Source organism: Trifolium pratense, linkage group LG7, assembly GCF_020283565.1.
Source record: "Trifolium pratense cultivar HEN17-A07 linkage group LG7, ARS_RC_1.1, whole genome shotgun sequence".
Lineage (NCBI taxonomy): Eukaryota > Viridiplantae > Streptophyta > Magnoliopsida > Fabales > Fabaceae > Trifolium > Trifolium pratense.
Window position 1 is genome coordinate 20920456 of NC_060065.1, and position 72089 is coordinate 20992544.

Below are 72089 nucleotides of genomic sequence, written 5' to 3' on the forward strand. Positions count from 1 at the left end.
TACCTTTACATATGGATACGTAAATGACTTCTCGAGATTAAATATTTCAATGTTAGTTTGGTCATTTATGGGAGGGGATTCTCTCCCGTCCCGTGCATTGTCCCACCTGTGACGACATAATGACCATCTAATTAAAAATTTAAAAAACATAAAAAGAAGAAAGAGAACAATCTAATGACTATAATTGAAGCCGGAGAGAATCTAGTGAATAGTATATTGAAGACAATCTATTCCCATGATTCAGTTTTCCTTTTGAAAGTCTTTGGAAGTTGCGGCTAAAATTTTGAGGTGCGGTAAGAAATCCACTGGTCTAATGGTGTGGCAGGGACATTAGTGTATGCTATTTTCATTGTCCCACTAGCAGGACACCCGTGCGTCCGCACGGGAGTCGCGGCATTGCCGCTCCTCTAAAATGGATATAATATTTGGTAAACAAAATAGAAGGGATATAATATTTGGTAAACAAAATAGAAAAAGAACAATGGTAAAACCATCATCAAAAAACCTTAGGTCTTCGTATTAATATAGGAATATAAATATAGATAATGTAGAAATTATGAAGAAAAAAAAAAATATATATATATATAGGTCTTGTAAAAATCACCAAAAAAAACTTATGTTCATGTATTAATATATGAGTATAAATATAGTCACGTAAAAATTATTACAAAATAGGCAATCGTATTAATATGTTAGTGAAAATATAGGTCTCACAACAATCATTAAAATAATTAGGTCATTGTATTAAATGTAAATATAACCTGTAAAATTGTAAAAAAAAAATAGACAACTTAACTTTTATTTTATTTTTGTTACGAACAACTTAATTAATATATAATTAAAAGTATAAGTCTCGTAGAAACCACATAAACAATAAAGTTTTCATATTAATATATGAGTATAAATATAGCTAGGTCCCACAAATGTTATAAAAGACGGGAAAACTTATTAATATGAGTAAAACACATAGGTCCCCATGTACAAAAAAAACAAATAGGTCCTCAGAAATCACACAAAAGACTAGGTTCTCGTATTAATATATGATTATAAACATAGGTCTAAAAAAATAGTAAAAAATTGAAAACTTCATTAATAAGAGTAAAAACATAGGCCTCGCAGAAATCACACAAAAGATTAGATTTTGTATTAATATATGATCATAAATATATATAATGTAAAAAACATGAAAGAATGACAACTTTATTAATATATGATTAAAAATATAAATCTCGTAGAAATTAGAAAAAAATATGTTCTCGCATTAATATCGGAGTATAAATTTAGGTCATACATAAATTATTAAAGATCAGGAAACCTTATTAATAAAAGTAAAAACAAAGGTCCCGCAAAATTCACACAAAAGATTATGTCCCCGTAAAAATATATGAGTATAACACATAAAATTATAAAAAAAATAAATAAATAAACAACTATATTAATATATGAATAAAAATATAATGCCCGTAGATATAACACAAAAAAGGTTCCCGTATTAATATGAATATAACCCGTAAATTTATTTAAAAAATATATAACATAATATATTAGTAAAAACACAAGCTTCGCGAGAGTCACAAAAAATAATAGATTTTCGTATTAATATAAAAGTATAAATATAGATTTTGCTGATGATATTGATGGTCATTCTATTCCAAGAGAATGGTCAATGTATTGATGACAAAAAATATTACTCCCTCCTTTTTTTATAAGTGTTTCATCAAATTTACTCCCTCCTTTTTTTATAAGTGTTTCATCAAATTTAGCGTTTCTAATTAACTGTCCAGTTTGTGTTTTAAGCATACTATTTGTCAATTATTATTATTTTTTCAATAACTTTTTTATATATATATTTGAAAAACTAAAGTTTTTTTTTTAAAAAAAAATTATTTGTTCCTTTTTTTTTACGATAGAAAAATTTGTTTCTTCTTTGTTATATATATTCATATTTAAACAGAATTTGTTACCAAATTTTTTTTGTATAAAAATAAATTTATTTGAAAGAGTGCAAAAAAATAGAAATTTATTGGTGAATTAAGATGAGGGTATAATCGGAAGATAATGTGCAAAAATCCACTTTTTTAATTTAGTGTTATCATTCTAACTGAACACTTATAGAAAAATGGAAGGAGTAAAATATTAAAATGGAATTAACTACCTCAAGAAAAAATTTAAAATATTGAAATTATTTACTAACTTTCAAATATGACACAAAATACTCATGAAAGTGATGATGTGTCAAATTATTAAGTAGGGGAAACATGAGATTTTCACATGTATCTTATTTTCTTAGGTCCCTGTATTATATATATATATATATATATATATATATATATATATATATATATATATATATATATATATATATATGAAGGTAATTTAGAATCTAAGGCATTTAATTGGCATATGTGAAGGTAATTTGGAAATCTGGCTTAGTTTGTCTCGTATGAAATATAGGCATCCTAGTTTTCTCCAGTATCTCGTGTCATTATGTTGTTCAGATAATATTTTTATATTTCATCATTTCTTGTGGTTGCTTGGCTGCTTGCTGATCGTTATTTCTATAATTCATAACTCATGCTTCGAGTTTGTATGTGCTAGATGTGGTCTAAACTGTTCAAAGGCAGGAACAACACTATATTGATTGAAAGCATAAGTAATATGCATAGAAATGAATGAGGGAAACATTCACATTCACAATTTTTTAAGTAATTAGATTGAAGGAAATAAATGAGGGAAATGAATAAACATAGCTGATGTACAAAAATAAAGCAACCATGCCTGATATTTAGTATGCATAGATGCTAGGATTTGAACCATTTTCTGCACTGATTTGCTTTATCTAAGCTCAGATGATTAAGGTTTTCATTTTCCTCTGTCTTTTAGTGTTGGTTCTATCTCTCTCTCTCTCTCTCTCTCTCTCTCTCTCTCTCTCTCTCTCTAACCCTTCTAATTTCTCTTAAGAAGATATATGTGAGTCACAACAAGTTAATCAATTTTTCATTATATTATTTGCACAGCCATATGATGAAGCAGTACAAAGGAGCATCATTTGTACAGTTGAGCCCTCACAATTTTGCTATAGCAGACATGTTCTAGTGAGTGTCTCTGTTGAGAATATTCAAAGGTTAATGACTTACTTTGGGTCTTTAGGCTAGATTTAATGTAGATTTGTCTCAATGAAACTGAGATTATATGGCTTACTTCTTAGTTATGTGAGATTTATCAATGATGGTAACCTTAATTGAGGTAGCAAGGCAGGGAGGAATTCTTAAACATGGTTGTATAGCTTGCTGCAATTGAGGAGTTATTATATTGACTATAGTAATGTTATAGTATATAGCTTCACTAACACAAAAGATATTAAAAAAAACTTAACTTGCATTGGCTACAAATATGGTTTGATAGAGATTATAAAGTTTGATGCTAGCATTTTTAACTTTATACTATTTTTAGAAATTTTCTCAAATTTTGGTTTGTGATTACAAGGGAAATTGAGTGATGGGAGAGAAGTTGCAGTGAAGAAATTATCACAAACATCAAATCAAGGGAAGAAGAAGTTTATGAATGAGGCAACGTTATTGGCTCGTGTGCAGCATAAGAATGTGGTGAATTTGTTAGGTTATTGTGTTCATGGTGCAGAAAAGCTACTATGTTGTGAAACAGTGTTACAAATGGCTACTAGAGCTGCTCAGAAAATAGAAGTCAATTTGTTTTGGCAAGTTGAGAATGTGGAGCTTGTATAACTAAGACAACTAAAATGCAGAGGGCATCTTGTGATTTGCTCGTCTTGCAAAGGTCACTGAAACACTGAGCAAGTATGTCCTCAAAGTCCATTAATCATTTCTTTTCTCTTTAGTTATTACTACAAAAACTACAAGTTGTATCCTCTTTATGCTTTGTGCAGAAAGTTACTTGTTTCACCATTTTTGCAGTGCCTGAGGGACTTTCACTTGCAGCCACTTTAACGTAAGTAATCTAGTTCTTGTCCAAGTATCTAGTTTTACTTCGTTTGTTCTTGTCCAACGCTGTGTCCAATATATAGCATATAGGTTGCTGCTTAATATCTTCATTAGTGTTTTATTTTCTTATTCTTCTATCAATAATGATCTGCATTCATCTTAGATGACATGCTCTTTCAGATCAGTAATATATTTGTTTTCAATTCTTCCTCAATCCTGCCCTTATATTTTTAATGTATACTTACACATTTTTCTTGTCAATTTTGTTATAGACTGGCCTACTCGTTGCAGAAAATAATGGCACATAAAGCTTTGGTATGCAAATTGATGTTTGTGCTTTGACAGAGACTTTTGATATGATTATATGAGTAACATAACACCGAATTATATGTGAGGAGGCTTTCTGCCTGTGAGACAATGGGCTCTGCTACAACCATATGCAGTGATAAGACGACACAATGACTATGAATCAGGTTGGTTGTGGTGTAGTATTCGAGCCATTGATTTACATGATAATGTTTTATGAATCCGAAAAACATGTAGTGTGATATTAGTGTGGATCCACTTCATATTATCTAGCATTTTGGATAATAGTAACACTTTTCATATATTTCTAGGTTATAGTAACACTTTTCATATATTTCTATATCTTCAACTTTTAGTAACTATTAGTCACTGACAGGAGGTTCGTCTAGTGGATAGCCAATTGGCTCAATCAATGCATAATTTTAGCTAAACTTATTTGCTAGAGATTAGCTACGAAATAGCTAAACTTATTTGCATTTATTTGGATTTAGTAACATTTTTTAAATGTTACTAAATTCCATATTTGTTGTAGTGAAGCACCTATACAGCAAGAAGGTTACAAATGCAAACCTCGTATGAATTGAAAACCACTATATGCAGCAAGAAAACCATTCATGTGTGTGTGTGTGTGTGTGTGTGTGTGGTGGTGGTGGTGTGGGGGTGTGGGACTAAGTATATCACAGTAACTTGGATACCGCATCGGAAGGCAGAGAACGTGGAAAATGATGCGGAACAACGAAGCATATTGTCACAATACAGTACATTCATTTGATGCCAACATTGAATGAATGCCAACCTGCTGCAAGTCTTGATAGTTCTATAGTATGTCTGGTGTGCTGTGTTCCATATCAACATTTCAGTCATTCGACCATGATTTTACAATTTAACTTATTTGTATAAACAGTACTGGTCCTAGTTCGAACAAAAACAATGTGTTCAAAAGATGATTGTTAGAAGTAATTCTATATTGTTTCTGTGTTCAAGTTGTTGAAATGCAAATATAAATATAACTTAAAATCTTGTACTCAAACCAAGTTGATTGGGCTCAAGTGGCAAAGAGTTTCTTCCAAGGACGTACCTGGGGACTACCGAGTTCAATTCTCAGGGGAACAACGTTTGACCAGTGCGCATGCCTCTACGCACGAGCTGGATTAGTCGCTCACCTTTGGTGGGTCTGAACCAATGCAAAAGCAAAAAAGAAAAAACTTGTACTCAATCTTCTGACATATGCATCCATTTAATTTACGTTTGGTTGAATGTATGTTATGTTATGACAGATGAGATTCATACGTTCCATGAGGCCTCACCATACCAACTATTAATGCAAGTGAGTGAGTTTCAATTTATTGTTGGGATTGCACTTGTTGTATGTGGTAATTTGCAACTTCAATACTTCATGCATAGTCCCTAATACATTTTCATCCTAGCTGCCTCAATTTTGACCGCAACACTGTCCCATTGGCACCCCCACGAATCTTTTACCAAAACACTCATATTTTCTCAATATACAATCAAATAAATTATTTTTTATCAATATTAAAAATTTAAAAAATAAGAGATTGGACATGATAATTTCAATTGTATTGTGTTTGAATATAAAACTGTTTCAGGGACTTGACAAACTCGAAGGCAATGGAAAAAAAAAAACACAAATTTTTGTCTCATCAAATCACAACACAACCTTTTGTCCCAAATATAAGTTGTATAAAATATTAAAATAATATTTTATTCATCAAAGATTGTGTAAGATAAAAAATTGTTCAATATCATCAAAGTTTGTCATCATACTACATATGCTAGCCTCCTTATTTATTGGTCCGGGTCGGCCGTCTTTGTTGACACAGATACTAATCCTATGAGTGTGTATTATATTATAGCCGATAAAAATAATAACGTAATTAAAGCTAAATAAAGTGAGACAAGTACGATCGGATTATATCATGGTGAGCTATTTTTCTATGTTTTATTGGTCCAATATAAATTGCTTTTTCTGATTAAGCATATTATTACAGTGAAATGATTGAAGCTGTTGGACATGAGTATATGGAAGAGTTTTTCGGCTGTTGCGATTCAGCATTGGCTGATGATGGACTTCTTGTTGTCCAGGTATTTTAGAAGTTACTTTTATTTATGTGTTTATAATGTCAGTTTAATTTCATTTCTTAACTGTGTTCGATTTTTTGGTTTTCTTCATGTTTTAGTTATGTTTTTTATGATTTATTCTTTAGTTTCAAGCATTATTAAATTTTAGTTTGGTTTCTATGACATGCCTAGTCCTCTTATGGATGGTGAATATTGAACGGATGTCATCAGAATCCAAACTAGTTTTTTTCAATGGTTGCTTTAGGAATTTAGGTTATACCTTTATTTGGGCAAGTTTGAAACTTTCTCTGCACAACTTTTGTTATAACTAAATGCGAAATGAGTTAAGTTTTGTCAATTTTAAGAAAATTAGCTCAGTCAGTAGTGCTTATTTTGAAGGTTTTTTGGGGACTAGGAAGAATTGTAGAGACTAGAGAGTTACTTGTTTTGCTGGAAAGCTAGTGCCATTAAAGGCCACTTCAATCTACTTTATGATTACGATTTTTAGCGGACTGTTTTATGTAGAATTTGTAGAGCATAAATGTCCACATCTGGCATATGGGTAAACTTCTAGAACAGCATTGGGCATTATGTTCAGAGTTTTTTTTTTTGGGTCAAGTAGTCTAATGGCTAGAAATTTCACCCACAAGGGTGGATAAGTGGGATGACCGGGGTTCGAACCAGGTCTAAATTATTTAATAGTGGATGACCACCACTAAATTTTATTCTACTTTTAGTTGTCTTCTTTCCCCTTTCTTCCTAATAATCGTCATAGAATTCCTTTTTTTTTTATTTTTTATTTATAATAATCGTCATAGAATTTTTTAAACAAATCCTGAAAATTCTAGAAAATAAAAGTATCGAAGTTGAAAAAAACCCCTTTATTCTATCATATTTTTGGATTTCTATTCGTCTGTTCTTCCTCTCTCCCTTATCCGAGTTACGGGCGAGGACTCCAAAATATCAACACAGATAGGACTCAGGTAGGACTCCAAAATATCAACACAGATAGGACTCGGGTAGGACTCCAAAACATCAACAAGGATAGGACTCAGGTAGGACTCCAAAAGATCAACACATATAAGACTCAGGTAAGACTCCAAAACGTCAAAACAGATAGGACTCAGGTGGAACTCCAAAACATCAACACATATAGGACTCAGGTAAGACTCCAAAACGTCAATCGAATCTGCTTCCCTTACAATTTTATTCTTATACATTGTCTTTATAATCCGCCATCAACAAATTCAATCCATTCATTTTTGTCCCTGACTTGTTTTACAGAAGTTTAAATGCATTTAATTAAGAGAGGTTTCTGTTTAGTCATGAATATGATTAACCATGAAGGAATGTTAAGTGAGATTGTCAACTAAAGCTACTAGTATAAAGCCACTTTTTATTGTTAAAATAAATGAGTTTCAGAAGTTTCCCTTCACCATCCAAGCCGTTGGACAGAGCTGCAACACGGTCGCCTCTCCTGAAATCGCCAAATACCTATCAATCTCGCCCACGACGAGGACGACAGAAGTTGCAACACAAGCTTACAAAGAGATCATCTGTTGGTTTCGACATAACAATCCGGACTAGTTCCAACTCAAACCGTTCAACTAAAGCTGATTTGGTATTCTTCCATGTACATAGTGATTCACTGCTTATGGTTCTTGACTTCATGATACTTTACTTTGGGTCTATAACTTATTTGACTAATGAAAGAATATGCATAGTGTCATAGTTAATAGGCTAGTTCTTATCAATTGGAGCCACAGATGGTGGTCCAGTCCACACAATACAAAAATTTGGAAAATACAAGGTGCCTTGAATAAAAATGTTAACTAATTATTGATGTTATGCTATTTATTTCTACTATTTTAAGGGGTTCATTCACATATGTTCTCTATTCTTATCATATTATCATATTTATTTGACTAATTCTTTCTTTTTATGAGAAATTATCATTGTAGCCTGTGTTCGATTTCAGCAGCTACTTTATTAAATCACAATGAAAAGAGACAAATGAAAGAAAAGGGAAACCTTTGGTTTACAATTGCTTGATTAGTCTATATGTTCATAATGTGCTCTATGATTCAATTGCATATGCAATTTCGCTAGAACTTTATCATCATTAGTATTATTATTATTATTATTCATAAAAATATACCTCTTAACATATTCACTATTTGATGATGTTTGTAAGTCTCTCGACTTTTGATACAGTTAGAGGGCCACGCAGAAGAAGCAATCAAGCGAGCATCATTGATTTAAGTATATCTATCCATTATTACATTATTAATCTAAATACATCCATCCACAATACAAAGATCTTCATTAGTGAATGGTAATTGAAATCATGCCGCTTCTCCATAAATGGATGGTAACTGAAACCATTTCTTCATCAGTGAATGCCGACTGCGACCATATCACTTCGACATCAATGGATTGCGACTGCGACCATGTCATTTCGACAGTAGTGGGTGGTAACTGAAACCACGCCACATCTCCATCATTGAATGGCGACTGCGACCATGCCATTCCGACAGTAGTGGGTAGTAACTGAAACCACGCCACATCTTCATCAGTGAATGGCGACGGCGACCATGTCACTTCGACGTCAATGGATGGTAACTGAAACCATGCCATTTTAAAAAACACCAGTGGATGGTAGTTGAAACCATGCCACTTCGACTTTAACGGATGGTAGCGAAAACTATGCCATTTCTTCATCGGTGAATGGTAACTGAAACCATGTCACTTCGACTTGTGTTGGGTGATTAATTAATGAAGATCACGCCAAAATTCTTCAAAAGTGAATGGTAACTGAAACCGCCAAAATTCTTCAACAGTGAATGGTAACTGAAACCATATCACTTCGACTTGTGTTGGCGATTAATGAAAATCACGCCAAAATTCTTCAACATTGAATGATATATGAAATCATCTCACTTTGACTTGTGGTGGTTGATTAATGAAAATAACGCCAATATTACGCCAAAATCAATAGCGAATGATATACAGAAACCATCGAATGGTAAACTCGCTGCAGTAAATAATTACAAAAGTCCAGGGCGACCAATGGTGAACAATAACGTTGAACGCCTCGCCTTTTCGCATAAAAGCTCGCCAAATAAAATCAATGGATCGCGCTATCTCCAAGGACTAAAAGCTATGTTATTTCAAAGGTGACTTAAGAAAGGTCTTGCTATTTATAAGCAACTCGAAGAGAGTTTGATTTGTAATTTATTGAATAAAATATCATACTTGTGTTATATTATTGATGATGATTTGATTCATTTTGTTTTTTATTTGTAATTTGTAGAATACACTCTTCGTAAGCTGTATGTGAATATGCAGTACTGTGTTTCCTGTGCCATTCACTCTCATGTTGTGAGGGTCAGATCTCGCACTGATAGGAGGAAGCGCGAGCCTCCACAACGTTTCATCAGGCGCAGGGTAACTATTTTTTCACCCTTTGTTTTGTAGTTTTGTTAAAATGGTGTTGAAAATTATTGGTTAGATTATCAATTGCCCATGAAATATAATGTTGAAAGGTTTATGACAATAATATAACTCAGATTTAGTTTATATAATTGGTGTTATAAAATAGTGCTGACATGATGTACCTTTACGGGAACGGCAGTCTAAAATAGCAGAATTGTGTGGCTTTCTGCTATGGATAACTTGACTTAGATATTTGGAACAATGTTATGCTATCCTTACTTGAATGCTATGTTGATTACAAATTCTTTTCCAGACTGTTGTTAATGTCAGTTTCTTTTCACCTTGATTGACGGGTAGAGTCGTTTGATGTTTTGATTGTGAATGCTAGCTATTAGAACTGGCTAGCGGTCACTGAAACAAAATGGTCTGGAAATAGTGATTCAAATCCCAATCCTGCTATGGTGTTGTCTCCAATCCCTACAAAGGTGGATGTTGTGATCACTTACAATGTGTGGGGTATTGACGCTTTGATTGGAAATTCCTCAGGTGAGATTACAGCTTCTGCATGTTGGAAGAAGAATAGTGTTTATCCGGATTGCCAACAAGCGGAAGCTGTAGCGGCCATTTACAGGCTCCGTTTCACCGAGAAAGTGGTAACTCGTAAGGCAATGAACCATTGTACTATTAGAAGAAAATATTTTGTCGGTATTTCATCTTCCAGTTTTTCACACTTAACAATTGCCCCTGGAGCACTATTTAGCATTTGCCTTAAGAAATTTAATTTCTGAAACTCATGCCATAATTTCAAATAATATTAGTACACCTCTAGGAAAAGACTAACATGTTAAGGAAGATTTCAGCAGAGAAAAAATCCAAGGTCATTAGACGGTTTACCTTATAAGAAAGTAGTTATATTGTTTGACTACACCAAGAGTTTTCCAGTCCCTTGGATTTTAAAAAAGTGATTCTTATCTTCTGCCCGCAGAGAAGTGATTCCAGAAACAATAATTGGCTAATTGCTGCATAATACAAAACCTACACATCTAAATATCCTGGTTTGCATTTTAAAATCATATTCTGGAGCGCTAAGCTAATTGGTGGTTTCATTGCCCTCCACTTTCAATAAATCAACAACCATGGATTATTGGTCAGATTAGAGCATAAATAAACAAATGAATAACATTAAAATTTGCAATTGGTAACAAACAATTAGAGTATTTAACAGAGTGAAAACAAAATACAAGGGAATAAAACTAAGATAGGTGAATTATTTTTGTCTTCTAAGTTACATTTTTCTTGACTTGGATATAATCTGGAGAAGCTCATCAGAAAGTTTGTTGTGCTCGCCTGCTGAGCGCTCCTGACTGATTAACCATTCAATCTCTTCTCCCGTGCGCTGGGACGATTCCTTCAGTGTTTTTTCAAATCTTCGGAGATCCTTCAAGTAGCATTCATTGGTATTTTCAAGTTTAATATCTAAGAGATTTTCAACATCATCCAACCAAGATCCCTCAAAAGACAGAGCTCTAAGATTTAACACTAATTTTTGCAAACGACTGGGATCGCCTAACAATATGGTGTAGGGAGTTCTAGGAGATTCAAAAAGCCATAGCAACTCATCCAGATAGCAATATGCCGACATACTCAATTCCTGATCCGATCTCACATGAATATTACGGATTTGCCTTTCATCGGGTTTGGCAGATATGAAATTCACCACCCTATTCGCACCTTCTATTCCCATTAATCTCAAATCAACTCCGTACTCTTCGTATGGATGCTTTTCAACACCCGGGAACCCATCGTAGACTGCCTCGCCCATTTTGAACGTCAAAGATGAAAGCAGAGAAATATCACCCTTGTGTTGTGGTGAGTTATTTCAAGCCACGCCTAATCCCTATCCAATTGCAAACCCTAAATTTTACAGTACTTTTCTTTTGAGCGAGGTGGGAAATAGATTTGCTGCTCCGATTTTTTTTTTCAAATGCCCCTACAAAAAAATGATAGATATTTTATGTTATGTTTAGTTTGAGATTATGTTTGTTTGGAATAATCCTATTAACTAGGAAAGTTAAGTAGCAGGTAGTTTTTTCTATTTGACTCATTGCCACGTTTTAGATAAGCATGTATGTGGCACTTAGTTATTACTATTTCTTTGGTATGTAAAGGCTATTTAATAGCTAGTAGTATTTCAATTCAATAAACAAGTCATTCCCAGATTGTTGCATAATTTACTCTAACGGTTATTGTTCCTAACAAAAAATACAATTCCTGCAATACCCCCCATTTGGAAAAAAATATGATAATACCCCTCCTTTTTCTGTTTCTGACACGGACTGGGACAGCTACATTTGGAATGTAGCAAAATGTGCTGGGCTGCGACATTTGGAATGCAGCAGTGCCTTTATTTTATTTTTTTCGTTTTTTTTTTTAAATAATAAATATATTACAACTCTCATCTATAGGGTGTAATTAAACCGGTTTGATTCGGTTTTGAGTGAATCCGACGTTCAAATCAATAAATTCTTGATTGCTTCGGTTTGGCTTGATTTTCACTGTTTTTCAAAAATGGATCCGAACTAAAGTCGTCGGTTTGCTTCGGATACTTTGAACGATTTTACATCATATTTTTTCCCGATGTATTTCATGCTTTTTTTTAATGGCAAAATTTATTCAAGCTATCTCTAAACAAATACTCTCTCCGGTCACATTTATACGCAAAAAAAACTACTTACGCAGTGTTTAAGGAATTTAGTTAAGTGTAACTAATTTTCTTGATTTAATATAAAACATGACTAAAAAATTAATTAACATATATCATATATATCGGTTTGGTTTGGTTCGATCCAATGGACTTGAAAACGGAACCGAGAAACTCGTATGCAGTGGATGAGTAGAATTAGGGCGCACGAGAAACTTCTAAGTAGTGAATGAGTAAAATTAGGGCGCGCGAAAAAATCGTAAGTAGCGGATGAGTAAAAATAGGGGGCGCAAGAAACTTCTAAGTAGCGAATGAATAAAAATATGGCACGCGAAAAACTTGTAGGTAGCGGATGAATAAAAATAGGAGGCGCTAGAAACTCATAGATAGCGGATGAGTAAAAATATGACATGCGAGAAACTTGTGATATGCTTCATCCGTTCTTAATTATAAGAGTAGTTTTAATAAAAGTGTACTATTCATTTATCTTGTTTTGACTATATATTTTTAATAATATATAAATGTAAATATTAGCATGTAAGATCTTATTTTTTTTCGTCTTGACGAGTATTTTCAAAATATCAAGTTTTTATAATTTTTACTAATAGATAATTAAAGATATTAATGATTAAAGGTGTGCATTGGTGTACATATAGTGGTCAAATATACTCTTATATTTAGGGACGGAGGGAGTAGTTATTATATTAAAATAAAAATAAAAAATAAAAACAATCTTTTCTGGACAAAAAAAATGAAAAATGAAAATAAAAAATAAAAAGAGGATTGCGACATTGAGAATGCCACAGTATGACCACATTTGCGACAATGAGAATGGTGCATTGTAGGAGACCACACTCTACTTCAAGAACTGTCATAAAGGGGGGGTATTGGAGGGATTTTTTTTAAAGGGGGGGCATTGTAGGACATTTGTGTTTTTGTAGGGGCATGAGAAGAAAAAAATCGATTTGATTTGCTCATGTGTATTTTGACACAGTTTTCACACTGTAGTGAATCAGAACCGTCCAATCTTGAACGTACGATCAAGATCAGCTTAACAGATTTGATCACAGAATCAACATATGCTTCCTAATCAACAATCAATGGTTCAGATCGAAAACAGTGTGACAATTTACTACACCAAATCCATATCCAAGTTTAATGGATATGCACATCATATTAAAATAGTTTTACACGATTACTGTATCTAATAAAAATGTACTGTAAGCATTGCGGATTTTTCTTTCATTATGGTTGGCGTGTATGAATTACACTACTCTCTCTGCATTTTCTTTTGTCATTAAACTCAAATCAACTCCATACTCTTCGTAGAGACAATTTTGGCGGCTTTGTTCATCCGTCATGGTGACATTTGTTGCAGCCGCCAACCATTGTTTAGAGAATTAGAGATTTTGTTTTTTAGCGGATGTTAGTTAGTTAGTTAGTTTGAGTTTCTAAAACCAAGTTGTGGTCCTGTGGATGTGGATGTTGGTTTCTCTTCCCACCCCCTGCATATCTTTTTCACCTCCCAAAAATTTCTGGTAATAGAATCCGATCGTTCGTTTTCAGTGTAAATTGCAGTAAATTTTTAGTATAATTTGCATTAAAAAGAGAGGGTGGGGAGAGAAACCATTGATATGGATACCTCTATATTGGTCGGTCGGTGAACCAAAAATTCATGGTTTGGTTTTAGAGAGTTGCTTTTTGCACCCCCTGCATACACTCAAACACCCCCCGAAATGACCATCATATCCCTCTCGCCTTATAGAGGGCGAGCAGATGTGTCGCTATACCTGGGGCGAGCGTGTATTTGCAGGACCGTTTAAGTTCCGTCACCCCTCATACTTATGAGACACTCGCCCCGTATGAGGCGAGAACGCCTTATATATAAAACGAATTCATCCTCTTCCCCCTCATTCCACCGGTTTCTCAAAAATAAAATAAAAACACCCAAACCCTACAAAAATCCTCATTGGGCGTTTTCTCGGTCGAAAACTGGCGATTCTTGGTCGTTTGTGGTAAAAAACAACAAGGGATTAAAGCTTAACATAAGGTAAGCCCTCATTCTTGGTCGTTTTGAAATTTTTTTTTTTCCACAGGTCTGATATATTTCGCCTCCAATAGGGCGAGCATCAACGATAAGTTCGCCCTGTAGGGGGCGAGCGTGTAATTTGATTCTGCCTGTTTAGATTGATGATTAGCTGATTGTATTATTTTTAATTAATTAAGTTTAGATATGGAAAACACATCTGAAAAGGGTAGAAAATCAGTCAGGAGTGAAAATGTTTTAGCGGAAGCTGTTAAGAAAAGGGCACGAAATTCGTCGGGGGGTGACGAGTCGTCTAAAATGTATTACATTGACCGCATGCCTAGTTTTATGCACCCCTATATTGAAGCTATTACTAATGTCAAGGGTGACGGTAACTGCGGATACCATGTCATTGCCTTGGACAGCAGAAATAACGAACACGATTTCCAGTTAATTAAGGATGACATGCTTAATGAGCTGAGGTTGCATGAGGATGATTATTTGAATTTATATGGGGATGACAAACGTTTGGCTTATATAACAGAAGCACTGTTACCGTCTAAGAGAAACACTAGGCGCGGTGGTGTTGCATTGATGGAAAAATGGTTCACGTTCCCGGATATGGGACACGTCGCAGCTTCTATTTTAAATAGAGTTGTGGTAAATCTCACAAAACATGGAGATTGTCTGACATATTTCCCTCTGCGTGGCAGCCCACCGGAAGACCCTTCTTCCTAGATTGTTTGCTTTGGTTCGATTCCCGGTCATTATTTCCACGTGAAGTTGCAAGATGGATGTCCAATACCTCAGACCTGTCCTGCATGGAGGAACCATTGTTCTCCAGAAGCTGCTGCGTGGGAGTCATATTTTTTGGACCGGCAGACCAGATTTGAAGAACTCGAGAAAGCTGAAATACGCGACAACAAGACGAAGATCGGAGTTGGTTCTAATTTTGATGATCCGCTGGTGCTTTAAATTATTATGGTTGTGTATTTTATTTTAGTTACTTTGACGCCTTTTTCGTATGGATATTGATTAAATTTTGATGTAGTTTTTTGGATGTCCATGTTTTGGCTATGTAATTGAATATTTTCATTTAAATTTACCGGACGTTAAGTTTTTCGATAGAGTGTTTTCATATATTTCAACCATTCAAAACAGGGGGTTTAGTTTCTGTCAGTTTCTGCCATAAATCTCGCAGTGCTCGCTATATAGAGGGCGAGTTTAACCTTTGTTCGCCACACAGCCAGCGAGAGTACGTCTTGTTCGCTTGGTAAGAGGCGAACAGAGTTGCGTTCGCCGCACATGAGGCGAAAGTCTCGTCAGAATCAGTTATGCAGAAAGTTAAATAAAGGCATTACAGTAAGGTAAAATGAATAAATTTTTGTTTTCCATTAATTAGACAAAAAAAGTACATTGATTCGCAGAGTACATCCAGCCTTTGTGTCTCAAAATAAATAAAATTTAGGTCCTCAAATTGGGCGAAATCTCCACCTACTTGCACCTGAGCCGGACCTATATTGTTTCCTCGTCACCATTTTGCCTTTCAAATCCTCAGTATTTGCATGTGTGACAGGAAACAAATTTAATAGTACTTACCGAAGTCCCAAATCAGAACCATGGGACAGTCCCATTTGTGTCCACTAAAGTCCCAACTGCGGAGATCCAGGGATCAACTAGGTAGTACGATTTTATGGGCCTATACCTCTTACAGAACACCAGGGCCATTCCAAAATTTATGTTGTACAACCTAGTGAGCACGACGGCCATGCCAAAATTTAGGCTGTATAACACAAAAATTATGGAGCAGAACGTGAGGGCGCCGCCTGGAGACCCTACTGTAAGCATGGTAGTACCTGTTTCGGTTAGTCATATCATTTTTAATTTGGACGCAAAAAGTCCACCGTCGACTAGCATATAATTTTCAATTAGTGATAAAACAACACCGATAAAAATGATATGACTAACCGACAACGGACTTTGCGGCCGTTACCACACAACTAAAATTAAAACTAAAACTAAAACAAGTAAAAAAAATTAACATAGAAGAAGAAGGAGAAGGGAAAGAAGGAGTGGTGTGAAATTGTTTTCACACAAAACCCTCCCTTTTATAGAAAATTTGATGCACTCCCATTGGTTCTTGCTATGTCACAACCTTTCACGCAGCCAATCACGTTGTGCCATGTGGCACAACGTTTTGACTGAGTGGGGGGTGAAATTCAGCTGCCGACATCGCTCGCCCCATACATGGCGAGAAAACACCGTCCATTTGCTCGCCTCATACATGGCGAGAGGTGTTTTGAGCAAATCTGCATTTTTACACACTCGCCCCACACGTAACGAGAGGGGTATTGTGGGATTATAAGGGGGTGACTGAGTGTGCCGGGGGTGCGAAAAGTAGGACTCTTGGTTTTATCACTATGGGCTTGGGCTTGGACTGGACTTGATAATAAGTTTTTCTTTACACCCCCACCACAAATTCTTGTGTCTTCTCATTTAAGAGTATATGTAGACATTTCACACCTCAAACAATTTTGTTTTCTTCTATCAGATCCATTATTAGAGTTTATGATCTATACCGAAAAATCTATCTTTGCTACTACACAACAAATCTAGTCAATCAAATTATCTTGAACAAGATATATCTTATTCGTGCAAAAATTCATACGCCAACAATGTTTGGTTTGGATTGATCAAGAGTCTCGGTCATAACTAAAAACATATAATAACATATCACACCCATCTTTTGGAAGAGAAGAATGATTTAGGGAATTTTTTATTGCCATCTTTAATTTTCTTTGTGATGCATTCACGAAGATCAATTTCATCATGTGATTTATGCATATGGACAGTCAATGTGCTGAGTTTGGATCTGCGTCAGTCTCCTTATGCTCCACCTTTCCAGTTCCTTGAATAGATCATTGACGTGTTGGAAAACTAAACAATGAAAAAGGTCCATATTTAGAAAAGTGTTTTCCAAGAGCTTGATTATCAGTATAAAATGTACCGAGTTTTAACTGTGCACAAACGCTCCTTGTCAGGAACAATGGATATTTACATGTTGTTACCATTCCTACATCAAAGAACGCTACTCTGCACATAGACGCACCTTAACTGTCACATATAGACATGTTTTTGCTTCTTTTTTTTGAAACAGGCATGTGGAATATATTGCGGGGTTAAGTGGAATCCATTTTATAATGTTGAATGAGTTTTATGGATATTTAGAAAATATAACATAATTTTTTAAATAATTAAGTATAAAACAATATAAAATACTAAGCGGAGTCCATTTAAAGAATCTAAATGAGTAAATGGATGTAGGAGCTCAAAGTTTTCCATATTTCTGACTCCAAATAACATCTTTGTCACCTCTCCATCTCTCCTTCACATGACTTCCACTCGCTCTCTGCCTTCCTCACTGCCTCACTGTCCGATAGGAGTGTAAGCGGATCAGAAAAATTCAATTGAATCGATGATCCAATCCAAATTGAAAAAAAAAAACCGATTTTTTGGTTCGGAACAAAAACCGAACCGAACCAAGTGAAAACCAATGTGGTTTTGTTTGGTTCTCGGTTCCGTTTTCAGATCCATTTGGTTGAACTGAACCAAACCGATTTATATGATATACGTTACAGTAATTTTTTAAATTTTAGGCAGTCCAACTCAACTACATTTGTCGCAAGTACCTTTAAAAAAAATCTCACTACATCTGCTTTCACTGAAAACCCTCATTTAGAAACACACCTTCATCACGGATTCACAGTCGCGTATCAAACCTTAAGTCTTGTTGTTTAGGGGCTGATTGTGTTTATCCCCCTTTGTGCTTTGTATTGTTTTTTCCTTAGTTTACTTTTACTTCTCTTATGCTTCTTGTTTGGAGATATCTTGAATGGATTTTGCCATTAAAAAAAGCATGAAATACATCGGGAAAAAATACGATGCAAAACCGATCAAAGTATCCGAACAAAACCAACGAATTTAGTTCGGACACATTTTTGAAAAACAATGAAAACCGAACCAATCGATGGTTCATTGGTTCGAACATCGGATTCACTCAAAACCGAACCAAAATCGGTCCAATTACACACGTACTATCCGTACGATGTCTCCAATTTGCTGTTATTTTCCCCTTTTTTCAGATTGAAGATTGTTTGAAATCTTACTGATCCAGTCTCTATATCTCGTTTTGCCCCTTTGGCTCTCTTGCTTAGTATCCCATTCCAAGATCTTATTGAAAGAGCCACAACTTCTTCAAATTCAATAGCAAAAGATATTCATCGGGCTACTCAATCTTCTCTCTTTCACTCTGCCTTGTAAACTGAGAGGTTAGGTACCCAAGATCAATGATTTTGCTTTCAATCTTTAAACTTCCCATACCTGAAGAACTTGCTTCCAGAGTCAGGCTTTTAGACTCTCCGTAGGTTTCGCATGGAGAGCAATCAATAAGCACTCGCTCATCTTGTCCGAAAAAATCAATTTTATTGTGTAATTGTAGGATTCAATTTTAAGCATCAGATGTTGGAAGGAAGCTTTAATAGGTGGAGAAAGTGTTTAAGTATTTGAGAGAGGATATGAAACTTGTTGGAAGGGAATGCTACTTATATTATTGAGTGTTTGTAATTTTTGGCTTAATACAAACTCAAGTTCATCACCTCTATTTATACTAGTGGCATCCCTAAATCAATGACTAGGATTTTGCCACCACAAAGTTGATCTAATGGCTATAAACTACTCTCTAGAATTTTCCCTACTATTCTACATAAATCTTAACTTATCCTTATTTTCTAGAGAGCTCTATGGATTTCTCTAGAATAAGCTTCTAGAAATTGGACTTACTACATTACAAATTTGGGCTTAAAACTCACAAGGCCCAAAACTAACAAACCCAAAATCAATTTACATATTCAACACCCCCCCTTAAACTTGATTTTGCTACTCCAAGTAAATATCTTAACTTGACAAAGTGTTCACGCTTGAGAGGCTTGGTGAAGATATCAGCTACTTGGTCATCTGTCTTCACGTACTCCAACTTCACATCATTGTTAGAGACACACTCTCTAATATAGTGATAGCGTGTATCAATGTGCTTACTTCGATCATGGAAGACTGGGTTCTTTGCCAAAGCTATTGCTGACTTATTGTCTACGAATATCTTGGTTGGCTCCTTTTGCGGCAGACTTAACTCCTTTAATAGGTTTCTCAACCAGATTGCATGACAAACACATGAAGTGGCCGCCACGTACTCCGCCTCACATGTGGAAAGAGTGACAATCGGTTGTTTCTTTGACATCCATGTGAAAGCTGTGTTTCCAATGTAGAAAACAAAGCCGCTTGTGCTTTTTCGGTCATCCATGTCTCCTCCCCAATCACTATCGCTATATCCAACGAGCTTGTAATAATCAGAAACAGAGTAGTACAAGCCTAAGTTTGTTGTACCTTTGATGTAGCGAAGAATCCTCTTTGCTGCCTTCAGATGAGTTGTTGTTGGATGCTCCATGTATCGACTTACAACTCCGACCGCATACAAGATGTCAGGCCTCGTGCATGTTAAATATCGTAAGCTTCCAACCAAGCTCATAAAGAGTGATGGATCCACTGTTTCACCTTCCTCGTGCTTTGATAGCTTGATTCCACATTCCATGGGCGTGCTAACTGGGTTTGCATCATCCATCTTGAACTTCTTGAGTACCTCCTTAGCATAACCTTCCTGAGTGATTAGGATTCCATGATCCTCTTGTTTCACTTCAATACCGAGATAGTAAGACATTAATCCAATGTCGGTCATCTCGAACTCCTTTGTCATCTCTTTCTTGAACCCTTCAAACATGGTTGGATTGTTCCCCGTGAAGATCAAGTCATCTACATATAAGCACACAATCAAAATATCTCCGCCTTGCACTTTGATATAAAGTGCGTGCTCATATGGGCATTTGATGAAGTTCTTATCTTGGAAATACTTGTCAATTCGAGCATTCCAAGCTCTTGGGGCCTGTTTCAACCCGTAGAGTGCCTTCTTTAGCTTCAAGACTTTTTCTTCTTCTCCCTTGACTTCGTAGCCTTGTGGTTGCTCAATGTAGACTTCTTCGTCAAGGACCCCATTTAAGAAGGCTGACTTGACATCCATTTGATGTATCTTCCACTTGTTTTGAGCTGCCAATGAAATGATTAGTCTAACAGTTTCTAATCGAGCAACTGGAGCGAATACCTCGTCATAGTCGATGCCGGCTCTTTGACTGTATCCTTTTGCCACCAATCTTGCCTTGTATCTTTCAACTTCTCCTTTGGAGTTTTTCTTTGCTTTATACACCCACTTTACACCTATCGCCTTGTGCCCTTTTGGAAGTGAGACCAACTCCCATGTTTCATTCTTCTTTATCGCCTTGATCTCTTCGTCCATGGCAGTTCTCCAAGTCTTCTTCTCAAATGCTTCTTGGAAATTCATGGGCTCGCAATCCGCAAATAGACAAAAAAGAGTAAGATTGTCTTGTTTTTCGGTTACCTCGTAAATCTCTTGCAAACTTCTAAAGTGAGGAGTCTTTTCGCTAGAGCTTTCTCCTTCTTCAGAACTCGGAGTTGGTGAAGCCGGAGGGGTAGCAGGATCTACTCTTGGTTCCTCTGGTTCCACATCATCTTCTTCAAATTGTGGAAAGAAGTTGTAGTCCGCATTACTTGTTTTCCAATCCCACTCTCCTTCTTCATCGAAAACGACATTTCGACTAATGATAGTCTTCCTCGTATCAGGATTATAGAGCTTATAGCCTTTGGAGTTGGCGTCGTAACCAATGAAGATGTACTTTTCACTTTTGTCATCCAGTTTGCTTCTTTTCTCGTCCGGTATATGAGCGTGAGCTATGCTTCCAAAGACTCTTAGATGGGAAATTCCAGGCTTTCTTCCACTCCATGCTTCTTGTGGTGTTTTTCCCAACACGCTTCTTGTCGGAGAACGGTTTGATAGATAAACAGCGCACGCAACAGCTTCTGCCCACAGTTCCTTTGGTAGTCTCTTGCTTTTTAGCATGCTCCTCGCCATCTCAAGGATTGTCCTGTTCTTTCTCTCTGCTACTCCATTTTGTTGGGGGGATCTTGGTACCGTCAGTTGTCGTCGAATGCCATTGTCTTCACAATACTTAAGGAATTCATTTGAAGTAAACTCTCCTCCTCGGTCGGATCTTATTGCTTTAATCACGAGACCACTTTCCTTCTCAACCAGGGCTTTAAACTTTTTGAAGTTTTCAAACACTTCTGATTTCTCCTTCAAAAAGTACACCCATGTTTTTCTTGAAAAATCGTCAATAAAGAGAAGGAAGTAGTTACTCTTACCGAGTGATCTTGGCTTGATCGGACCGCACACATCTGTATGTATGAGCTCCAATGGCTTTTGCGCTCTTGAGCTCGACTCCTTAGGGAAGCTCATTTTGAACTGCTTTCCAAGTAAACATCCTTCACATACTTGATTGGGGTGGTTGATGTAAGGCAACCCTCTGACCATTTCTTTCTTAGAGAGCAACTCTAATCCTCCAAAATTAAGATGCCCAAATCGAAGATGCCAAAGCCACGACTCTTCTTTGTAGCACATTTTGAGACATTGCGCAACATCATTTTGTATGTTGAGCACGAACATTCTATTTCTTGACATTGACACCTTAGCAATGAACTTGTTTGAATGATCTCTTATAGAAAGGTTATTATTCTTCAATTGAATGTCATAACCTTTCTCTAAGAGTTGTCCTAGACTCAAGATGTTGCTCTTCATGTTTGGCACATAGTAAACATTGGAAATAAATGGATGATCCCCATTTTTCAAACGGATGAGAACGTTTCCTTTACCTTTCACTGCTACTTTTGATTCATCTCCAAAAGCCACGTTCCCGTTCACTGATTCGTCTAACTCTACGAACATGCTTCTTCGCCCACACATATGGTTGCTTGCACCGCTATCAAGGTACCATTGATTATCTCCACCTCTTTCATTATCTTTGTGTGCCAACAACAATGTTCCATCTTCTTGGTTTATTTCTTCAACATAGTTGGCCTTCTCTTCAACTCTATGATTTCCAAAAGCTCTACATTCGAAAGCATAATGCCCAAACTTCTCACAATTATAGCATTTAACCCGTGACTTATCGTACCTTGGTTTTGGAGATCCTCTCCCACGACCTCTTGATGAGATTTCTCCTCTTTGGTTGTTGTCATCATTAGGTCTCCAACCTCGTCCGCCTCCATATCCACGACCACGTCCACGTTCTCGAGCGCCACCTCGTCTTTGGTTGCTCCGACCATGTTCTTCTCTAGGTGAATCGAGTCGTGTCTTGAGTACTTGCTCCTCGATATCTTCCTTCTTCTTCTTCTTTTCCTCATAAGCTTGCAACGACCCAAGAAGTTGCTCCATTGTCATGTCCTCCAAATCTTTTGTCTCTTCGATGACAGTGACAATATGCTCAAACTTTGGATCTACCGATCTAAGAACTTTCTCCATGATTCTTACATCATCATACTTCTCTCCGTTTCTTTTTAGATTATTAGTAACCGTCAAAACTCTTGAGAAGTAATCAGAGATAAGTTCACCTTCTTTCATATGCAAAGCTTCAAACTCTCCTCTTAGTGTTTGAAGACGTACCTTCTTTACTTGATCGGCTCCCTTGTAAGAAGTTCGAAGTTTCTCCCATGCTTCTTTAGCCGTCGTTGCTCCGGAGACCTTCTCGAACGTGTCTTCATCTAATCCTTGATAGATTAGACAGAGAGCCTTCTTGTCTCTCTTCCTTGAGTCTCTCAAACTATCCTTTTGAGTTTGAGATAGAGTACCTTCATTCTCCGGGATTACAAGGCCTTTCTCGACTATCTCCCACACGTCGTGTGCGCCAAGGAGAGCCACCATTCTCAGACTCCAATTGTCGTAGTTGCTCTTTGTGAGCATCGGGACTTGAAGAGGAACACCATTATTCGCCATCTTTAGGAGGACCTTCAAGCTCTTGATACCACTTTGTTGGAAGGAAGCTTTAATAGGTGGAGAAAGTGTTTAAGTATTTGAGAGAGGATATGAAACTTGTTGGAAGGGAATGCTACTTATATTATTGAGTGTTTGTAATTTTTTTTTTGCTTGATTTACAAATGATGACCTCTCCCCTATTTATAGTCTTCAAGGGAGAGTTCTACATACTCCTAGAGACTCTTCTACATACTTCTAAGAGAGAGTTCTACATAATTCTATGAGAGAGTTCTACACACTTCTCTCTACTACTACATATTATAACTTCTACTAGTTATTTCTACATATCTCTAGAACATTCTTTAGACTTACTACTTATTACTAAGTTTGGGCTTAAAATTCCTAAGGCCCAAAATTAACAAACCCAAAATCAATTTACATATTCAACATCAGAAGCTTTGCAGTGTTAGGTTGTAACTTAAAATGAGAAAACAAAAACGAGAAAGAGAACTCGTCAACAAAAACAACTATTTAAGAAACTGGAAAACTAGAACATAAGGAAACTTTGTTGTGCTCTAGCAGAGCAAGCTTTTACAGAAAACTCTATCCTTTCAAAAAAGTTGAATAAATGACAAAAGGTGGAAACGTTACATGTTAAAAGACCATGGCTGCTATAATTTTGCCCAATTTAAACATAAAATAAGAGAAAAATTATCAATTTACCCCTAGATGCTCAGAGACCACTGTTATTATGGGTAAATATACACATACCGAATGCAATATTTTCCTTGTTGTGGCTAAATTTCCTGTTAGAAGTTTCCAAACAACGTAAGGGCAGGCACTGCGCAGCTTCTAAAGTCTTGAAGTTTCTATCTGCAGTTTTTCCAAATCAAATTATGAGTGGAAGACAAGGAAACAAGAAAACAGAAATTCAATATAAATATTTCAAATTACTACATGTTGATACATGCATATCGAATATAAGTTATACGAGTAAGAAATTCAGGGTAGGTATCAATATCTCCATTTTGAGTGAATTCGATGTCCTAAACAATGAACGCTCAATTGGTTAGGTTTGGTTCGGTTTTTCTTGTTTTTCAAAAATGAATTCGAACCAAACTAGTCGGTTTGGTTCGGATACTTTGATCGGTTTTACATCGTATTTTTTTCCGATGTATTCCATGCTTTTTTTCTTTCTTAGAATGACAAAATTTATTCAAGCAATTTCCAAACAATAAGTACAAGAAAAGCAAAATCAAATTAAGGAAAAACAATACAAAACACCAAGATATTTTGTTATATTTACAATCTATCAGACCTCAAAAAACATGTATACAATTTAATCAAATGAAAACAAAAGAAAAGTGTTGTAGATAGTGATCAAATGTAATCATAGGAAGGTATGTGATGCCATATAATTTAAGAGTTTCATAACTACACATTTGGAAATACAATTAGATTTAAGTAGAGTAAATCGAATAAACAGTGGAGTGAATCTCAGTTTTTTAATTCAATGATAACTAGTATTCTAGAGTTAGTTAAATCTTCTGAATTTAGTTTCTTTTTAAAAATATGAGATTAGTTATACCAATAGAATATTTGTTTCATAGTTAAAGATGAGAGCAAATCGAAAGAGTAAATTGAAGAGAAAGATGCAACAAATCGAAGAGTAACTTCTCTCCGAACGATTACTTCTCTTTGATTTGAAGGGCATCTTGTCTGTGATGAAGGTGAGGACGAAGAGAAGTACGCGGATGTGAATGTGTGTTTCTATATTAGAGTTTTTAGTGAAGACAGAAATATATTGAGATTTTTTTAAAGGTATTTGGGTCAAATGCAGTTGGATTGAACTGCTTAAAATTTAAAAATTAACATATACCCTATATATCGGTTTGGTTCGTTCAATCCAATGGATCTTAAAACGGATCTGAGAACCGAACCAAACCACATCGGTTTTCAATTGGTTTGATCCGGTTTTTGATCCGAACCAAAAAAAATTGTTTTTTTTCGGTTTGGATTGGATCATCGGTTCAATTGAATTTTTCTGATCCGCTTACACCCCTAAGTACGTGTGACATATATATATATATATGTTATTTTTCGTCTATTTTGTCAACCAAAATTTCACAATATGAACCGGTATTAAAAACGGAAAACACTTAAAAAACAAAAAATATAATAAAAAAATGCAACAACTATTTAAAAAATCATCAAATTATAGGATTAAAAACATATCTAACACATAAATAAATAAATAAATAAATAATACTCCGAAGAGTAGTATTAATGGTGTCCGAAGAGAAGAAAGAACCTTCCTTTGTTCCTTCTCAGATGATCCAACAACTCAAATCACACTCAAACCTTCTTTCTCTATTATGGGTTTTGCTCAATTTTTCTAACAACCTGGACTTTAAATTTTCTTCATCATCATGCAAACTCCCGTGCTGGATCCGCAAGATCAGAGGTTATTTCAACTACCCTTTTATTAAATTTTTCATTTTTAACTGTTTCATGTATTTAATATAATTTAATTTAATTGGTTTTGCTTTTTTTATTTTTTATTTTTTATTTTTATTTTTATTTTTATATAGTTTGATTTTGTTACTCATACAGTTCAGTAATTAAACAATATTGTGTTATGTTCCTCTTTCATGTTTATAATGATGTTTTTGTTCTTTTAACAAAAAAAAAATGATGTTTTTGTTCTGTGAGTGATTTTCCATAAGTATTGATGTGGGGTGATTTATTTTTTTCATCTATTTCATTTTTAATTTAATTGGTTTTGCTGTTATTTTTTTTTTTTTATATAGTTTGATTTTGTTACTCATTCATATAGTTCAGTTCAGTAATCAAACAATATTGTGTTATGTCCCTCTTTCATTTTTATAATGATGTTTTTGTTATGTGAGTGAGTGATTTTCCATAAGTATATTTGGGATGATTTATTTATTTACTTTTGAATTGAGAATCAATTGAATATTGTGTTGTCAAATAGCGGCTATAGTGTAGCGGAATTTGAACAAATTATATTATTCTCTGATATGCTATTTAGTACTAAGTGTTGTCAAATTGCGGCGAGCCAATAATGGTGCTATAGTGCTACAGCATAACGGAAATTGAACAAATAATATAGTTGGATTGAACTGCTTAAAATTTAAAAATTAATATATTCGTTTTAATGAAAAAAAAATTTTGTTTACAATAAACTGAGATCGAACACATGACCTATAATATACTACCCAAACTCCTCACCATTAAACCAAACTTAGTGGCTAATGAAAAATGTTTTAATTATAAAAGGTTTTAACGGTGTTTAACGATGACTAATTTTAGGCTAAAATATATTTTCAGTTTTTTATAGCATGTTTTGATTTTCGTCTCTGTAAAATAAAATCAAATATTTCATCTTTACAAAAAAAATTCTCTGTTTTTAGTCCTTAAAGGATGAAATTTTGATATATTTTTTTTCAATAATATAAACTTATATAGAGGGATCTTATAAATAACAATTGCCTTACTACATAACAAGGGTAATTTTAGCGCACACAAGTCGCGCAAATCTAATATCTAACGACATTAAATGTCGTGCCATTTAGCATTACTGGTTCTTAATGACTTTATAATTTACTTAAAAACTCTATAATTATGTTAAAAAATTGGAACAATAGTATGTGAAATTTGCTCTTCAGACCCCCTAAACATGCCAAAGGCCCCATTAAAATCCAAAAATACTCTTAGATTTTGCTATAGTTGTGTTTGGTTTCTAGGAACCAAAATACCTTTGGGTTGTAGAAACCAAAATAACTTTGGTTTTTAGAAAGCGAAATAGCCTAACTTTGGTTTCTAATGCCGAAAGTGTACACCACAGGATGACATTAATCTGGCAAAATTACATCTGTTCGGTTTCTATAACCCAAACTCGCTTATGTTTGGTTTCTACAACCCAAACTCGCTTATATTCAGTTTCTACAGCCCAAAATAATATAGTTTGATCCGTATTTACCGAATATGTATTTTCCTCAATCATATCTTGCAGCCAACATAGTTTTTTATAGGAAAAATACCATGTAACGTCAATTCGGTTTCTACAACCCGAATTTATTATGGCGTGGTTTCTAGAAACCTAACCTGTATGGAAGAATGTCAGACAGTAGAAGAGATGATTGCTCTTCTAAATATTCTTCTTCACAACTAATTAACTCAAACACCAGCCTCTCAATAATCTAAAACGAAAATAATTTGAATTGAGATACAAAAAGCAAACATAAGTGACTTACACCACAACATACCATTAACCTCCTAAACAACACAAGCCAAAATAACATCAGTTTGGTTTCTACAACCCAAACTCGCTTGTGTTTGGTTTCTATAAACCAAACTCGCTTATGTTTGATTTCTACAGACCAAAATAACATCAATTTGGTTTCTACAACCCAAACTCGCTTATGTTTGGTTTCTACAACCCAAACTCGCTTATGTTTGGTTTCTACAAACCAAACTCGCTTATGTTCGGTTTCCCCAACCCAAAGTAGCATGAAACGTCAATTCGGTTTCTACAACCCGAATTTATTATGGTTTGATTTCTAGAAACCAAACCTATATGTAAGAGTATTTTTGTCACGTTGGGGGACCTCAGGAGCAAAATTCATAGTATGTTGGTTCCTAGTCCACTTATAATTTACTTAAAAACTCTATAATTATGTAAAATATTTTCTAATCCCACCCCCATTGAAACGAAACCCCGGTCAGTATCTTAAAAAAAATATTAGTGTACACATGGAAACTAACACCTGGCTTATTCAAAGCATTAAAAACTATCGCATATAAAATAGAGTTCTACTTTTCGCACCCCTTGAGTGCCTCTGTCACTCTCTGAAAACTCTAGTTTACCTTTCTCGCTACGTGTAGGGCGAACTTGTAAAATTGCAAAAAAAACTGGAACACCTATGCTCGCTTTATAGGATGTGTGTGTGTAAAATTGCAAAAAAACTGTAAAACCTATGCTCGCTTTATTGAATGCGAGTGTGTAACATTATAAAAATTGGAATACCACAGTTCGCTTTCTATGATGCGAGTGTGTAAAATTGCAAAAACTGAAACACTACTATTCGCTTTCTATGATGCGAGTGTGTAAAATTGGAAAACTATTCTAGATGGAGAAAAAAAAAGTGCTCGCTTTATTGAATGCAAACTTTTTTTTTCATGATTTTTTTATTTTATTTTTTGGGGGGTGAACACATTGAGTATACACACTCACCATCATTAATGGGAGATAGTGAATGTGGATAGAGATCAAAGTTTGCACTAGAATATGTGGATAGTGCAAACCTTGAGGGGAGGGGAGGTAATATTTTAATTTTTTTGGGTTTGGTTCAATTTTTAGGAGGGGATATGAGGGGAGGGGAGGTAAGCAGAATCCCTCCTAAACTCAATTTTTGCTTCCCCCAAATTGGGCGGATTTGGAGGGGAGGGAAGCTTATTTAAAATTTATTAAACTGACAAAATTATCCTCAATATATTTTAGAATTCCAATATTATCCTTATTACCATTTTTATTATTAGGTCTTTGTTGTTTGTATTGCCTATACTCCTTGTCTACCTCTGTTTGTACCTGTGGTGCCGTTGTTGCTCATCAAGTATGTATCTGGATCTAATTCACATTGAGGAGATGATCTATACTCTCGGTAACGCGGTATTGTCTCAGATGCCAAACTAAAACAAAACAAAAGGCAGGACCGTTGATGCAAATGTGGCAACATAAAACTGAATAAACGAACTAGACATGTTACAATTCAAATAAGGAATGTGATACAGGCAACCTTGCATTACGTAGGAATGTGATCATCTCCATAAAGCTTAAGATAACACCGTTGAATCTAATTCACACAAGTTTTATTATTAGAAATAATATTATTTTATCCCACTTCCAAATTATGAGAAGATGGTGACACTTTATGGACCCAATGGCGATGAATCATCAGATTTATTATTAGAAATAATATTATTTTGTCCCAATGAAATGATTGAAATGAAAGAGTCAATGAATATGGTTGCTGAGGCACTACGAGAAGGAAATGAAATAATGAGAGAACGTCAAAAATATGATCTGCCTCCAATTTCTGGTGAAGAAACATGGAATTTAATAGAGGGTTGCGGGTGTGAGGCAGCGTCATTGCCTGAGATATATTGTGCTGTCATGAACGATGTTAACAAACTTAGAATGATTCTCCAATGTCCACTTGAAGCACGCAAAGCTGTGATAATGCAACTGGTCTTTGGTTCATCTAATTAATCATCCTATAACGGTGTTATGATGTTTATGAATATTTTATTTGCATTTTAATATGTTTTTTAATATTTGGAACACTTGTTTGAACATTTACGAATATTTTGGAGGTTGTACGATGTACTTTGTTTGAATATTTCCTTCCGTGTTTTATTGAATCAAAGTTTTGGTTTTAATGTCTATGTAGTGAATTTCTTGGTGTGGTAGTGAGTTTCGTGCATGTGATATTTTTTTTCTTTGAAAAGTATGTGTTATTTGTTTTGATGTAATAATAAAGAGATATTAGTTTTAAAAATATGAGTGTTATAAGATTTTAAGGGTAAAAAAGAAAATTGCTTTTAAAATACCTCCCCTCCCCTTGTGAACCAAACATATATTTAATTAAAATACCTCACCTCCCCTCCTCTCCCCTCTTTTGAACCAAACACATATGTAATTAAAAAAATTTCCTCCCCTCCCCTTCCCTCTATAAAAATACCTCACCTCCCCTCCCCCTATTTTGAACCAAACAGACCCTGGATTTGTGGAGGGGAGGTGAGGGAATATTTTAAATTTTTGTGTTTGGTTCAAATTTTATGAGGGGATAGAAGGGGAGGGGAGGTGAGCAAAATCCCTCCTAAACTCACTTTTTGCTTTCCCCCAAATTGGAGGGATTTGGAGGGGAGGGGAGGTGAGGAGAGATAAATTATCATAACTTTAATTACTTTGACATAATTAACCTCATAATTATTTCAAAATACCAAAATTATCCTTTTAAAATTTAATATTAGATCACACTAAATTTTTTGTTTATGTTTGATTTCTATTTTTTCATTGCCAACATACTGTTGCTTACTTGTTTTTATTAGATGCGAACGTACTGTATATTATTTTATGTGTTCCATTTTAGTCTAATATACTTTTGCCAACTTGCTAAATTATATATTTTTTTTTACGAGATATGCTAATATACTTTTTTTATTAAGAGTGTCCAAAATCATGATTTATATTTTCTTTTGATTTTTATTCTTATTTACCAAATATATTATTAAAATTTTGTATTCAATTATTTATAAATAGTTTTTAAATTATGAGATTATTGTAATATTATAAGGATAAAAAAACTAAATTAATTTTGAAATCCCTCCCCTCCCCTTGTGAACCAAACACATATTTAATCAAAATCTCTTACCTCCCCTCCCCTTCCCTCGTTTGAACCAAACACACACTTAATTAAAATTTCTCCTCTCCTCATCCCTCCCCTCCCCTCCCCTCTATTAAAATCCCTCACCTCCCCTCCCTTCCGTTGAACCAAACAGACACTAATGTATATTGGCCACAATTTTGCATCCCTAAACCCTAAACCCCTCGCATCTCTTTTTGACCTCCCAAAACTTCCCAAAATTTCGGGTTCTATTTCCCGAAAAAATTTTAGTGCAAATTTTACTGAAAACTTACTGACATTTGCACTAAAAAATAATCGGGTTCTATTACCTGAAAATTTTGGGAGGTAAAAAAGATGCGGGGGTGGGAAAAGAAACAATCGCTAAATTGCCCCAATAACTTTTTTTTGGAAAAGCAAAGGAATTTATTGAAATGGAAAAAAGCACAAGTGCTAAAACAACACAAGCAAGTCAGATACAAAGAGCACCAAAAGATGCAGTCCCAACCTATAGCAGTGATCTATGAAGCCCCGATACTCCAAAAACGGTAAAGTATCGTATCTGATACGTGTCCGATACCGATACTCGTTCGATACTCTCCGATATTCGTATCGGAGAGTATCGGAAAATTTATTATTATTTTTAAATAGAAAAATGACCGATACTTTCCGATACTTGTATCGGAGAAGTATCAGACAATTAATATTATTTTTTATTTAAAAAATGACTGATATATGTCAGATACTTCTCCGAGCAATTAATGTTCTTTGATAATGGAAACGGAGAATATGATACTAATACAATCATTGTTTCCTCTTAAGTAGTGAATGTTAGAGTATGATATTCTTTATGGATAACCAATTATGACATTTTTGGATAATACTTAACTATATATATATATGGTCACTTGTTTGCTCATTTTGAGTAATTTAAATGTTAATTTATTATCATTATCGATTTTAATTATATTTATATATTATGAATTTATATATTTAATTTTAAATTTAATTTTTAAATAACGTATTGCGGCCGTATCGTATCGGGAATTTTAAAAAATTTTCCGTATCAGTATTATATCGTATCAGTATCGTATCACGTATCGGGGCTTCATAGGCAGTGATCCAAGTAAGACTAAAAAAAAACACCAATTCAAACAGCTCACGAGCACAAAACTCTGATCCATAACCATAACAGCTATACAGCTCAAGAAATACACATGGACCAGAATTAGCTAAGATACACCAAAAGCATGAAAGTCCAACACAAACAAAACATGACAGCTGCATATCAGGAAAATAATGCGCCCAATACAGCTTATCTTTCACTCTAAAAACCACACAAACTCAACAGACACCTCAATGTAGCAGCAAAACATTGCTAAAATATTGCAACTCAAGATCTCGTGTCATGTCACTAAAGCGCCTAAACATGAGACAACAGAAAAACAGAATGTTTCTGACCCAAGCCAAAATGGACAATGACCTTATGCTTCTCAACATGGTTTTCATATGGAATTAAATTAATTCAAGACATTAAGATGGATCTATTAAATTACAGAAATAATCATAACTACTAATTTTCTTTTTTAACTTAATTTTTTAATATTCGCTTCAAAGTAAGAGAAGTATCGAGACGATACAAGTACTACGAAGATAAGGCAAAACAAGTTTAACTAACACCTTGAATTGGGGTTGAAAATTAACATTATGTGACGCTGTATCCATACAATCAACTTCTTTATGAGTTACTGATTCCGAACCCTAACGGCCCGTTTGGTGTGCAGGATAGGATAGAGACAAGATAGTATAAGAAGCTGGATAAGGACAGGATATGATAGTGGCAGGATAAACACATATCTTGTCATGTGTTTGGTGCACGCAGGATAAGCATTCATTTCAATAAAACAAATTAGCGCTAAATACTTGGAAAACTAAATTTGTTGTTTTTTTGTACACAATATATTCAATTTTTTGGAAAGAGAAAGTGTGCGCAAAAAAAATAAATATACTATCATGTTGCTAACCCAGCTTAAACTAAGGATTAAAATCAAGGTTCTCAGAACCGGACCGGTCATCAAACCCGCGAGTTCACCGGTTCAAGGTTCAACCGGTCGGACCGATACAACCGGTGGTCGGACCGTTTTTAATTAAATATATATTTTAATTAATATATTAATAATAACTCAAGATTTTTTAGCTTTTACACATATAAATGGCTGGACCTTTTATTCTTTATGTGAGCTATTTCATGTGTGGGTGTTTTTCTAGATTGTTTCTCATCCCACCACCCGCATCTCTTTTTCACCCCCCAACACCCCCCAAAATTAGCCTTAGCTATGGGGGGTGTTTGGGTTGTGAAAAAGAGATGCGGGGAGTGGGATGAGAAACAGACGTTTTTCTAGTGTTATTGTTGGTCCAAGCCCACTTGTCCTCCTAACCCTAAAATGCTAGTAATGAAAACAAGAAACAAATCTTTCTCAAAACAAACATAGCAGCCACCACTCCTCCATATTCTCTCAAGTCTCATCTTCGATTTCTTTCTAGATTCTCTCAATACTCATCTCTAATTTCTTTGATTGATAAAATGTGTTCATCTATGTTTATTTATTATTATTCTTCTTTTGGCACTATGTTTATGTACATAATAAAATCTCATCTAATAATATTCACCCACCATGGTTAACCGTCTAAAACTTTAAAATTCAATAAAATGGATATTTCATCCCTCTAATCTATGCTCTTACTAAAAAGTATTATACAAGAAGATGAAGTTGAAGAATTTCACTATTTTGTAGAAACTGTGGTGAAAACAAAGGTCATCTTTTGTTTTGTTTTTCCTTTTGTGTGTTTCTTTTTTATTTTGGGTGTTTTAATTTTTTTTTTAAATCGGAAAATGTAAAAATAATTAGACCACCAAACCGGATAGACCGGCTGGTTCACCGGTTTTTCCCGGTTTTTCTCCGATTCAGACGGGTTTTCCCTGGTTCTCTTGCAGAACGGTTCTAGCCCCTAACCGGACCGGACATGGGTCCGGTTCGCGGTTCGACCAGTTCGACCAGCCGGTCCGGTTTTAACAATCTTGATTAAAATAACAAAGAGCCAACAAGATAGGATTAATAATAGGTTAAATTTATCCTTTCCTATTGGTGCATCAAACAACAGATAACAATAGGATAGGTTAATTTTATGCTATCCTGTCTCCTTATCCTGCGCACCAAACGGACCCTAAATCGATACCTCATTCACATTTCAACAAACAACCAATTCTTGGGTGATTCAAATCCCAATCCTGCTATGGTGTTGTCTCCAATCCCTACAAAGGTGGATGTTGTAATCACTTACAATGTGTGGCGTATTGACGCTTTGATTGGAAATTCCTCAGGTGAGATTACAACTTTTGTATGTTGGAAGAAGAATAGTGTTTATCCGGATCACCAACAGGCGGAAGCTGTAGTAGTGGCCATTTACAGGCTCCATTTCACCCAGAAAGTGGTAATTTGTAAGGCAATGAACCATTGTATGATTAGAAGAAAATATTTTGTTGGAATTTCATCTTCCAGTTTATCACATTTCCCTTATAACATTTAGAACCATGGAACATGATAAAGTCATATTAAGAAATTTAATTTCTGAATCTCCGGCATTAAAAAATCTACTTAAATGATGCCATAATTTCAAAGAATATTAGTATACCTCTAGAAAAACATTAACATGTTAAGGAAGATTTCAGCAGAGAAAAAATCAAAGGTCATTAGACGGTTTACCTTATAAGAAAGTAGTTAATTTGTTTGACTACACCAAGAGTTTTCCAGTCCCTTGGATTTTAAAAAAGTGATACTTATCTTCTGCCCAGCAGTTCTACATATTGCCTTAATTTTTCAGCAAATGTTTCCCCCAGCATTTCTCCACGAAGCAATTCAGAGTCTAAATTCATCAATTTAGCATTTTAATTTACAACAGTGCCAATATCTCATTCTTCAGCAATATCCAGCAGCAGACATACTCTGTAGGCTTAGAAAATATTGATATGGTTTAAAAGAGTTGCACATTGATTTATTAATTTGAATGACTGAACACGCATTAAAACTCAACTCCTTGGTTGCGTGACAGTATACACTATACACGCCTATCCGCATCATCACTGTCAAATAGTACTACAATTTCAAATCATTTTATACTACAAATTTAGGATCTAGAAATAAGCACGCAGTTTTCACGCAGTAACACAAATCTTAATTGTTGATTTAAGATTGGATGGTACAAATCTAAAATAAAATTTTATAAGCAAATTGATCTCAGCCATTCGTAATAGATCGGACGGACGGCCCACATGGTTAATACAGTAATGAGGGCTTTAAGAACCCAGACAAAAATGCAAACACCTATATCTGATATTGAAAGGATTCCCCCTTCCATATTCCTATGATGTGATGAACCAAGTGCCCTCATAGCCCCACTATGAAAAATACTCACCAGTGGAATAATAACACACAAAACTAGGGAAGAAAACAGTATCTTTATTAGAAAAAACTAGGGATTGAAAGAATTGTTAGGATTTTGTACTTGAGAGGTACCATATAAGATAGAGCAACATCGATACCAAACAAATACACAATACAATCACAACTCCAAACCATTTGTGCTATCATATATGAATTTTGCAGAAAATTTCATTTAAAAGATTCTCGTCAAATCAGTATTGCCTATGTTTGTATAAAAAGTAAATCAAAAAGTTACACTTCCTAAATATAAAAAAGAAAGAAATTTTTCTTTAAAAAAATCAAACAGGAAGAGAGAAAGAGGTGCGGAGTGCGAATTGACATGGATTCCCAGGAATCCAAGATGAAGAGGCACTGCAACTAGACCTCACATAAACATAGACATTGGGAAGAGACAGTTGGAGAGTGAAGTGGTGAGGCATCGACTAGTAAGGCTAAAAGGCAGAGGGTTTTACAATTTGATTGGCTTTAGAGTCCTATACCGCCAGGAAGATGGCAGGCTGTTTTCCTTTTGGTATTACCAACAGAACACGTGTTCCTATGCGTATCTTAGCATTGTGCACGGAATTAATCCCCATTTTGGATAACATCTGAAAACAATCTACTGTAATAGATAGTAGTATCTGATCTTACACTTTCATCAGGGATTTTTGACCTAGTCCTGATGGTATTTCACCACCCAAGGAATTAGAACTCGAGTTCCTATAAAATCAATATACATTACCACAGTTTGATCTTGTGGACAAGATCAATATTAGAGGGGGTGGTAAAGACATGGTATATGATGTTGTTTGGTTTCAATCTTTGATGACTAAGATGCTTCACAATGAGGGAAATATTAGTAAGAACAAGTTTGCTGAAATTGAAACATTGGCAAACACTAAGCATAAGAAGAATATTAGGTTATGGGTGTGGCTACAACTCTAATAATAATAAGCTCTTGGTCGATGAATATATCACAAGTGAGAACATGTCTGATACATTGAGTGGCAAAGAAAACTTGTTGGGTTGGCATTATAATTGTTGCACACCCATTGTTATCTATATGGTTGAGGTACTTGTTTATTTGCATCATAATTCTGTCCTACCTATTGTTCATAACATGTCTAACAAAGTGCTTAGTGGAGTGTTTGAAGGTAAAGTAGCAGGTACTGGAGCTGCCAAAATTGTTTCCTTTGCAAGCAAAGTGGTAGTATTCATGAATGTTACTAGGGAATCTTATGGCTATATTGCACTAGTGAGGTGGAGGAAAAGGAAAAAGTGGGATCCAGGTTGGAATTTGAATATGTGTATACCATGTTGGTCCTCCAAGTTCAAGCAATGGGATCTGGGTAAAATTTATGCTATGAGCAATTCTTACAACCTTGAGGACAACTTTGATTTTAATGGGGGGAGTAATGTTATGATTCAAAATAGCGCATGTGTCAATACTCGTAGCAAAATGGAATTAGTTGAGGGAACGAGAGAAATGACAAATAATCCACACTTTTAGGAGTGATAAGAAACAAGATAAATGCTAAAGGAATATTCCCTTGGGACTTAGCATAAAAAGAGTGAGAATTGGAAATCATTAGCATTGAAGAATTATGATGAAAGTCTCAACTTCCTCCCTTTGGCATTCTTCGGAATGATTTCTTCTTAATATTGTTCTAAGATCTACCTTATTTCCCCCTTCCATAAATTGTATCGTACTTTGGTTTACTTGTGTTAATCTTTGATCATGAATATAGAGTTCATTATTCTCTAAATTAGTTCATTTATCATTCTCCAAAATCCCAAACCCTTAAAGAAACCTCTTAAAAATAGCAACCTAATTTGCAATTCACCTTAGTTTTTGTTCTGTTCCACATATGCAGCAATTTCTTGCAGTGTATATGCAGAGCTAAGTAATTCTGCTAAGGAACATAACCCTCAGCTTACAATTGATCACACGAGTTTGAATAGTGCGCTGATAACATAACACCTGGTACCATGCTTATATGGTTGCCATGTCATATTTAATTTTTACATCAAATTTTATTAGTTCTTAACGTAAAAACATAATCAAAAAATTTAAATAAGATAAAATAAGAAATGAAAATTAGGTGATGAGAAAAAATGGAGCTCTTCTTCATCCGGATCTCTTAATTTCAAGTTCAAACTTCTACCTAAAATATTTAAAAACAAGCATCATGTTATTGAGAATAAAACCAACATCACTTTCACTTACATTGTTCTCAAAACCCTTCAAAATTTCAGAAAGTTGATGTTCATTATGATCACATGAATCAAAAGCAGTAGAATAAAAAGAAAACAGCCTGATTACGAAAGCAGTAGAAACTTACTAGTTTCAATAGAAATTGAAGAGCAGTGGAATAAAAAGAATTCCTCAAAAACTAAACAGTAAATTACGAAAGGAAACAAACATGTATGTTTAATCAAGGATAAACTTAACTAAAAACATACGTTTGATTCAATAGATTCCGGACTTGAGAAACCTCGTTAATCCTCTGCTTGACTCGAACCAACATATCATCTTTGTTGTATTTTTGATCAGTGAGCCACTGAATCCAGATTCCTAACACTTCTTCTTGGGCCATGGGTTGTTGTTTCGAATTTTCTAGATTTTTCCTAGTATCTAGGAATTTATCAACATCATCTAATTCATCTAACCAAGAACCTTCAAACGACGAAGCCCTTAGCTTATTCACAAGACCTTGCAAACGAGTGCGTTCATACAACAATACGGTGTAAGGAGTTCCATAATCCAAAAGACATAATAGTTGATTGAGATAGTAATATCCTAGGTTCCTCATTAATAAGTCACGCTGCACATAAGCATTACGGATTTTTCTTTCATTAGGGTTGGCGTGTATGAAATCCACTATTCTGTCTGCATTTTCTTTTGTCATTAAACTCAAATCAACTCCATACTCTTCGTAGAGACAATTTCGGCGGATTTGTTCCTCCGTCATGGTGACATTTGTTGCAGCCATGGTTTACAGAATTAGGGATTTTGTTTATCAGGGTTTCTGAAACCGAGTTGCGGATGCCTCTATATTGGGCGGTCCAAAAAGTTATGGTTTGGTTTTATCACTATGGGCTTGGACTTGGTAATAGGTTTTTCTTTACCCCCCCCCCCCCCCCCCCCCCCCCTCTCACCCCACCACAAATTCTTGTGTTTTCTCATTTATGGCCTTATGGGTATCTGTGTGAGCGGATCCTCTCCCATTTCCTCATGTCAAATCTTATCCCTTTATTAAACAATAAGATAAAAGATCTTGCTAACGGGTGTCCTCGGGGCACTTTTAAGCATTCTATTTAGAGTAATTTTTATTCAAAAAATTAAACATTACGCAAGGGTTTGACTTGAAACATGACATGAAATTGGACCTCTAAAACAACTCTGTCATGGCAACTTCAGCACTTCGAAGTTTGGTGCTCAAGCAAGATACATTCATGATCTTGGTACCGTTATAAAGATGGCATAATCCTCTACAACTTTCATGTTGAGAATTTGTCCTGAATCAATTGGGATTATGTAGAAAACTGGCCAACAAAATTCAAAGTTGTGACTGTTTGACACTTAGAAAAAATTCGGAGTGTTTTTGACAATTTTACAATTTGACACCTCAACTTTGGAACTTCGTATCTTCCAATCTCCATGACCTCTTGGTTTAATATTTCTACAATAATGAAGTATGCCATGTCACCTTCAAATAGGTCCCTCCAGCATGAAAAAGGATTGCTTGAATTGATCACAAATTGTCCATAAAGTCATGCAATTGGTAAGCTCAAAACTCTTAGAAAAAATTCTAAGTGTTTGAGAATTTCAAATTTAATGAGACCTTGACTTTCCACTTTTATTTCTTCCACTTCAAGAAACCTTTTGGCCTCAAATGTTCGTCAACTTGTAGTATCAAATGCCCTCTTTAAGATCAGCTATCAAGCATCTCAAATGAATTTGTTGATTGCTCAAAATTGTCTTGTAAAATTGCGTCGATGGCCATTAAAATCTGTACTTAGAAAATATTTCAAAAATCATTTCTTACCAAAGAAACAAACACAACAAGATATCTTTTTGTATTTTTTTGTTAGTGATGCATAGAATGTAATGATGAAAATATGAGGTGGGATCTTAGGTCAAAAATTGGGGTATGACATGTGTATATATATATATATATATATATATATATATATATATATATATATATATATATATATATATATATATATATATATATATATATATATATATATATATATAGGAGTGCTAGCAACACACTCTTTAACAAATACACTCTAACACACTCTCTTCTATTGGTTAAAATTTATATGGGTCCCATAAAAATTATATGGGTCCACATTTTTTTATGAGACCCATGTGAATTTCAACCAATAAAAGAGAGTGTGTTGGAGTGTGTTTATTAAAGAGTGTGTTGCTAGCATTATTCATATATATATATATATATATATATATATATATATATATATATATATATATATATATATATATAGGGGAGGGATCAAATTACACCGGTGTAACATTTGAGTAATGTTACACCGCTCAATAACGCTTCAACGAATACAAATTTTACAAAATCCACCGTTGGATTGAAAGTTTATATCATTTAGATCATTCATGTTCAATTTTACAAAAATCTAAAATCGTTTGATATGTTATTGAGACCGATCAAGATTAACGCTTTATGTGTTTTTATTGAATATCGTTAAGCTTGATCAATCTCAATAACATATCAAATGATTTTAGATTTTTATAGAATTGAACATGAATGATCTATATGATATAAACTTTCAATCCAACGGTGGATTTTGTAAAATTTGTATTCGTTGAAGCGTTATTGAGCGGTGTAACATTACTCAAATGTTACACCGGTGTAATTTGATCCCTCCCCATATATATATATAGTCCCGTAAAAATTATTAAAAAATAGGCAGTTTTATTAATATGTTAGTAAAAATATAGGTCTCACAACAATTATCAAAATAATTAGGTCACCGTATTAAATATGAGTATAATCCGTAAAATTGTAAAAAAAATAGATAGCTTAATTTTTATTTTTTTGGTTACAAACAACTTAATTAATATATAAATAAAACTATAAGTCCCCGTACAAATCAAAAAAAAAATCCATATTAATATATGAGTATAATAGGTTCAGGGAATGGATTCTCTCAAGTGTGATTTACACTTGAGAGAATAAAGTGTAATCTAACACCATCTAAATTCATTTTCTCTAAATTTTTATATGTTTCTCTCTCTTGATCAATGGTAACAAACCACACTTTATTCTCTCAAGTGTAAATTACACTTGAGAGAATCCATTCTCGTTCCGCATATGTTATAAAAGAACGGGCAAGCTTATTAATATGAGTAAAACACATAGGTCATGCAGAAATCACACAAAAAATTAGGTTCTCGTATTGTTGTATTTTTTTAAGAGATTAAATGTGTCATTATATTCATTCGTCGGTCATAATTAATACTGCCAATATAGTAGATTGTATAGGATATATCGATGCCCAGTTAATAATTGATTTTTATGAAATAAATTGAATTTGTATAAAGTGAAGTAATTTTAATTTGGGTTACATACAAAAAAATTGGAGTTTTGTGGTTATAATTGGTTTCAAAAATATAACAAATTAATTCATATGGCTTAGTGGTAAATGCAATAAGAAGTGTAACTAAAAGGTTAAGAGTTTGAATCTTGTTGAGAAATTTTTTAGCATTTTTCTACTAACTTTTTTTAATAAAGACACAAAATAACCCTGAATTGATTATGTGTCACAAAATGAAAAAGGGGCAAATTGGGAATTTCATAGGTATCTTCTTTTTATATATTGTAGATGTTCGATTTTTCCTAGTGTCAATTTCAGTGTGCTAGTCTATACAGAGCAAAAAAAGCTATAACTTTAAACCGGACTCCCATAAGTGAATGGTGCGATTGGACCCTTGAATTTGTCGGTCTCTAGGCCGGATACGAAGTTTCTTTTTTAAAAAAAAAAAAAAAACTCTAAGAAAATGTTTCGTTACATAGATGGTCCTCATCTAGGTATTATGTTTGGAACGCCATTGCCATATCCAAGGCTAAGGCTGAGTATCAAGTTGTGGCACTCGTGAGTTCATATGACATCTGCTCCAAGAGTTACACTAATATTGTAAAATAGGCACTATGAGTCTCATTTGTGATAATCAAACACATATTACCTCTATCTAATCATGTATTTCACAAGTTAATTAACCGTATTGAGATTGATTTTTATTTTATTCGTGAGAAGATTGTGTGAAATAAGTATTATTCTTACAAACTGCTGGATTCAAATTATCATTACAATGTAGTTTATGTAGAGATTTTAGTGTTTGAAGTGTTGCAAGTTTTCTATATTAAAATGAAAACAACGCAAATTAGATAAAGCAACAAAACCCAACATTTAAATTGTTTCGGGAGATAAATTCTAAACTGTGTTCATGTGAAATTGGTTTTGTTGTTAGAAAAAAAAAAATCAATTTTGTTATTGTCAACACCAAGAGTAGAGTAATAGAGTTGTTGAAATTTATTCTTGAGAAATGTTATTTAGAATTTAGTTATTCAGTTCATAATTTTTTTCTGGGTACATCGTATTGCTTATTTGCCTTTCATGTATAATTGTTTTGCCCGTGTATATAAGAGAAATATAAAATAAATTCTTCACTAATATAAAAGAAATACAAAATAATTTTTTCACGATAATATATAAAAAAAGAGTTTAAACTTTAAGGGTCCGTTTGATGTGCAGGATATGATAGTGACATAATAAGATATACAACATGATAATGATAGGATATGATATCAGCAGGATAACAGTTATCCTATCCCGTGTTGGGTGAACACATGATAACAAACATGATTCTTAAAATTGAGTATTGGGTCTAACTCATCCTTACAAAATCGGCTTGTAAGGTGAGGATTGCTTCTAGTATATAAACACTTAGTCAGACAATCTCTCAACCGATGTGGTACTCTTAACGCACCCCCTCACGCCCAACACTATTGGGCTTGGTGCGTGGATATAAACGGTAGGTGGCCCGATAGCGGAAACCTGATAACAGGTGGCCCAGTGGATCGTGGAGAGACTCTGATACCATCTTGAAATTGAATATTAGGCATAACTCATCCTTACAAAATTGGCTTGTAAGGTGAGAATTGCCTCTAGTATATAAACACTTAGTCAAGTCATCTCTTAACAATGATAACTATTATATCATATTTTTAATACATACTTGCTCATAACAATATAATAAGATACATAACATATTTAAATGACAAAATTATCCTTGTAAAACAATTGTTATTTTTTAAAAATTATATTGCAATACTTTGAATTTTATAAATAAAAATATAAATAAGTAATCAAATAACTTTGTAAAATTTTAAATAAAAATGATAATTCATACTACTACCATTTATTTTAAATTAAATAATTTATGTTGTCAAAATAAAATAATTTATATTTAATATTCACCCCTCCCTTTCTTCTTCTATTCTACTAGGTACAAACCCGTGCGTACGCACGGGACGCGCCTTCGGCGCGTTATATTGTGTCGGTGTGTTAGGTCGTAAGTGTTCTACGGCGCGTTGCACGCGTGATAAGTGCCAAAAATCGGTGATTTTACATATATAATTTAGGCACTTATTGGCTTGTTTTGTAAGTTATTTCAATGAAAAACTCCAACTATTACTAAATATTAGTCTTTACTAATAACTTAGTATTTTTACTATTTTGTAGTAAATATGTTGATATATTAGATATAATAGATGCCTATAAATTATTTATTAGATACGTGTCTTTTATTAATAGGTGTTTAAAGAGAAAAAGAAAGAAAGCAGGAAACGTGGCATTAAAGAAACAAAAGAAGCAGAGACGGTGCATAAGTGGAAGTCAAGTGGCAAAATCAATTTCTTAAGGTTGAAGGATACAATCATACAAGGCCTATAAGAGGCATGCAAGAATTCATTCACTCTTACAACAACACACAAAACTTCATGAGAGAGGGTGAAGGCAGAGGAGATTGAGAGCTACCAAGAAGAGCAGAGGAATCATCTTTATCATCTTTCCATCTCTTCTAGCTATGTATCGTAAGGTTATTATGTATAACTAATTCTCTCTTTTGTTGGGATTAGGTGTAAATTACTCTATTAGTATGTGTTTCTATTGATCTTGGTTTTATATATGGTTTTAGTTGTCTCTCAATATTGATGTTATCTTTGTTTTCATTGTTTTAATCTTTGATTTGAATTGTTATAGACATATACCTTTTGAATCTAAGAACTAGGATAATATCTATTGAACTCTAAATTCTAGACATAGATTTAGGTTTAATATTCACTTAGAGTATCGAATCTTAATGTTATTGTATTAATTGACGATCCGAGACATCGGAGGTTAATAGATGCAATAGATATCTCGGCGTTATCTGGACACGGAAACGTTCGACGAGCGATACGTGATAATATTGATAGATGACTAGAACCTGTGTAACTGATTAGGGGAATATGTATGAATGAGTGATTGAAAGCTAATCACAGCAATTTAATCTCTCTGTCAAATTAATCATCTTTACTACTTTCATGTATTCGCAATTTTCGTAATCAACCATCTTTAAAATCCTTTACTTAAAATTATATTAATTGTTGAACAACATCGATATCGCATCAGTCCCTGTGGAGACGATAAAAACATACTTACTTTTGTACTTTCAACAAAATGGCGCCGTTGCCGGGGACTAGCGTTTAGATATTGGAGCATTTCAACAATTTGTATTCTTTTAAGTATTTGTACATATTTGTTTATATTGTATAGTTTTTGCTTGCACTAATCCTTCTTTGCTAGACAAAGAAAGTTGTTTTTCTTGTTTGTTGAATCCTTTTTTTTCAGATTCCCCATTAAAAGTTAAATCATGACTGATCGTGGTTATTACAACTTCTATACTCCGGGTGAGTATGAATCATATCAACAGTTTCCTCCTTATAATTATGGGCAAACTTCAGAGGCTAGATTGGAGGAGACCATGATTAAATTCATGGAAATGCAGCAGCAACAAAACCAACAGTGGCAACAATATATGAAAAACAGTCTTGCACGGGCCAAAAATTTGGAAAATCAGCTTGTTCAGTTGGCTAAACAATTAGCCAATAACAATAACCAAGGAGAAACATTTCAAACCAACACTCAAACCACTCCTGACGAGAAAGATAATAATCCAATGAAAAATGGGGAAAGTGGAGAGAGTGTGAAAGGTGTTGAAAACAATGAAGAAGAAAGAATGCGCGATGGATGTGGTGAAGAGAAAATAGTGATAGAAATAGAGACACCACACGAGGTAGAACTTCCTCAAGAATTGCCATGTATTGAGAAGACTAGCACTGTTGCTAATGAAGAAGTGATGATGGGTGCAGAAGAAATTAAGGGATTACTTGACAAGGAAATATCAATTGAGCAAAAGAGGGAGATGGAGAACAAGGCGGAGATTGATCGGGTGATAGATGAAATATGTGCCTTGTTCAATATGAAGCAATTGGGGAGGATATGGACTCCGCAATATCTATATTTCAAGTTCATGGAGTTCCTCCCAAACCGAAGGAAAAAGACGGATGATGTGTTGTCCGTTTCATTTTGGCCACCCTAACATCTCAGGCGTCGAGCTACCGACGTTAACCAAGCGCTTGTTGGGAGGCAACCCAATTTTCTTTCCTTTACTTTTATTTAAAGCATTTTTAGTTTCTTATATGTTATAATAGTTTTTGAACATGTTGTCCAATCACTTTTGAAAACAAAGTCTTTGAATTGGTGTGAACTTCATCTGAAATTCTGTTTTCTGCTATAGTCGCTGAGCGAGACCCTTTCTCGCTAAGCGAGCTTATCAGAGCTTTTGGAAATTCTGACAAAAGCCTAGGGTTGTATGTTTTACCTTGTTGTAAATGCAGGCATAACTTCATTTTCATGGCCTGAGGACAGTCCACACTTGTTGAAGAGGGAGAATAGCAGAAGCAGAGGATTAAAGCACGCCATATACAGTGACATTTTATTGTTTCAGTCATTAAAATTCATGTTTTATGTTTATTGCAAATGTTGACTGAAATTTTTGTAAACATACATGGTTTAAACTTTTGTGATTGTTACATGTGCATATAAATTGAAAAGTTTAAGTTTGTGATTGATTAAATTCAAATGCATGATTAGAATGACTTTTCGTTTAAATTGCATTGCTTGAGGTCAAATCTTTGTGATTATCTTTGAATCTTAGGATGAATTTGAACCAAGTAGCTTTATTCAATTTGATTTCATCCATTCCTTCTTAACATGATTAATTGATTTTGAATCACGTAGACCTAGCCGGGTGAGATTGTGTGAACCTTCCATTGTTTATATATTTGAGAGCCGGCAATTGTGTTTAACTCTGTTGATTTTAACTGAATCTTGCTATTACTTGATGTGTTTGAAGTCATGGAAATGATCAAGGCCATGTTTCTTTTTGAGTGATAACTACTTAAGCCAAAATAACCTACCTTGTGAGTTGTGTGATCCTTTGCTACCCCCCTTGAGCCAAAAATTTTGAAAATTTGTTTGTTTTGAACCTTGAACCACAATAAAGAAAAATAATGACTTGACCCTTGTCTTAGGATGATTGAGCATTAAGTTTAAGTAGGGTTGAAAACAAGTTGGGGAGAAAAGAGGTTATTTGTTTGAAAAAAAAAAAGAAAAAAGAAGTAGTTGAAAAACATGAGATGTTGAAGATGGTGATTGAAAAAGAAAAAAAAAAAGAAAGAAAAATATTGAAAGTCATTTGACACACAAATGAAAATCAAAGAAAATGTGTTAAAAAAAAAAAAAAAAAAAAAAAAAGAATATAAATTGTGTCAAAACAAAAGAATTACCAAAAGAAAGAAAAATGGGGAAAGTGAAAGAGGATAAATAGCTTATGTGATGAAATTCTCAAGAATTATGCTCTCTTATCCTTAAGGCTTTTTGAATCCAAAGAAAAACAATGATTTCTTGTAGCCTAGCCCCATTACAAGCTTAAGAAAGACCTTAGTGATCCATGATTGATAGCATGTTTTGTGATTATGATGAGATGTATGTTTAAATTGATTTGTTGTGAACACATTGTTTGGATTGAGAGAAACACTACACCCTTGAGAGGAAACACTTGTGAGTATTGTGATTCTAGTTGATTATCTTGTTGATTTGGAAAGATTGAAATCTTTCTTGAATTTTGAAACTATTTCACATTCATGCTTTGATTCTTTGGTGACTATGAAGGTTTGATTTTGAACTTGCAATACATTGAATCATGCAAACTTGAAATGATTGAAATCCAAAGTTTTTGATTGATCATAAATCTTGATTGAATCATGCACGGATGAGGTTTGAACCATATTTTGAGAGTTTATTTTGGACTTTTGTTTGAGGGCAAACAAAGTTCTAAGTTGGGGAGAGTTGATAAGTGCCAAAAAGTAGTTAAAATTCTTACTCAATTAAGGCAATTATCGACTTATTTTCAAAGATATTTATAGTTAAAACCCCAAAACTTTGTACATTTTAACTAAAGATATGTTTTATGTCCTAATCCTAGCTTTTTAAGCTTTCATGATTAAAAGAGGAGCAAAATTCAATTCTTTTTCCAAGAGGCTGGTGGCTGAGCTACCAGGTGATGGCTGAGCGACCAATTTAAAAGAAATCTTGGGAAACAAGCAAAGAATTCCACACGTGTCAAATAACCTCTTCACCAAGCCAAGTTGGTGGCTGAGCGACCAGGTGGTGGCTGAGCGACCAAATTGAAGGAAATCTTGGGCATCAAGCTTCAACTTTTGTACGTGTCAAGAAAGCCCCTTCACCAAGGCAAGTTGATGGCTGAGCGACCAGGTGGTGGCTGAGCGACCAAATGATGCCTATAAATAGCAATTCACTCTCATTACAAAAGACATCAATCAATAAATTCAGAGAGTTAAAGACAGAGCAATTAAATTAGAATTAAGCTTAGGTCATAGGCAAGAGAAGGTGGATCCATCCAACTTGAGAGATCAAGGGATTGATGTGCACTCTTTGTTCCTCTTTCCACATTTGTAAGTTTACCACCATGACAATGAGTGGCTAAATCTTTTGTTGTTGGGATTAGGTGTAGCTCATTCATAAATATGTACAACTCTTAATCATGTTATATATGTTTTAATTTATCATCAACTTAGTGTTATCTTTGATTTGCATGTTTATCTTTAAGATTTGAATTGTTATAGACATATTTCACTTTGAATCAAATGGAAAAGATAATCACTTATTAAAAATCCTAAAACTCTAGACATAGATTTAGGTTTTTAATATTCACTTTTGTATTGAAACTTAATGCTGTTGTGTTATTCAAATGTTTCGAGACATCGGAGTTTAAATAATACAATTTAGCCGTTATATTAATTATTCAATCGAGACATCGAGGATTAATAAGTATAACGTGATTCTTGTCGTTATCTGGACACAGAAACATCCGTGAGCAATACGTGATATGTTGATGATTAGTTAAAATATATATGAATGTTTTAGAAACGTACATATAAGTGAAAGAGTGAAGTCTAATCCCGACAACCTTTTCTCTCTGAATCTTTAATCACATTTTTCTTTACATTTATATGCTTTTGCAAGTTTTTACAACAAAACAAACTTTAAATACTTCACTTAAAATTATGGTAATTGTTGAACGGTTTTTAATATCACACTAGTCCCTGTGGAGACGATAATTCTAAAACTTACTTTTGTACTTTCAACAACGCGCCTTCGGCGCGTTACGTAGTTGGTTTCAACGAAAATATTTTTTGATAAATAGGACAATTAATTGGATTTGAGGCTTGCCTTTATAATTAATGGACACAATTTTTTTTTGTGATAATTGTTAAATAAAACAATAACTTAACATAAAATTCATTACAACCATACAGCGGAATATCAAATACTTAGCAAATAACATAATTTGACTAAAAATAATTCATTTCATAATGTTGCTTAGTCTTGTAGCATCAAACTTAGTCTAAACTATGGAAACCTGACAAACATTTAATGTTATATCTTTGAATTCAAAACTTATTCTATCTTCTAATTCAATATTGTTGTCAAAACAGAAATTTTTCCATCCTCTGGCAATCTTGACATTCTCCGAATGATTTTCCGAATATTTTAAGTGAACAATTGAACTGCTCTTGTTTGGTACTTGTAGAACCAGCTTATGAAAATTGTATTGCCTTACATAATTGCTAAATTCAGAAGGTAGCGTCTACAAAAAAGTAAGATTATATATTAGAATAAGAAAGTATAAACAACATGGTAGTAAGTAATCAATGAAAGAAATAAATTTGACGTTAATTAAAACTTACAAATTGTGTCTTTGTTGCCTTGTTTAGGTGAGCAAGAGTCAATTAAAAAACATATGATTCTATTAGTTGACCACTAATTGACAATCTACCAAATGATTGACCGTAGACATTATCAGTACATAGTTTTATATTGTTATCAATAGTGGATATGTCATGATCAGTTAGATGTGATCCTTGACCATCGTAATAGTCATAGTTTTTTGCATAGTCATCCAGAAACTTTGCATATTCTTCTTTCATTTCATCAATTTCATAGTCACTATATAAAAACAAAAATATTCATATGATATAGGATAAATTCAGAATATGATGAAATTGCAATTGAGAATATTGATATTAAAAAAAATTGGGAATTTAAATCCTGAATAATGAAATTGATATAAAATATCATGCAAACAAAGTTCTGTGAAATATTATGAGTAAAATCATTGAGCTAATAGTTTTTACAATGTAATGAAGATTTTTCTAAAATTTCTATTTGTTATAATGTTATTCATGACTGGTTCATCATGGATCATTTGATGAAGTGGTTCATATTTGAATTTGCCTGATAAATTAATATATTGGAGATATATTTTGAATTAAATACATTAGATCTTGAATTATTGAAACTGCTAGATTATCATGATGTGAAGAAAATGAGGTAAAGGCAGAAAATAAATCAGAAGCAGCAGATATAAAAGTAAGATTGATTGAAACTCATGTGTACTTGAAAATTGAGTGCAAATAAAGACATGGCTAATTGATAAAGGTTATTGTTGCTTTAGAGAATCTTAGGCTATATATTCTTCACGTGAACATCACATTCTTTGATTCTTCTGTACTCTACTCCCTCAATATAGTTTTAATATAGTTTTAATAATATTGAGATTATATCAATTTACGAACGATAATACAATTAGTAATCATATTATAAGGACAATGAAATGTAAGCACATCTCCATTCATTATATTATTTACAGCGCAATAGCTTTCCCAGCCACGTCCTGTAACACCCTCAGCTAACTACCCTTAAAACGTGATCTTAAAAACTTTTTAAAGATAAGTAGCCGGAGCGCTACGGAAAACATTTTTAAAACGATCGTGCACACGACACGAAACGTCGCAGCGGAAAACATAACATAAAGGATTTTCAAAGCAATGAACAAAATAGTTCAAAAGATAATTCATTTACATAAAACATAAGTTAAGATGTTCACATCGATATACGACGGAATACAAACGATCCCCGACTCGATGTTACAACATACCAGAGCACTAATATACATCACAACCCAACTAAACTTAACAAAACTATACAAAGGTAGCCTACACTAGCTCCTCACCAAAAGTGCTCCACACCAAAACGATCTACAGCTAAAGCTCGATCGAAACCTCGACCTGAATACCTGAACCCCCAAAGGTCCAGCACATAACAAATAGGTAGAGAGTTAGTAAACATAATCACATACATACGAATATAGAAACGCACCTATATTCAACCTATCACATATTACTAACTCACACACATGCCTCCATAAGCAATACACCAAATAACACATACTCACAAATACACAACCAGATAGTTTCACGTCGTTTCGGACAACACAAAGAACTCACATAACACATAACACATAATTGCACATTTACTCAAATGCGACTAATGCCAAACATTCAATGTCATGCCAACCTAGACACGACTAATGCATGTGGTACCATCTTCTTTATCAAGGAACTTACCATTGATATTCTTCTTTATTGGACAAGTCCAATATCCTTCTTTATCAGACAAGTCTGATATCCCTAAATAATGCATGAGTTTATGAATGCCATGCATTTACCAAACATATGATAATCACTTAGCACGAAGCTACTGCTCACTACATGGATAACATAATCCATTAAACTTCTTTATCAGACAAACTGATATTCTTCTTTATCGGACAACCCGATATACAAAAATACATATACTTCTTTGACATTTTATATAAATGCCATTACACAACACAATTATTAAACATATAATAATTCCAAACCAAAACGAAACCAAATACATGGATACACACACTTTACAAACATTAACAAAAATTGCTGTCACAGAGGCCTTCGCTAAGCGAAGCCTCAGCGAGACATGGCGAACCTCACCAGGAAGTCACCTGCTCATGGCGAGCATTGGCGAGCTTCAGCGAACCTGTTCGCTACAGCGAACTCCTGGTCGCTTAGCGAACTACACCAGAAAAATATCTGTTCTTGAGTTTCAATAAGGCGGTTTAACCTTGAATCCACTCAAAAATTCATCTAGACATGTTATAAATTCATATAAACAGCTAATTCAAGCATATATGGTATCAAGGAACATTAATCATCCCTTCCAAACATCCAAATACATCAAACAATCAAAATCATGTCAATTTCTTGCAAAATAAGCAAAGTTGCATAAACATGCAAAACCATCATCAAACATATACATATTCCCTCCTAGATGTTCATTAAGCATACTAAGATGAAAAGACATGTTTATGATAAAGAAACTTCACCCAAACCCCAAAAGAAATTGGATGAGAGAGTTCAGGAATGGAGGCTAGACACCTCCCCTCTCTTGGATCACCCAAGCTTATGCTTAACCACTCTCACCTTGGATTGAATGATGATTCTTGGCCTCTAAACCTCTTCTCCTTGCTTGAGTTCTTCTTGCCAAAACCCTAGCTTAGCTTGTTCTTGCTTCTAAGCTTACAACTTCTAACTTCTCATGAAAAATGAATTGTGAGACTATTCATGGTTTTGACTTGCTACTTATACCACTCTCTATTGGTCATGAACCAAGCCCAATAGCCTAAGCCCATTAAGCTTCTATCACACGCCCAAGCCCACTAACATGGCAAAGGTTTCGCTCACAAACTTATGTTCGCGATAAATAATTATAGGTCGCGTAAATAAATATTTAACACTAACCCAAAATATATGCAAATATATAAAATATCGATTTACTAAAAATCGGGTCGTTACAACTCTACCCCCCTTAAAAGAATTTCGCCCTCGAAATTTCCTAAGAGATAAAACAGAGAACGAACCCTCAACGCGGCATCTTCGGTTTCTTGCATACCGGACTCTTGTGACCTTCCTCGCCACAATTGAAACAAAACACTTTCACCCGACAAGCATCGGCCTTGTGCCCAAACTGTCCACAATTGAAACACTTGTCGCTTCTCCTCGGGCAATCATATGACATATGACCCCGCTCTCCACATTTGTAACAACTTCCACTTCCTTGCTTCTTCTTTCCACTTCCATTACCCTTGTTCTCATACGGCTTACCGCGATCCAAACCTTTCCCTTTCCTATCATTCAGAACCTTATAGTAGTTGGTCTTGGCTTTGCTATCTTCATCACAAATCCTTGCCTTGGTCATAAGGGTCGGAAAATCCCTGATTTCAGAAAATCCAATCAAAAGCTTGATATCCGGACGAAGTCCACTCTCGAACTTGACACACTTATCCTCTTCGGCTTCCACCGTGTTGTAGTGTGGACTGAACACACACAAAGCTTCAAACTTAGCCGAATACTCGGCGACCGATAAATTTCCTTGCTTGAGCTCCATGAACTCGATCACTTTCTTATTCTTCACATCAGCCGGAAAGTACTTCCTTAAAAATTCCCTTTTGAAAGTTTCCCAAACGATAGCAACACCGTCCACTCCAATCCTGAGTCTCACATTCCTCCACCAAACGATTGCCTCCTCTCTAAGGGCATAAGTTCCCAAAGTAGTCTTGTTCTCCTCAGAACAACTCATTGCTTCAAAGATGATCTCAACCTCATCTAACCACTTGATAGCCCCCTCCGGGTTATAGCCTCCGGTAAACAGAGTCGGTTTGTGCGACATAAACCTTTCCAATCTTTTCTCACTATCCCTTCCCGGGTCATTATCCCTTACCACCAATGTAGTCAAAGCAGTCAAAGCTTGTGCAATTTGAGCGTTGGTCCTAGCAGCAGCCATGATTCCTGAACGAATCACAACTCGACGTTAGAATGTATTAACAGTGTACCCAACACATGCTTCATACAAGAGAAAGAAAATCCTAATGGCTCACATGAACCAACCAGGCTCTGATACCAACTATTGTAACACCCTCAGCTAACTACCCTTAAAACGTGATCTTAAAAACTTTTTAAAGATAAGTAGCCGGAGCGCTACGGAAAACATTTTTAAAACGATCGTGCACACGACACGAAACGTCGCAGCGGAAAACATAACATAAAGGATTTTCAAAGCAATGAACAAAATAGTTCAAAAGATAATTCATTTACATAAAACATAAGTTAAGATATTCACATCGATATACGACGGAATACAAACGATCCCCGACTCGATGTTACAACATACCAGAGCACTAATATACATCACAACCCAACTAAACTTAACAAAACTATACAAAGGTAGCCTACACTAGCTCCTCACCAAAAGTGCTCCACACCAAAACGATCTACAGCTAAAGCTCGATCGAAACCTCGACCTGAATACCTGAACCCCCAAAGGTCCAGCACATAACAAATAGGTAGAGAGTTAGTAAACATAATCACATACATACGAATATAGAAACGCACCTATATTCAACCTATCACATATTACTAACTCACACACATGCCTCCATAAGCAATACACCAAATAACACATACTCACAAATACACAACCAGATAGTTTCACGTCGTTTCGGACAACACAAAGAACTCACATAACACATAACACATAATTGCACATTTACTCAAATGCGACTAATGCCAAACATTCAATGTCATGCCAACCTAGACACGACTAATGCATGTGGTACCATCTTCTTTATCAAGGAACTTACCATTGATATTCTTCTTTATTGGACAAGTCCAATATCCTTCTTTATCAGACAAGTCTGATATCCCTAAATAATGCATGAGTTTATGAATGCCATGCATTTACCAAACATATGATAATCACTTAGCACGAAGCTACTGCTCACTACATGGATAACATAATCCATTAAACTTCTTTATCAGACAAACTGATATTCTTCTTTATCGGACAACCCGATATACAAAAATACATATACTTCTTTGACATTTTATATAAATGCCATTACACAACACAATTATTAAACATATAATAATTCCAAACCAAAACGAAACCAAATACATGGATACACACACTTTACAAACATTAACAAAAATTGCTGTCACAGAGGCCTTCGCTAAGCGAAGCCTCAGCGAGACATGGCGAACCTCACCAGGAAGTCACCTGCTCATGGCGAGCATTGGCGAGCTTCAGCGAACCTGTTCGCTACAGCGAACTCCTGGTCGCTTAGCGAACTACACCAGAAAAATATCTGTTCTTGAGTTTCAATAAGGCGGTTTAACCTTGAATCCACTCAAAAATTCATCTAGACATGTTATAAATTCATATAAACAGCTAATTCAAGCATATATGGTATCAAGGAACATTAATCATCCCTTCCAAACATCCAAATACATCAAACAATCAAAATCATGTCAATTTCTTGCAAAATAAGCAAAGTTGCATAAACATGCAAAACCATCATCAAACATATACATATTCCCTCCTAGATGTTCATTAAGCATACTAAGATGAAAAGACATGTTTATGATAAAGAAACTTCACCCAAACCCCAAAGAAATTGGATGAGAGAGTTCAGGAATGGAGGCTAGACACCTCCCCTCTCTTGGATCACCCAAGCTTATGCTTAACCACTCTCACCTTGGATTGAATGATGATTCTTGGCCTCTAAACCTCTTCTCCTTGCTTGAGTTCTTCTTGCCAAAACCCTAGCTTAGCTTGTTCTTGCTTCTAAGCTTACAACTTCTAACTTCTCATGAAAAATGAATTGTGAGACTATTCATGGTTTTGACTTGCTACTTATACCACTCTCTATTGGTCATGAACCAAGCCCAATAGCCTAAGCCCATTAAGCTTCTATCACACGCCCAAGCCCACTAACATGGCAAAGGTTTCGCTCACAAACTTATGTTCGCGATAAATAATTATAGGTCGCGTAAATAAATATTTAACACTAACCCAAAATATATGCAAATATATAAAATATCGATTTACTAAAAATCGGGTCGTTACACGTCCAATCATCAGCTTTGGTTCAGTGTCGGGGCTTATTTGTAATCTACATGGAATTTTGATGTTCAGTGGACCGCACAAGTAAATATATTTCTTCTTTGCCTTTAGTATGTAGTTGGCAAAATCATTAGGAATCGTCTGGAACAGGAAAAAAAAGTTATAAATAGTTAGAAGTAATATATTGTATTAGAACAATAGTTAGAAATAATTTGTAAAATTAGTTTACCAATGGTTTATTGATAGCCTGATTTTTTTGAAGAAAAACACAAAATGATGGATATATTTTTGGAGCAATGCTTAAACTATGGAATGGAGGAAAAACATTTGAATCTACTTGAGAGATATCAATTTTTATTTTGAAAGAATTATCCCCGAAATAGCTAAAGAATATTCTTCTATAGCCAACGAATTTATATGTATCTCTTAATGCAGTCCAACCATTTGTTAATTTAGGATGTAACATTGATTTATTGAAGGTCATAGTGTGAACAACTTCATCTGATACTTTGATATGTCATGTATCTTCCAATTCATTAAAAAATTCAGATACAAACCATGAATCAATTTCAGCAGCAGTCCAAAAATAAAATTAAATATAGTTAGATATCAAAATAAAAATATTATTAAATCACAAATATAGAAGTAATATTGAGAATGAAATAAACCTGATTAGGTGCATGAATGGTTACAAAGTTAGCTATGACTTCTCTTTTGTTACTACGAAATATGACTTGATTAACTTAAAATTGTTATCAATATGATTTTATGATTCATTGTATTGTATGTTTGGGGATATTTATAGTTATTGAGTTGAATTGTTGAGAAAATGTTGATTTAATCAATTTTATTTAAATGTACCGTAATTATGACTTGGTACATGAAATTTAATTGTTTAAATACTCTTGCCAACAAAATACTCCATCCGTCCCAAATGATAAAAGAAAAAAACTCATTTTTTTTGTCCCAAAATTATAAGGGAAAAATTCATTTTCAAGAATATTTGTTCGTTATTCTCATAAAATTAAATGCAAATTGCATTAAATTTTTTTTCTCTTTTATGTTCTCAATAAATAACAACCAATAAAAATTGTTTTTACATCTTCCTATGCAACTTATTCTAAGAAAAACTCACAAAAACATATTTCAAAATCTCATATTTGACATTTTCTTAATAAGTGTGACTTTTTCTTATAATTTGGGACGGAGGAAGTAAATCTTTTATGATCTTAAAAAGAAGAGAAAAATGGTTCTTTATATTTGGTTAGCAATGAATATATTGGAGCTATATTATGATTTAAATACATTTGATTATAAATGATTGTAAATATGCAATTGTCTCTTATTTTTAGGACCGAATTAGACGATCAGATCATAGGTTGAGGAACCTTAGAAAAATATGCAGGTCTTAGCAATAATTTTCAAACCACTTAACTATACAATTTTTTTTTAACCGTGATTTTTTAGAGGTTAATCTTTTAGAATGATTGTTGTGGATTTGATATGATGTGTAGTACAATTATGAATAGTAAAATATTGCATTTGATGTTTATTGATGTTGATAAAGCTTATTTGTTGATTGAGTTGTGATGGTCTACAACATCTATCCATCCTCCATAAAGTTTGATTGTATGTTACACACCTAAATTATGAAATCACGGAAGTTTCAAACATTGAAAAACAAAAAATAATATTTTATTTAAAAGTTTAAATTATAATGAATATTTGTAAAAAAGAAGGTTAAAATATAGGAAATTTGGTGAATATTATAGGTTTTTCATGTTTAAATAAGAGAAAAAATTTGGTGTATATTATAGTGTATATTTGTAAAAGATGAGGTAAAGAAAAATATATCTTCTATTTATAATTGGAGGGAGTTGATTTTCTTGATTCATTCATAAAAGGATAAAATTGAAAATGCTTTAGTAATAGTGTGATAAATTTAAAGTACTCAAGTAGTGGTGTGATAGAGTTGTAGTACTCAAGAATATTAAAAGTTGTCATAACATTGGTTTATCAAGTTTTAGGTAAAAAGAAAGTAGGTTGTTGAAAAGAAAAAATGATTCTCAATATAGTTTCTTTCATTAGAATGTTAACAAAACCAAATGACAGAATATTATGTACTTCATTCAAAAGATGTATACCTTAGTTCCATCATCCATGTGAGTAACCTGAGATTTCTGCATTATATTATAAACAATTTTAACCATAAAACTAATAAAGTACACATTTTAATATTATGCATCAAAGCAAGAGATGTGTACCTTAGTTACATCATCCACCTGAGTAACATGAGATATCTGCAATAGATGAAAAAGTATTTTGATCATAAAACAAATAAAGTAGACAATTTAATCAAAAACATTATGTTATGCATTCATAATAAAATGTTACCTTAGTTCCTCCCTCAATATGAGAAACTTGAGATTTCTGCAGTATATTATAAAGTATTTTGAGCATAAATACAAATAAAGTAGATAATTTAATCAAAACCAGATGTATTGACATTATGTTATGCATTCATAAGAAAAAGTTACCTTAGTTCCTCCCTCAATATGAGACACTTGAGATTTCTGCAGTACATTATAAAGTATTTTGAGCTTAAATACAAAAAGTAGACAATTTTGAACAAAACCAGATGTATTGACATTATGTTATGCATTCATAAGAAAAAGTTACCTTAGTTCCTCCCTCAATATGAGACACTTGAGATTTCTGCAGTACATTATAAAGTATTTTGAGCTTAAATACAAAAAGTAGACAATTTTGAACAAAACCACATAAAAAATCCATATGTCATGCATCCTAAATACATGTGTACCTTAGATCCTCCGTCAATCTGAGAAACCTGAGATTTCTGCAGTATAATCATAACATATTTTGAGCATACATACAATAAAGTAGACAAATTTTTATAAGGACCACATGTAAAAATAATAAGATTGACATCAAAATAGATGTTTACCTTAGATCCTCCATCTATCTGAGAAACATGAGTTTTCTACATCAGATTTATACAAATATTGATCATAAATACAATAAAGTTAAAATATTTAACGAATAACACTTAATTAACAAAAACAGATGAAGCAGATTGAACAAATAACACATACTGAACAAAACTACTCAACAAAATATAAGCTTAACAAACATTTAAACATATTTAACAACAACCAGCTTCCAAAAAATTCACACTATCCATCGAAACCTTAAAAAAGTTAAAGCAGCAAGTACAATAAAGGAGAATAAAATATCTTAACCTTTTCTCCTACCTCCAAATTAGTAGATCCAAGCTTTGATTTCTATAAAATCAAACAAAAAATGATTAGTTGTTTTTCTTCATGACTCAATCCAAAACCAGCAGAATAAATAGAAGGAATGAATTCAACATATCGTTTACCTTTTTAATCCCCTCCATCGAAACAGCTTTACAAAGAACCAAAAAAAAATGGATTTTTTGAGCTTTTGGATGAAGAATCAGTTCCAACTTTTTTCGGTTCAGAAAGTGGAGGGAGAAGGAGTGTTCTTTTGGTTCACAATATGTTATGATTTGACACCTTGACTTTGTGGTTCAAATTTTGGTCGGAGAATGTGAAACAATTTTCGGAAATTACCAAATTGGTGAGGGTGTTGCCCTTATAGATTGAAATCGTATTTGCATTACAAAAGGGCGAAATTGTCATTAACGCGAAAAATTGGCTTAGATGAATGAGAGAACTTTCATCAAAATATTCCCATTTTACCCCAAATAAAGTAGCAAACAAAAACGAAAAAAAATTAAAGTTAAGGGCAAAAAGGGTTTTTAGAGATGATATTACTTTCTCATATTACTAGTAGATAGTAGATTTCTATGTCGCTCCAAAGCAAGAAACCCTTCGGAAAAAGAAAAGAGAGAAACTTGTACGCATAGAATGAAAAGAAATAAGAAATGTTACTTTGCAAAAGAATCACAAACTATTCATTCATTTGGGGTTTGTTAAAGAACATAGCTTTCTGTTAATTTCACCATTCATTCAAATCGTTCATAATCAATGGACATTCTGGGTCATCAACAGGTCTTTACCTCTTTCCCATTTTGCTTCATTTTTTATTTATCTATCTGCATTTCCCCTTAATTCTATAAACAAAACAAAACAAAAATATTGACAATACCAATATTATTATGCTGATTAATTATTATAAGGAATATTTATGGTAAAGTTATTTATAGTTTGGGAACAATTAGCCATTTAACTGCTTCCATGTTTAAAGAGTGATTCATGATTCTAAATTGGATTTGTGTGTGTGTGTGTGTGAAGTGTTTTTTTTAGCATAACTGTGTTTAGGGTTGAGTGCAAGGGGAAGAGGTATGCATTATGGACTAGTTTCATATGCATCTTTTTTGGAATGAGATATAAATTGTGTTTACTCTAAGTAAGACCAAATCCACTCGATTTCGACTTTTTAAAAGGATTGATAATCCTTTACTTTTCAAGAAATCCTTCATCAGTTGTTGTGAAATTGCCGATTTTTCTCAATCTTTATGATTTGCTCCTATGGAACCAAGGTTGTCTATTTCAATTTTTGTGCTTTCTTAAAATATATACATATACAACGGTTCAAGTTTTGTTTGATATTTGCAGAGTTTTTCACTATCGAAAATTAAGATATGAAGTGGTCTATAATTTTCTGAATACTCGGTATAAGTCACACATTCTTGTATAATCCAGTGTAGAGAGGGAACAATAATTGAAGGAAAAAAGGGGTAGAAGTTGACTTTGTATAGGTGAGAGTAAGACAAATGATGATCAAGATTTTCTTTTTTCTCTTTTTTTGTTCTGAGAGGAAGAATTTGTTTATGTTAAAGTTACTTGTGCCATGGTCTTATGCGGTGTTTATTTTGTTGCAAAGTTTGGGTCTAAGGGTAAACCTTGTTGCTTTTGATTTACAGGAGCGAAAGGATTTTGAGAAGGGGAAAGAGTTCAACATCACATTTCTTAGGAAAATGAGAAGCAAGCATCGTCGAACTCAAGAAGCGTCCAGATGAATGTTACAGAGTTTTATCACTCAACCAGAGTCAGAAACCATTGAAAAACAGTCATCCAATATATCTTTAACACAGGGGAGTCCATTTTCAAAATCATTTTTTCGGCAAGTTGTATTTTTAATATTTTATCAGCATAACTAATTGAAATATTTTTATCACATGATCAAAATTAATAATTATTTTATCTCGAGCAATTCATCTTTAAATCCAACTTTTGGATACTCACTTAGAGATTTTTCTAAGTGAGTATGCAGAAGTTGAATTTAAAAGACTCGAGGTAAAATAATTATTACTATTGGTCATGCGAATAAAAAATATTTCAACCAGTTATGCTGATGAAATTTTAAATATACAGCTTGCTGAGAAGATGTTTTTGTTTCTCTTCAAGTTGGATGAGAATTGACTCCCCTGTGTTAAAGATATATTGGTAGAATGTTTTTCAATGGTTTCTGACTCTGGTTAAGCGATATTCATCTTGATGCTTCTTGAGAATGTTGCGGGAGGATTTTAAATATGCAGCTTGAATAGATGTTTTTGATTCTCTTCAAGTTGGAGGAGAATGTTACGTGGTAGTTGTTCAAAAGCTTCGACAATGAAGGCAGTGGGCCTTGAAAACGAGGCCTAAAAAAAAGGAAAGTTTCAAGCTCTAATTTATCTGAATTATACAGATGTTTCCATTTATTTAACTTACACTTGTTGTTCTTTGGATCTCTCACACTATTAGGAATTTTGGAGAATGTTTGTATTGACTTGTATGCCTTATAATTAGGTTTCATCTTGCTTGCTCCTACTTGAGTTTAAGAGGCAATATTCCATTACTCTTTATCTCTCTCACCATGTAAAATACACAAGAAGTGATTATAAAATTCTGAAATGGTTAAGTTTCTCGCTTTTTGATGTTATTTCCACTATAGTATGTGTAAATGAAAAATAGAGTTTTGCGACTTCAACTTTCCAAGGTTACTTTTTAGTTTCTCTACATTAGATTTATGAAAGAATGAAAATCTAAATCTGTATTTAAATTTTAAAAATGATTGTTAAATTACAAATAAATTGTAGCTCTGTATTTTTAGAGGTCCAACTTAGGAAGTTACATAACAGAGTAACAAATTGATTGATAAGAATAAGATACTTAGTCTATCACACCCTACCAGTCGTGAAATATCAACTGAGTCACTGACATGTGCATTGCATTTACTAAGTTTTAGGTTTTAGTGTTTTATACAAGTATGATAGCTCTACATAATTATAAGCCTAAGAGACTCGAGCTTTAATTTTCCTATTGCCCCGGTCTTCATACTTTAACTCACCAGAGGTTTGTTAATTAAAAAACTTAATCATAATATTGGGTGAGGGCTAAATAAATAGAAAGATTGAATAGTGAATATAAACCTACAAATAACTTTGTTTGGTGATAGGATTAAATTCAAGACCAAAAATCTAGAGTTAAATGTTAATTACCTAGGGCCAAATGATTAGATTTCTACTTCATTTGGCTGAACTATTCTGTAGCCTGTAGGTGCATGGTGTTCATTCTTCTTCAAGAACCCTTAATTGGGGTAGAAGAATTAGTTTGGCTTTGCAAACGGCTAAAGCTATTATATACTTCATTCATCAAACCCACCTGTGATCATTAGTTATACTAAATCTTCTAATGTTCTTATTGATCAAAATTATAATGCTAGATTAGGTGATTTTGGTTTAGCACTTACATGATAGGGTAAGGTCCTATGGGTTATCTTGATCCTTTTATGTCACTCCTGATAATTTGAGTACTGAGATTGATGTTTTTAGTTTTGGTATTTCATTGTTGGAGATTATAAGTGGAAGGAAAGCAATTGATGTTTCTTATTCGCCGCCATCTGCTGTGGATTGGGATATTCCACTTATTAAGGGAAAGTTTGCAGTTTATGATCCTAGAATACCACCTCCTAAGGATCCTGTTGTGAGGAAACAATTGACTTTGATTGAGGCGAAATGTGTTAGGTCTTGTAGGGAAAGAAGGCCTTCGATGAGCGAGGTTGTTAATTGCCTTTGTGGGTTGTGTAAATTGGTTCCGACTTCCGAATCATTCGTGGAGTGGTTTCAATGTTAATAACCCTTGAATGATGGTTGAAACAGTTGGACGTCTGATTTAACCGAGAAACAGCCAGTTAAGTAGTTCAAGGTTTGCGGAAGATGGGAATTATGGTGGTTTGGATGTAGATTGTTGAAGTCTGTATTGAGATATTAGAGGAGAGTGTATTCAGATTTGGGGTTTAGCAGTAATTTGATGGATCTTATGGCTACGACTGAGGAGGCGGAATTTATACGAGATGCTGATGGTGTTGTTCAAACTAGTTCTAAATCAGTTGAACAAGTTTCTAGTTCTAAATTTAAAGCAGGATGTGTAAAGGCCACATTTTTTGTACACAGCATCTCTGCCAACAATTTGGATTGAGATTTGAAATGGTGAGTCCATATATTTAGGTGGTTGATATTTCGCCTCTCATTTTTTTGTGATACTATTCAATGCTAATGCTATACCTTGTGCAGGGATGTTGATTTGATACTTGAAAGATGAAGTAGACATACTCTAAAGAGCGGCCACAATCAATTTAATCCAATGCTGCAAGTTGTTGGCTAGATTATTGGCTGATCATTGGGATTGCCTAAACGCTCTCGGGTTAAAGGTTTATTAAAATGAGGTAGGACTATATTGGAAGAGGATACCCTACTTTTCTATGTTCAAGTTCTTAAAAAAACTAAATATGGGTGTTGACAGTATCGGAATATCGATGTTAATTTCTTTCCTTGTATTAGCCATCAAAAGTAAGCATTTTTTTTATATATATCTTAGAAAATTAAGAAAAGTGAAGTTTAAAATAAAAGGGCAAAGTCGCAAACCCTACGCAGCCACGCCTTCAGTTGTTCCGCCGTTTCTCTTAAACTCGGGTAAGGGCATTGAAAACCCTAATGTAATCATCATATTTATTGGATCTTAGTAATGCTTGTTATTTGTGATTTCTCTAATTTTTGTGTTTGTTTGTTTTCCTTTGAATATAGTTCACATACCTCGTGTTTTCTTAAGATCTATGTTTAAACCGTTCCCTAGATCATATAATTAATCTTAGTAGATTGATTCGGAATGAAATATAACTGAAATGAATGTGTCAGATTCTCTGCGTGATCCGCTTTGATGATAATTGTTAACAAGGTTTTAATTGTGCTGTGGTGGTGGTGCTATTGATTGCGATTAGATCTTAAATGTGGTTATGGTTGTGTGGCGGCTATTATAGGCTGATTCAAAATTTTGACTTATGCTTCGGAGATTACAATGTATTTTGACTCCTTTTATGTATCGGCATCGATTACATATTCGATACCAATTCTCTCGGATATACATATCCGTGAAGTATCCAATTTTTATTTATTTTGAAAATATAATTTATCTATTTCTAAGGCAGACTTTTTTATCCGTCAATTTCTCTGTGCAAGTGCTAATGTCAATACAATATCTTTGTGTGAGTGTGTTTGTGTCCATTTAAACAGTTTTATTCTCTGCCTATACCTATAAGTCCATTTCAATGCATGACTCTTTTCATTGTTAACTTGATTCATATTTGTGCTAATAATAGTTGTATTTATATTTTTTCGCATTAATATTCACTTCATAATTACAGTATTCTGGATTTTTATTCCAAAGTTGAAATAAACAATATCCAACAGGTATTGTGTTCTAGCTTATAAATTAATGTAAATGGAATACATTGTTAGTTTGGATTTTTTATTTTAAATTACAATTATATATTTACAAAATTTTATAATTTTATGTTTTTCATGTTTGTATGTATCTAAGTTGCACCTTATTACATTTTTCAATGATATGCATATAGTTGTAATGGAAATGTATTGTATCTGAAACTCGTATCATATGTATGCATCGTAGATGCTCAATATGCTCCGACTCACTCAACAATTGTTGCAAACAGGTTCACTTCTCTGTATTATACTCTCGTTTAACATGGAGTTCAACATGCCCCAGTTAGCGGTACCAAGGATCTACACTGGTCCAGTAGCCGGTGTCAAAGTGTTGGTTGTGGATGCTAACTCAGCATGCCGAGCAGTTATATCAAAATCGCTTCTTTCACTTGGATATGAGGGTAATTGGCACTTATTCTAAGCTAGTAGTTATTTTTACTATTTATATTTGTGGCTAATATGCTGCTCAACTTCACTCAGATTTCGCTGCAACCTTAAAGTTTCAGATATTCCATAATGCTCGCTGTTATATCTACTAACCTTAAGATCCTCATATAATCTGATAAACTTATATTTATGTATGCATGTGTCTCCTCTCTTGAGATCGTCATATAATCTGATAACTTATTTTAATGTAGCCATGAAAATTATTTTTGCTTCTTGAGGCTAAACTGTTGAGATATTAATGTTTCCAACTTTGCATTTTTTCTACTTAATTTTAAGAAACTTTTTGACTCTTGCGATGTATAATGTATTTTTTTTGGATTTATTTATTCATAAAATGTTTATCTTGACATTCTTTCATTACTAGTTGCAACTGCTACACTAGCTTCCGAGGCTTTATCCATTATCGGAGAGAAAAAGAATGAAATCAATCTCGTGCTTGTGGAGGCTCAGTTGCCTGACATGGAAATATATGAGCTTGTAGCGAAAATGAAAAGCTCTAATATTCCATCTTTCAGTAAGTTCTAAGATCATCTTTGGCTTTTTATTTTCTCTAAGCCTCATATGCCAGTCATTAGGTCAATTGTAAACTGACAGTAACTATTCGTTGCAATTGTAGTTATGACTTCTTATGATGATGACATTCTGTCCATTACACAAGCGCTACATATAGGAGCTAAATGGTCTTTTAGAAAACCGGTTCGGATTTCTGATCTACAACAGCTGTGGCGATTCGCAGTGTGGAACCGGTTTGAACGAGCATTCTGCGAAGAAGTATTTTACTATTGGTGGCCAGAAGTGGTTACGAATGGTAAAGCACAAGAATCTTTTGATAATAAAGATACTATAGTACTCCTGAAAACCAGAAGGCGTACCTGGACTGATGATTTACATAGGAAGTTCTTGGATGCTGTTCAAACAGCAGGAATAAACGGTGAGTTTAGCCTCGTGTATTATTTATTAATTTCTGAAGTAGCTATTAGCTATAAGTAAAAATAATGGTTGATGTCTTTCTTGTGTGAAGCTCCACCGAAGACAATATTCGAGCTTATGGATGTGGAAGGACTTAAGAAAGAGAGTGTTAGAAACTATTTAAAGGTTTGTTCCTTGTAATGATGCATATGTATTATTTTGTGCGACTCGTTTTTTTACTTCTTTAATAACTGACATGTGTGGAAAATGTGCAAGCACGCTGCTTAATGTAAAATATGAAACTAAATAGGCAGACTTGGGGCAACTGGTGTGCGAGGCTCCCACCATTAGGGACTTACTATTACAATAAAAGTTTGAATTTTGTTTTCATAATTGTTAAATTCATTTATGTTTTAGCAGGCAGCAGCGTTAGTCATCTGCTACAGATATTGTTTCTGCATTACCATGTGGTATTCTAATCACGGCCTAATAGTATATTTGCCTGTTTCAGAAATATCGTCAATCTATGAATCTACATGCTAGTCCAATGGGACAGCATGTGAATGGAGATGTGTCTCTGACTAAGAAAAGTCGAGGAAAACGCTCTCTATCCTTAGGGAGTCAAGGTGTTACCGACAATCCAGCTTTCAATCAGAAGGATCTAAGTAATTTTGTACCTGCATCTGAAATAATCAGCCAGGTTGTAAATACTGCTGATGGAAAAGTTTCTAACGCAGGACAACAATTGAATTTTTCAACCCTGCTGGCCTTTAACATGTCCGATCAATTTTTCCCAGCACTTCCTATTGCTCTACTACCAATAGAAAAAAATGAAAAGATTGATGAAGTTTATAATGCAAAAGAAAGTCAGATGTTTACTGATGAGGATTTGAAAATGTGGTTGTCGACAATTTCAGGTATGAATATGTCAGTAATATATTTATTATGCGCACGGGCCACGAGCACAAATGTGTGTACATTTTCATCTTGTTCCTATTACTATTTACGGCTATTCTCCTTTTTTTAGTTTGTTATTTTTCACTATTATAGTTAAAAAGTTCTAATGAGGACACTTTCATTTGGCAGACAATGTGACTCAAGATGCTGTTGCTTGAAGCTGTGGAAGGATGGCAAGAAAATAAGAATTTTCTCAATAACTTTATTTTTTCTGTCATTTTTGCATCGAGAATTTGATATTATCACTGGTAATTGCTAGTTTTGATTTAAGTATTCATATATGGAACTTGTTTAAAGAGGATGGCAGCGTCAACATTAATACTTGTTTGCTTATATATGATGAAACCTAAACAAGGAATAACATTCTGTTCTTAATATATATCCATTCTACATATTTGATGTTCTTGGCCCCCAACTATGGTTATGTGACCAAATGTGTGATGATTTCCAGTTAAGAGTTTTGTATATTATAACAGGAACCCTGTATCAAGGTGATTGAGATTTGAGACCATTTGTATTGACCTATGATGCAGGGACACTCTTCTAGTTAGGCGTGTCCCGGTGTTGGACTTGCGTTAATACACTTATAATTACATTGAATTATGCTATTTTCTCAAATTGTTATCGATGTCAACATGTGTTATATCTTTGTATGTGTTCGTGCTTCAAATGTATTGATATGGAAAGAGGGTCTAAGCCCGAGTTAGGGATGAATCTCAATTGTAAGGCATAAGGACCCGATTTACAAAGCTTCTCTTTAGTCTATTATTACTAGTAAATTTTTTGTGCTTTTGCATGAATCTAGGGACAATGTAGTAGAAAATAAAGGAGTTCAAATTCCCTCCATTTCCTTAACCTTCATTTGCTCTAGTTTTCGTAATATATGTCTGCCATGTGGCAATCAAATATATTTTAATGGTCCAGATTGAAATCAATTGGTTTTTATTTTACTTTTAAATGATAATAATAGAGAAGCACTATTTCACTTGGAAGATTGCTTGTAATTTGTGAACTCATTTGACTTTTCGTCTACCTCAACATAGATACAGCGTCTAACAGCCACAAAAGGACACAGAGTGGTGAGAGAATCTGATACGATCATGAGTTCCCTAAACATGTGGAAGGAAACTTATAAAAAAAATGCATAAAAAAATATTTGGATGAAGATGCTTGAGCCCAACTTGAAGCCCAATTCATATGATAAGAAGCATCTTTGGGCTGAATTGTGGTCTAATATTATTGGACTAAATAAAAAAATAATTAAGTTCAATTTTCTTTATTTTTATTGTAATTTTCGTTTTTGGTATTAGGGGAGTTTTTAGATGACCTTTAGTTGCTCCCTAGGCTATCTAGATGCTTCCTAGTGGCGCACTAAGTTATTATAGTGGCTAGTGAGAATTTATAAGCATGTTAGTGGAAATTTTCTAAGTCCTATGATGAATGTATGATAGTGGACAATAAATCCTACTATGTAAGGATATGCTATAAATAGGACTATCATGTACTTTTCAAACAACTTGGGAATATAATCTAATTTGAGAGTTTCTCTTGTGAGAACTTTTTCTTTGTTCTTGTGATAAGAACATTGTTCTTGAGATAAGAACTTTATAGTGTTGGTTCTACCGGCAGGTCGCGGTTAGGGTCGCACTTTATTTGATAACTTTGGTTCTACTGGCAGGTCGCGATTAGGGTCAAGTTCCTCTTTTCCTTGATAACTTTGGTTCTACCGGCAGGTCGCGGTTAGGGTCAAGTTCCTCTTTTACCTGTTTTCAAGACGATCCTAAGCGGTTGCTTATCAGTTGGTATCAAAGCTTCGGCTCTTGAAATCAGAGTTAAAAAAAAAGGTTTGAGCAATTTAATCATGAGTGGAGGAGGAGATCACAATGAATTTGATCTTAAATCATTTGCGGCGGCTGTCACCCAACAACTCCAAGCTTTAAACACGAGAATGGATAGCTTTCAACAATCGAGCCGAACTAACAGTCGAAGACATCCAAGTTCAGAGGAAGATGAGTATTCCGATAGAAGAAGTAATGAAAGGAGGCAAAGAGCTGAATCAAGAAGAGATAGTCATGTGGGAAGCGTTAAGATGACGATTCCTTCATTCAAAGGTAAGAATGATCCTGAACTATATTTAGAGTGGGAGAGAAAGATTGAACATGTGTTTGATTGTCACAATTATTCTGAAGAGAAAAAAATTAAACTAGCCGTTGTTGAATTCACTGATTATGCTAGTATTTGGTGGGATCAACTTGTTACTAGTAGGAGGAGAAATGGGGAGAGGCAAATCAATACATGGAATGAGATGAAAATTGTCATGAGGAAAAGATTTGTACCTAGTCACTATTATAGAGATTTGTATAGAAAATTGCAAACTTTAACACAAGGGTCCATGAGTGTTGAGGATTATTACAAGGAGATGGAAATAGCCATGATTAAAGCCAATATTGAAGAAGATCGTGAGGCAACTATGGCTAGATTCATTGCAGGATTAAAGAAAGAAATAGCTGATGTGGTAGAATTACAATACTATGTGGAGATGGAAGATTTATTGCACAAAGCTATTCAAGTGGAAAGACAATTGAGAGCTAAGAATACTTCTAAGTTTTCTTCTAGTTCTTCATGGAAATCAAATTTGCAAGACAACAAATTATTCTTAGAGTCAAAAGAAGATGCAAGGGACAAAAACTCATCTGCTCCACTTAAAGGTAAATTGGAAACAAGCTCATCGTCTAGGTCTCGAGATATGAATTGTTACAGGTGTAAAGGAATTGGTCATTATGCTGTTGATTGTCCAAACAAAAGAGCTATGACATTGTTGGATAATGGAGACATAAAGAGTGAGGGCTCTAATGATGATGGAGTGCCTTCCTTAGAGGATTGTAGTGATGTTGATGTTGCTGAACCTGTGAGTGGAGAAGTCCTTGTCACTAGGAGAGCTCTTAATATGCAGCCTAAGATAGGAGGTGATGAAGAGCAGCGTGCGCATATTTTCCATACGAGATGCCACATAAATGACAAGGTATGTAGTTTAATCATTGACGGTGGAAGTTGTACTAATGTAGCAAGCACTTTATTGGTTGAGAAATTGAGTTTGCCCACTTTGAAACATTCTAATCCATATAGACTTCAGTGGTTGAATGATTGTGGAGACATAAAGGTGACTAAGCAAGTGATGATTTCTTTTTCCATTGGTAAATAAAAGGATGAAGTTCTTTGTGATGTAGCACCAATGCATGCTGGACATTTACTTCTTGGGCGTCCGTGGCAATTTGATAGAAAAGTTAAGCATGATGGATACAAAAATAGATATACCCTTGTTTTGAACAATCACAACATTGTTTTAACACCACTTCAACCTGCTGAGGCCTATGCTGATCAAATCAGAATTTCAAGAGAGTGTTCGGATTTGAGGACAAATCCTCTTGAAGAGGGAGAGAATGATACGATCATGAGTTCCCTAAACATGTGGAAGGAAACTTATAAAAAAAATGCATAAAAAAATATTTGGATGAAGATGCTTGAGCCCAACTTGAAGCCCAATTCATATGATAAGAAGCATCTTTGGGCTGAATTGTGGTCTAATAATATTGGACTAAATAAAAAAACAATTAAGTCCAATTTTCTTTATTTTTATTGTAATTTTCGTTTTTGGTATTAGGAGAGTTTTTAGATGACCTTTAGTTGCTTCCTAGGCTCTCTAGATGCTTCCTAGTGGTGCACTAAGTCATTATAGTGGCTAGTGAGAATTTATAAGCATGTTAGTGGAAATTTTCTAAGTCCTATGATGAATGTATGATAGTGGACAATAAATCCTACTATGTAAGGATATGCTATAAATAGGACTATCATGTACTTTTCAAACAACTTGGGAATATAATCTAATTTGAGAGTTTCTCTTGTGAGAACTTTTTCTTTGTTCTTGTGATAAGAACATTGTTCTTGAGATAAGAACTTTATAGTGTTGGTTCTATCGGCAGGTCGCGGTTAGGGTCGCACTTTATTTGATAACTTTGGTTCTACTGGCAGGTCGCGGTTAGGGTCAAGTTCCTCTTTTCCTTGATAACTTTGGTTCTACCGGCAGGTCGCGGTTAGGGTCAAGTTCCTCTTTTACCTGTTTTCAAGACGATCCTAAGCAGTCGCTTATCAGAATCCTTGTGCCGCTGTCTGCTGGCAGCGGCGGTGGTTCTCCCCTCTTCTTCCATCTTTCTTTGGCTGAGAACTCTTTTTAATTTCATGAGTCAATAGAAGAGAAATAATTCACCAATGGTGGCTGCAAAATCAATTAAAATCAATATTCATAAAATTATAGTTGTGTTTATTTTTATTTTTATGCATAAATTATTTATACGGTGCCTGTAATAAATTAAAATGAGAAAGTCTTTGAGATGACCAAAGAATAGAGACACAATGGTGGGGGCTTGCAGTGGATCGATGGGCCTTCGTGGCGGCGGTGAGGCAGCGCAACAAAAGCAAGGCAACAAGTCAGATATATGGATAGGTGTTGGGTTCAGACGAAGATACGGATGACAATTGGATTTGGATCCATACCTAGTGGGTACATGCAAAAGATACTCACAATGCATAGGGAAAAAACTTGCATTTTGAATACGAGTATAAGTAATTACTCGCAAAAATAAGTGAGTGTGGATACGGGTAGAAATGTCAATTTGCATCTGTTAACAGAGTTCCCCATGGAGATTATGACACTGTTTGGTAAGTCCAATAAGCTAGCTTATAGGTTATTGAACTAGCTTATAAGCTTGTTTGATAAAAATATGAAGTATTTGGTAACGAGCTAGCTTATAGCGTTTTTTGAGATGCTATTTCAAGTAACGTATGAGTTTATAGCTTATAGGGACGGACATAAGGGGGGGCAAGTAGGGGCTGAGGCCCCCCCCCTCTTGTCATATTCTTTTTTTCATATGCTTGTTTTTGACACGTACTACATAAATTGATATTTGAGAGAAATTAAAAAAAAAAATTGATATTTGAGAGATGTGTTATAAGATTAGTAACCACCGTTTGGTGCAAAACATGCACCCACAACATAGTAATCGTAACAATTTACTTTAAAATATTTTGATAATATATATTATACACTATTAAAGTCCAAACTCAATTAAGTTAATTCTGATTGTTTGCTATAAGTGAAAGATTATTTTCATGCTATGAAGATTGTGAAAAATATGTTGAGATATAAGATAGAAAATGAATTTCAAACTAATTAATACGATTCAATTGTTGATAAATTTTATGATATAGAGCAATGTCGTGTACAATTTAGATAAACAATGTAATGTATTTTTTATATTTTTTATTAAGCATATTTAAGTACCATTATAATTATTATAATTTATTTAATATTTATTATTTAATTATTTCGGCCCCCTGTTTTATAGATTTCTGGATCCGTCCCTGAACTTATAGCTTTATACATTTTTCCCATTTTTACCCTTATTATTTTTATTTTTTATTTATTTTTAAATATAATAACTACCCACTAACCATGTACTTTTACGTCTTTTTGTACTTACAACAGCTAAATTTGTCAAACACTTTAATTTTATTGTACTAGCTTTTCAGCTATAAGCTATCAGCCATCAACTATCAGCTATAAGGTAACTTTTCAGCTATAAGCTAGCTTTTAAGCTATCAGCTAACTTATAGCTTATTTTTACCAAATAGAGTCAATCTGTTTGAAGCTCCAAAAACTAAATTGTACGGGGATGGAGAGACAAGTTCCTCCGAAGACATTTCGAGGGCTTCAAACCCACCACCACCACCACCACTCCCTTCCCCCTTCTTCCCTGCCAAGCATGATAATATTATATACGTATACGTATCATGTTATTTGTATGTAGTATAATATATGTGTCATATTATTTATTTCTAGTATACACAAGTTTTTATTTTATTAGTCATTTTAGTTTTTAAATATATTATTAAGTAGTTAATTTAGTCTTCAAATGTGTTTTTCGTTGGTCAATTTAGTCGATAAATTTGATAACAAAAGACACAGTATGAATGTGTTTGCAATTTTAATATATTTAGGAACTAATATGACAGCATTTCATATATTTAGGGATCAATTTTTTAATTTGTTCTTTATCTTTATATATTATTTTATTACCGGGAAAGTATTCTAGCC

The 72089-nt window shown here is 34.1% G+C and overlaps 4 protein-coding genes and 1 long non-coding RNA gene across 12 annotated transcripts; 4 read left to right on the forward strand and 1 right to left on the reverse strand.

Annotated features, from left to right (window-relative positions):
• The first annotated feature begins 2449 nt into the window (after positions 1-2449).
• LOC123900013 lies at positions 2450-4845 on the forward strand. Of its 2 annotated transcripts, XR_006805783.1 has the most exons (5): positions 2450-2884; positions 3018-3124; positions 3487-3815; positions 3905-3966; positions 4232-4845. It is a non-coding gene; the product is annotated as an uncharacterized LOC123900013 (long non-coding RNA). The 2 variants fall into 2 exon arrangements; XR_006805784.1 differs by having other exon boundaries at positions 2450-2858; positions 3018-3815.
• A 20848-nt stretch (positions 4846-25693) lies between these two features.
• Positions 25694-37038, forward strand: LOC123900015. Of its 3 annotated transcripts, none has more exons than XR_006805786.1 (2): positions 25694-25902; positions 32650-32748. XR_006805786.1 is itself a non-coding variant. In XM_045951300.1 (2 exons), the coding sequence occupies exons 1-2, from the start codon at positions 25725-25727 to the stop codon at positions 36854-36856; spliced, it is 534 nt and encodes a 177-aa protein (XP_045807256.1). In that variant the 5' UTR covers positions 25694-25724; the 3' UTR covers positions 36857-37038. The 3 variants fall into 3 exon arrangements, 1 of the variants encoding a protein (XP_045807256.1); XR_006805785.1 differs by lacking the exon at positions 32650-32748 and adding an exon at positions 29001-29803; XM_045951300.1 differs by lacking the exon at positions 32650-32748 and adding an exon at positions 36501-37038.
• A 142-nt stretch (positions 37039-37180) lies between these two features.
• LOC123900014 lies at positions 37181-38438 on the reverse strand. Its single transcript, XM_045951299.1, has 2 exons — positions 37810-38438; positions 37181-37511 (listed from the first exon to the last, which is right to left on the reverse strand). Exons 1-2 carry the CDS (start codon positions 38337-38339, stop codon positions 37508-37510), a joined length of 534 nt encoding a protein of 177 aa, XP_045807255.1. The 5' UTR covers positions 38340-38438; the 3' UTR covers positions 37181-37507.
• A 20249-nt stretch (positions 38439-58687) lies between these two features.
• LOC123900016 (two-component response regulator ARR11-like) lies at positions 58688-66330 on the forward strand. 5 transcript variants are annotated; one of them, XM_045951302.1, is made up of 10 exons: positions 58688-58913; positions 59568-59623; positions 59789-62335; positions 62420-62818; positions 63856-64026; positions 64437-64586; positions 64689-65003; positions 65094-65167; positions 65493-65898; positions 66068-66330. In XM_045951302.1, exons 4-10 carry the CDS (start codon positions 62608-62610, stop codon positions 66094-66096), a joined length of 1356 nt encoding a protein of 451 aa, XP_045807258.1. In that variant the 5' UTR covers positions 58688-58913; positions 59568-59623; positions 59789-62335; positions 62420-62607; the 3' UTR covers positions 66097-66330. The 5 variants fall into 5 exon arrangements, with proteins under 5 accessions (XP_045807258.1, XP_045807259.1, XP_045807260.1 ...); XM_045951303.1 differs by lacking the exon at positions 59568-59623 and having other exon boundaries at positions 62420-62571; positions 62724-62818; XM_045951304.1 differs by lacking the exon at positions 59568-59623 and having other exon boundaries at positions 62420-63592.
• A 1322-nt stretch (positions 66331-67652) lies between these two features.
• Positions 67653-69140, forward strand: LOC123896034. The gene has a single exon (XM_045946486.1). It carries the CDS (start codon positions 67800-67802, stop codon positions 69138-69140), a length of 1341 nt encoding a protein of 446 aa, XP_045802442.1. The 5' UTR covers positions 67653-67799.
• Positions 69141-72089: the final 2949 nt, after the last annotated feature.

Bases quoted from the DNA above. Each gene is read 5' to 3' on its own strand.
- LOC123896034 (XM_045946486.1), top strand. From the start codon at position 67,800: ATGAGTGGAGGAGGAGATCACAATGAATTTGATCTTAAATCATTTGCG.
- LOC123900015 (XM_045951300.1), top strand. From the start codon at position 25,725: ATGGTGTCCGAAGAGAAGAAAGAACCTTCCTTTGTTCCTTCTCAGATG. The intron at 25,903-36,500 runs GTTATTTCAACT...GAGTGTTTGAAG, and splicing joins CTGGATCCGCAAGATCAGAG to GTAAAGTAGCAGGTACTGGA.
- LOC123900014 (XM_045951299.1), bottom strand. From the start codon at position 38,339: ATGGCTGCAACAAATGTCACCATGACGGAGGAACAAATCCGCCGAAAT.
- LOC123900016 (XM_045951302.1), top strand. From the start codon at position 62,608: ATGTTCAAGTTCTTAAAAAAACTAAATATGGGTGTTGACAGTATCGGA. The intron at 62,819-63,855 runs GTAAGGGCATTG...TGTTGCAAACAG, and splicing joins GCCGTTTCTCTTAAACTCGG to GTTCACTTCTCTGTATTATA. The intron at 65,168-65,492 runs GTTTGTTCCTTG...TGCCTGTTTCAG, and splicing joins GTGTTAGAAACTATTTAAAG to AAATATCGTCAATCTATGAA.